At 33.9% G+C, this 72089-nt stretch overlaps 4 protein-coding genes across 4 annotated transcripts; 3 read left to right on the top strand and 1 right to left on the bottom strand.

Moving 5' to 3' along the window:
* The first annotated feature begins 2294 nt into the window (after window positions 1-2294).
* Window positions 2295-6728, top strand: LOC149417765 (glutathione S-transferase-like). Its single transcript, XM_089639407.1, has 4 exons — window positions 2295-2513; window positions 2915-3055; window positions 3566-3705; window positions 5496-6728. The coding sequence occupies exons 1-4, from the start codon at window positions 2384-2386 to the stop codon at window positions 5673-5675; spliced, it is 591 nt and encodes a 196-aa protein (XP_089495533.1). The 5' UTR covers window positions 2295-2383; the 3' UTR covers window positions 5676-6728.
* A 4876-nt stretch (window positions 6729-11604) lies between these two features.
* LOC149417764 (glutathione S-transferase-like) lies at window positions 11605-13741 on the top strand. Its single transcript, XM_089639403.1, has 4 exons — window positions 11605-11830; window positions 11985-12152; window positions 12254-12393; window positions 13361-13741. Exons 1-4 carry the CDS (start codon window positions 11692-11694, stop codon window positions 13529-13531), a joined length of 618 nt encoding a protein of 205 aa, XP_089495529.1. The 5' UTR covers window positions 11605-11691; the 3' UTR covers window positions 13532-13741.
* Window positions 13742-19382: 5641 nt separating this feature from the next.
* LOC149417763 (glutathione S-transferase-like) lies at window positions 19383-27578 on the top strand. The gene is made up of 4 exons (XM_089639408.1): window positions 19383-19749; window positions 21521-21691; window positions 26250-26368; window positions 27239-27578. Exons 1-4 carry the CDS (start codon window positions 19617-19619, stop codon window positions 27404-27406), a joined length of 591 nt encoding a protein of 196 aa, XP_089495534.1. The 5' UTR covers window positions 19383-19616; the 3' UTR covers window positions 27407-27578.
* Window positions 27579-38712: 11134 nt separating this feature from the next.
* On the bottom strand, window positions 38713-66724 carry LOC149417762 (uncharacterized). Its single transcript, XM_089639847.1, has 12 exons — window positions 66710-66724; window positions 65742-65892; window positions 64728-64895; window positions 62965-63089; window positions 61662-61823; window positions 60002-60074; window positions 59358-59525; window positions 46367-46474; window positions 42914-43078; window positions 41715-41882; window positions 40294-40415; window positions 38713-39782 (listed from the first exon to the last, which is right to left on the bottom strand). The coding sequence occupies exons 2-12, from the start codon at window positions 65878-65880 to the stop codon at window positions 39606-39608; spliced, it is 1575 nt and encodes a 524-aa protein (XP_089495973.1). The 5' UTR covers window positions 65881-65892; window positions 66710-66724; the 3' UTR covers window positions 38713-39605.
* Between the last annotated feature and the right edge of the window lie 5365 nt (window positions 66725-72089).

Here is a 72089-nt window from a genome sequence, read left to right as displayed (position 1 = left end):
GAGGCTTTTCAACAATAACTTTTGGGTTTTCTGAGCCCCAGATGCGACAATTTTGCTTGTTGACGAAGCCACCGAGGTGGAAATGGGCCTCATCACTCAAGATGATTTGCATTTGATTCACTCAAGTGAATTTTAATAATTTCAATGCGTTGTTATTAATGGCGTAGTCTCTACTTGTCAAATGTTAAAAAATGACGACTTCAAAAGAAGCATCTACCGAAATAGCTGGCTATTCAAAATAACACCTCTTATTGGAAAACCCCGTATATTGGGTGGGAGTTTGTTTTACATCTTAAAATAGTGTATTTTTCCAAAGGTATACTTACACTTCCACCGAGTCCACTATCTAACCATTACCTTTCGATATTGGCTCCTTGCAGATAAATTATCATTTAAGACTAATCTATTTTTTTTATTTTTTATTAATTAACAAAGATACATGAATTACATTACACAATATAATACAGTTATTAACTACATAATATAATAAGTATATGATGTACCCCCTTAAAAAAGCAGGGCTTGTGTGTATGGGGGGGGGGCTATCTATCTATATAAATATAATATTAAGTATCTTGGTTTAACAGTGGATTGCAAACTAAAATGGGAACTTCACATAATTTCACTTGTAATGAGAATCCGGAAACAAATATACATTTTTAAAACGATTAGAAACATTATGTCACTTAAACTACTAAAAAATGTCTACTTTTCCCTTTGTCAAAGCATTTTAATTTATGGTATATCGGCATGGGGTGGTGCCGCAGACACATAAATCAAGCTACTTAATACAGCTCATAAAGCACTTATTAGAACTATGTTCAAAAAACCATATCTTTATCCCACTGAAAATCTTTTAATTAAAAATAAAATACTTGATATCAGGAAGCTATTTATAAAAAAAATTATCCATACAAATTGCATAAAATCGTCACCTTCACACATATCTCACTCCCAGAACACTAGAGCTAAATCTAACAATCATTTACAAGTGCCAAAAATTAAATCCACTCTTGCTAAAAAACATGAATCTTACCTCGCACCTTCCATATTCAATATTTTCTTAAAAGAAACACAACATACAACTCAAATCAACAGAAAATGTACATATAAATACTTTAATACGTGGCTAATAAACAAAAAAAGAAATTGCATTAACAAGTTACTTGCAAACCTTCCATGCTAATTTTTATATGACATATTAAAAAAAAAAAAAATTTTCAATTACTGTTACATATGTATGTAATAATTTATATTTAGATTATTTTATCTAGGTAATCTTTTATTTTTTAATTACGTTTCTTTTTCCTGTATTTTGTATTTTTATTTATTTACTTTGTATTTTTATTCACTTTTATTATTATTGATATATGTTATGGTAGATACTGCTACCCGGCTCAGAACAGATATTGTCTAGTGAGTCGGGTAGCGCACATAATTTGTAAACAAATATTGATGTCAATAAACGCCCGGGTTACCGGCAAATTTAAAAAAAAATAAAAAAAAATAAAAATGTAAATGTTCGTTTCTTCAAAATCTTAAATCTCCAAAAGTTCTATACCAACTGCTTTGAATTTTTGGCACATCGTTTCATTCAATCACGCGTGTGTTTTTAAAATATATTTTTATATTATATAGATGTCACCTGTGACTGGTTTAATCTGGCTTTTTAAAAAAAAAGTCATCTTTTAGACATAAAAACAACACTTGCTATTGTTTTTATGTCTGCACAGATAGACTGAGGCGCAGCAACGCGTGACTGGGTACAGCTTGTTCTCAATAAATACCTTGTTTTATTGTTTCATCAGTTCCCAAGTTCAATTAGTCTAATTTAAAAATTGGGTGTGATGGATTCTCTTTTATAAGTACATCGGTATTTTAAAACCCAGTTCAAAGAGTGGATCACTAAGTCATGAATACGCATTACTTATTATAGTTCAACAAATGAGAATATTATTTTGTTTCATTTTTATTGCGTGTTTGCATGGCAACCCATATTTATAGATACGATAAAAATTGCACAAAATCGCACACGCATTTAGACCCAAATCTTATCCATATTTTTTGTATGACCTAGGTCAAGCAAGATATTGTCAAAAATAATGAACAAAAGAACGGAGTGATGATAGGTACGCACTAATCACAATTATTTTGAATATTTTGTCTCGCTGGAAACAATTAATCTGCCAGATAAGAAATCTTTGTTATTCATTATGAATCATGTTGTGCCAACAACTGATAACCCTACACATGAAAATATATTATGAAAATAATGACGATTCAAGTTTGAACAGCTGTTTCATTATTTTATTACCTTTGTGAATTGAATGGAGAACTGTTGCTCTAATAACTTGTGTGTTTTGTTGTTATACTGCTAGTCAAAATGTCTACTGTAGGTGTGGTTAATGCTGGGAAGCATGGGGCTGCTGAGAGTATAATGATGTTACTTCACGTCGGAGGAGAGAAGCTTGGAAAACTTAAGATCTCTGTTGAAGAGTGGCTAGAAGAAAAACGCAAGTATATTGTAATATTTTTTGGCTGATTACAATAAATGAGTAAAATGACGATGGTCAAATTATGAATTAAATTCCATGGATAATCTGTTAACGTTGTTGATGAGTTATTGGTCAGAGTACTTACACATATGCTATGCTATAAGATAGAAGACTGAATGGAAAGCTACTTCACGCCTGATTATTTGTTTTATTTGTTTTGCCTTGTACCTTTTGTCTTTCTCTCAAAAATTCTTATTTCTTCATTGGTCCAATTACCGAAAATGAAGACGATAAAAACTTTTCTGATTTCATCTTGAACACTGTGTTGGATATTGTCCTCATTTAGTTCCCTTCCAATGTTTTTTTGGAGATTATACTGTTTTTTATGTTTCCAATTTGATTTGAAACCTTATTTTCAGAAAAAGAAGGCGTTGTCGATTTCCAAAATGCAGTCGCTGTTGGAAGGTGTATCGGTGCTGCAGCAGGACTTATCTCCGGAGATCATTGGCTTGATGCCCAACTGGACACCCTAGGTCTTATGGTCTACGAAATGTTGCAAAGTTAGTACCTACCAACTCCCCTGTTATTATTAACAAAGGATGTTGATCGACTTGATGAGGCATCTGTTTTATGATAAAATATATTTATATATAGTCGACTTTATAATAATAAAGAGCGTGCTAAAGTAAACGCTAAAGTTATATAGTCGCGCTAATTATATTATGTATTACTTGTGTCTCTTTTGAGTGTGACGTGTGTCTCATGTGTCTCTATTTGTGTCTCTTTTGTTTTTTGACTCTCTTTGTACTCTTAGTCATTTGAGTGAGTTTTTACGAGTATATAATTTTATAGTTTTGTATGCAAATTAAGGTATCCTATGTTTGAGTAGTGAGATCGTCTGTGAAACCTAGTATAATTAAATAAATATATGTTACCTGTCTCCATGTTTCCACTTGGAAACATATCAAGACTTTAATAACATGTTTCTGGGGATAGTTTAACATTAAATATATGAATAATTAACAACATTGGTTAAACTTCTAGCTAATTTCTAATCCTTTATCATCCAGAATCTGAGGCCTGGTACCAAACTGCAGATAAAGAAGAGAGAGCAGCTTTGAGGAACGAGCTGATGTCAGAGATATCTCATTATTATTTGCACCGTTTTGAAACCGCAGTTGAAAACAATGAAGGTCACTTCTCCTCGAAGGTAAGCATCGATGAAAATAACATAATTGTCGTCATAACCTTAGTTATTGAAAGATAATTTTTGGATTTAACTTATGTATTTCTTTCATGTCTTTTATGCTTGAACAAATGATTAATTACTATTACACACTAATAGGATAGTGGCAGAATCCGTATGTCCATTTCTCATGCTAATAATCTTTAACTTCTCTGTCATTCACCCTTACTAGGTCATAACATCGATTCACTAGGTCAACTACCAAATTTCACTGTCATTTGACAGTGAAATTTGGTAGTTGACATTTTTTTGTACTCGCCCCCAATACTCAAATTTCATAAACTAGGACACGAATTTAGAAATATTATTTCAAAATCAATCCATATTTTAAATAATTTGTTTACAATTTGGAATTTGTTTTCATGGATGAAGGAATGCAAATCATGGAAAAGGAAATTAACCTACTTCCCGACATCCGACCGAGCTTAAACTCTGCAGATAGATTCGTTGTCGATGGCAATTCACTCTATCGACTTTTGGTGGTAATCATTCATAAATATGAAGACACGTACGGATTTCTCTGAAATTGGATGACTTTACAGTAGTCAAAATAAATACATGTTAGTCCTACCCATTTGGGATTTGACTCATTTGTTAACGCGGTTGACTGCGAAAGGTTCAATCTGTTAATTAAAATGAATGTGTTAATTAAAAAAAACTTTGATTTTTTAAAGGTAACTTTTTCAAAATATTTATGAATGTTACGCTAACTATTTAAAACTATACTCCATTAAATGCAATGAAATTATATTTAGTTTGCACTAGCATGAAAGAAACGTATTTACATATGAGTAATCTTAAAGTATGTTGCCTGTTGTATGCTGATGATGCGGTGCTGATTGCTAATAGTATGGATGATCTACAGTCTCTCGTGTCTAGGATGAATGAAGTGTGCATGAAGAATGAGTTAATGATGAATGTAAGTAAGTCTAAAGTAATGGTGCTTGAAAGAGAGAGTACGGAAACAGTGTGGAATATAGTTGTGAATGAGGAATACTTGGAGCAGGTGGATGAGTTTGTGTATTTAGGAAGTATGTTCTAGAGAGTTGGAAAGGCTGACAGATATATTGAATGAAGGTTAAATGTAGGTAACTCCATTAATGGAGGACTGAACGCAGTTGGCGCTAAAAAAAATATCCAAAGAAGCGATGTTAGCAGTTCACAATGGAGTGCTGGTACCTACTGATGCATGAAAGTGAGGCATGGAACTGGCAAAGAAAGGATGAAAGTAGATTGAATGCTGTTGAAATCAGATCTCTGACGCGTATGTGTGTTAAAACCATTTATAATCGTGTGAAGAATGTAGAGATCCGCAAAGAGTGCAAGGCTGATATAAGCACAATAAGTAAGATTAAGAAAGGGACGCTTAGATGGTTTGGGCATGTAGAGCGAATGAGCGAAGAAAGGAGTTTAAGGAGGATATATGATGCAAATGCGAATGGTAGCAGAAGTCGGGGACGCCCGAGGAAGACATGGCACGATCAAGTGAATCAGATACTCGAGTCTGGCCATGTCAAGAGTCAGAATAATAGAAGGGTATGTATGAATGTGAATGAGGCAAGAAGTGTGTGCCAAGACCGAGTTGTTTGGCGGTCCGTCCTCTCTGCCTACCCCTTCGGAGAAACGGCGTGATGGTTAGTTAGTTAGTTACTTACATATTTGAAAATATGTGGCCCAATTTAATATTTTCAGCTATACTTATTTTGTATGGTTTTTATATTATATGTAGCTAACACTTGTTCATTTTGTTTCAGCTTTCGTGGCTCGACATTTTCTTCTTCGGTGCTCTGGAGGTTTTGGAGATGTACTTTGGGGTCAGTCTAATCGACGGAAAGTTTCCTTTCCTCCTGAAGCTCATCGAGGAGGTGGGCAGAATCCCGGCCATCCGGGATTACATCGCCAATAGGCGGAACAAGGCGCTTGTTCCTAAATAAAATAACATTTTCTTCCACTTTTGGTCTTTTTGGGTGTAACATGATACTATTTAATTTCGCTTGGGCGATTTTCGCCATAATGCCAAGTTGGCAAAAACGTCTTGAGCGATCGCTTGCCATTACGTGCCAAATTTATATAACCTAAATAATATGGGATAAAGCCATAAAGGTGGATTCATTGGCTTTAAACCGCTGTAAGCAGTTTCATATGTTTCCATATTAAGGCGATGCCATACGTAGTGAGGCAAAATCGTGTGTTTTTGGTTTGAAAATTTGGTCGCCTAGAAATGTTGCTTTAATTAAATACTGCGAGTAGAATACATCTTGGCCTTTGAAATAATCGAGTATTTTTTAGTAAGTCTTTTTATAAGCCCAGAAAAAATAATGCATAAGGCCTATGAAAACTGTTTTAACGTTCAAAATTTTCTACTTACCAACCCATTTTGGATTATGATTTTGTTTTATAATGTTGCAAATAAAGTTATTTATAAAATTATCGGAAAAAAATTAATAATTATGCCTGAACATCCACAAAATAAAATTAAAGGCAATTTTTGGCCATGTTTTTTTCTTGCATAAATCAAAACAGGATGATGGTGTTAAGCGGTAATTTAAACTCTATCGCCATCTACGTAAGGGGTATTATTGATAGCGGCTCGATTTAAAATATTACACGACGTAGTGCATCGCCTTAAGGAGTGTTGAGGAATGGTTGTAAAAAAAACTCCTGTTGTCACTATAGTATGCAGTAAGTCTTGTAAAATATGTACCATGTAAAAGCCCAACAGAGCGTTTATAATTAATAAATAAAAATATAATAAATGCATATATGACACAAATCGCTCGAGTTGTCATGTTTTAACCGTACGTTTTAAGGGGTGTTTTGTGTTTAGTTTTTAAAGTATTTGTTGTTGTGAGGTTAGTATTTTGGAGAAGGCTTTAATAAAAGTCTTCGGATCATATTTCCGCAATCTGATCTGGAGAAAAATATAAGAACTATAAATAGAAAAACAATTACAATTTTTAATAAATAAACTGGTTTTCATAAAAGTTTTTTATTTTTTCTGTAGTGTTTTTTTTCTTCAGTTTTTGAATGCCATATTTTTCAGTATATAATACATCATGCCATTTATATTTTTTGTGCACTTTCGATTATCCCATCAGTATCTGAATCAAGCTATAATATTATCACCAATAAACAGATTATTAGGTTTAAGTCTCTACTGTGTTATAAATGAAAACAATAAAGCTCAGCTGTTCATGAAACGGAATGTTTTCATTTCAGGTACATCTTTAAAGGGTAAATAAAAGTAGGTTCTTTTCTATTTATATTCTGTCCAAAGGCTACATGGGCTTGGAAATAAAATTAGTTCCGTTGATGTTTTCATTTATTCCTTTTTAAATTTAAAACAGAAATTTTTAACATTATCATAAATATGTAATCAGTAACTTACTTTTTTATGAAAATATTAACCGAAAATCTTACGATTTCTTTTAATATTGCTTTCTGCTATTTAATCTAGGAAGGTATCAATTACTTCGTTTTTCTCTTCTATCTTCTTGGTATTCGTTATAATTACTTGTGTGTACGTTGATTCATTTTGTTCCTATCTTATTTTTTATTTTCTTTTATAGCTGTAGTGCGAATATGGATAAATTGAACTGTGAATCCAATTCATTTCAATTTATTATTAAAAAACTATATCTATACTAGTAATACAGAGTTGGCCTTTTGAAGGCAGCTTCGATGATGCTAAATACATCCCTTACAGGCACGACCGTTGTCAAGTTAGTCCTGCAGCTATGTTCTGTGGCTAGGAAAACAATATATGCTGTCAATGACGGAGATAACCATTGGGAACACAGAAATAAATTCATGCAGCCGGGAATTAAACTATTATTATTATGTAAATTTGAATGCACTATGTATGTAATTGTTAAGAGGAATGACTGCGCGAAATTCTTCATACAAATTTTAATTTGGATTTAAGGCCAAAATACTTTACAAAACTAAATAATAAGTTTTAAAATAAAAAAAAACAGGCAGAATTCAACTTTTCATGATTTTAGAGGCAATTTTTAATTTTTTTTAGTTAATGGTAATTATAATTTATTTAATTTAAAATTTATTTTCGACAAAATTTGTTTTTATTTAATAATTCATATTTTATATTTCCATAGTAAAAAACGGCAAGATTATTTTTTTAATTAATTACCATAAAGTCACAAATAATTGCAAAAAAATCGATTTCTTTAATTACCCATTTTTTTATAATTTGAAACTAAAATAATCAAATCAGCGCATATCCGTACTAGATTTTTGTTAAACCATTTGATTTAAAAAAAAAAACAATTACTCACTTTGGTTGGGTATTTTGGCCAAAAATCTAAATTTAACTATTGTATGAAAAAGGCCGTCAACTGTTCCCCTTAAGACTTAGCCATATCTACTTCAAGCTACCTTTTCACCTATAACAGTTGTCTCTAATTAGGGCGATAATAGGAGTAAATTTTATTTTAGAACGAGTTTCAAATATAGTGCAAATTTTGAACCGTTAAAAATATAACGTTGTTCCCCGGTATTTGAATCCGGGGGACTTGGGGTTCAGAGGTAAGGATTTTTATATCTCAGCCATAGCTGATCCAGTGAGTGGATACGTCGTCAGTGCCACCTATTGAAAACCGTAAACTGATTTATTAGTATATATATGTATAACTCCAACGGCTCGGAGGGCTTTGAAGCAGAGAATAGACGGTTATCTCGAGAGTATTTCCTCCTTGGGTAAAAATAATCTCGTCGAATTTAATGTTTCAAAGACCCAATCCTGTCTGATTACGTCTAAAAGGGATCCAAATGATAATCTAGTCTCCTTCAATGGAAGCAATCTTCCGAACAGGCCTTCCATTGATATGCTTGGCGTAACTATAAGTGACCAGCTCAGGTACGGGGGCTCCAAGCCAGAGTAAAGTTGGCCTCTCAGAAGCTGGGCGTACTGTACAGGGCCCGCAGATACTTTAATAGTACACAACTGCTCACCCTGTACAAATCGCAAGTGCGCCCTACTGTCGAATTTGGCAGCCATCTCTGGTCTGGAGCCCCAAAATACCTGAAAAAAACCCTTGACTCTGTGCAGAAACGGGCGGTCCGTTTGATAGATTCCCCAATCTTAACAAACGGACTGCAATCTTTAGAGCACAGGCGTCAGGTAGGTATGCTGTCCTTGTTCTATCGGTATTACAATGGAAGATGCTCTGAGGAACTAGCGTCATTGATCCCTTCGGCACCGGTGCGTAGTCGGGATACACGCCAAACGCGCGCCCAACATTTGTACACAGTTGACACTTGTCACATGAGAACGGGTTGCTTCTACGATTCGTTCTTAAGTTCAACAGCTCGGCTGTGGAACGAACTGCCGGCCTCTGTGTTTCCTCCCTCCTACAACATGGGACTCTTCAAGACCCATGTTCACTCCTTCCTCTCCACAAAAAGACCCTCCACACAGCATCCCCAAAGATTACATAGGCCCTGAGGGAAATTATTTTCTTCAGGGCCTCCTGTGTGGAGTAAATATAAAAGAAAAAAAAAAAAAAATTAGTTAACTATCTGACTTGTACCTGGCGTTACTGGACTTTTCTCTACTTTAATTTACTTTACTATAATATAATATGCGTGTATTATAAATATAAAACTTCCAGAAGAAATTTTATAAATGATAGTGAAAATCCTATCATAATCCGTTGCACAGAACTAAGCGCACAAACAGACAGAAGCGGATAGCGACTTTATTTTATACTATTTAGAGATAATACAGATTTTGTAGATGGAATTTACGAACCCGTTGTTTACCAGTCTGACCATACATCGAAAATATTATATCATCAAACATAATAATTTCTGTTGTCTGTGCCTTAGTCCTGCATAAAATCTGGTTCAATGTCTCAAATTCTTTTGAATTTGAGTGTGGTTTTCAAAGATGTAACTGTAATGTGAGAATAATTCAGACTAACCATAAAGCAGGAACCTTGGAAAGAAATTAACTTTAAAAAGGATCTATGTGATCTTAAAGGCTGCTGTGTGGAAGGACAAAGGTTTGAGGGGTGGTTAGGAATCTCGGAGTCCAGGATTGCAATCCATACGTATGAATCTAACCTTCTCAATGCGGTGCAAGGCGATGGGTCAAGAGAGTCCGGTCGGAGAGGTCAAAATACGTCCCTCAACCAGTCTCTCTCGATCCGACCCACCACGCAGGAGGTAGGCAGATACATCCGCCGCCCAGACCTAAACTGATAAATCACCAAACATAGCCAACCACTTGGGGCGACCTAGGGCATAGATGTTGGTTATACAATAAATGGTATCCGGGGCGACGGTACCCATTACCCATTACTCATACCCGCCTCCCAAATTGAAATAATATTATTAATTTTTTTCATTTTCAAAATGGGAACAGGTTTGATGAGAATTCCGACTATCCCGTGATTTTTCATGCTTTTTCGCTAGTTTATTATAAATATGAATTTTTATCATTTAATTTACCCTTTACGACCTACCTGTAATAACTTGATGACCTGAAATTAGAAAGATATGACACCTGACAGGGTAAATTCGGAAGATTTGAGGAACTTTTCTAATCGCATTGATTACCGATTGATTGCCGATTTGAATTGGGAAGGTAAGTAAATTTTCCCTTCCGCTTAGGCGGGAAAACTGCTGATTGGTTTCCAGACCGATTTCCGGGGCGTATTTAATCTGTAAAATTAGATTAGCACCGGATATGACTAATTTGGTCAATTAATAGATGGACGCTGCATATCTCTGGCTCAGAGGAATAATATCGTAGTCAATATTATCAAAATACTCAGAGCAATTATTTACAAAGCAGTAACGCTACAAACGAGTTCTGGTAATCCTTCACATGACTTATTAAATTAGTTATATGAAATTGTCTAGCCTGTGGTATGCTGATGATGCGGTGCTGGTGTCTAACAGTATGGAAGATCTACAGTATCTCGTGTATAGGATGAAGAATGAGTTAATGATGAATGTAAGTAAGTCTAAAGTCATGGTGTTTAAAAGAGAGATGTCGAAAACAGTGTGCAATATAACTGTGAATGACGAATACTTAGAACAGTTGACTTGGTTTGTGTATTTGAGACACAAATTTACGAGAGATCGAAAGGCTGATAGATACATTGAAAGAAGGGTAAATGCTAATGGAAATGGAGGACTGAACGCGGTGGGCGCTTTTAAAAGATTTTCCAAATAAGTGAAGCTAGCAGTCCACAATGGAATGCTGGTGCACACACTGAGGTACGGCAGTAAGGCATGGAACTGTGGTGTGTAAAACCTTGTATGATCGTGTGAGAAATGTTAAGATTCGCAAAGAATGCAAGATTGAAATAAGAGTTATGTTTAAGATTAAGACTACTGTCAAACATTTAATTAAAAGAAATACACATTTCAAATAAAAAAATATTAAATTTAAATGATTTTGCTGGAATAAAATTTTAAATCACGCATTCACCCATGCACCGACAACCGAAATCATAATGTTTATTAATAATACAACAATACATAAAAAATAATCACCAAACTAGCAGCACATAATATAACATTGAAATAATTAAATTACTAGCTTAAATTATTATTATTATTTATTTTGGTGGAAAATAATGAACATAACGTTTAATTGAGCAAATAATTTTATAGTGCTCTATTATTATACTGGCAATATCTACAGAAAGAAAAAAACTTTGATTGTTAAATTCAAACAAACGCTGATGCATGTAAATAGATGTTAAAATAATGTTATTTTTCCCCCGAAAATATGATAATACTTGCAAGTTTGTTATGCATTTATCAAAATGGTCTGACTTTATAGAGATAACTCTCTAATATTGATAACCAGTTCTTATAAATACTGCATTCGGCCTCTGTATCGTCAGTTAGTGGAATACCATTAATTCAGATCAAGCTTTGCTCCTTTTGAACGACTTGTAAAGCTACTCAACCAAAATGGCACCAGTCTACAAGTTCACGTACTTTGACATCATGGGAGTTGGAGAGTCCATCAGGTACATGATGACCTATGGAGGAGTCAACTTCGAGAATGTTGCCATCAACTACAAGACCCAGTACCCAACCCTGAAGCAGAGTAAGTTAGCAAAATTGTACCTACATTTTCATACATAAATAATAATGCCTCCTGAGATGGCGTTACACTATAAATAATTCTGTTGGATCTAATATTGTACTTTGTAGTGGATTTGATATTACAATAAGTTTAAATTTCATTGTTTTGTTTTCAGACTTCCCCTTCGGAAGGCTCCCAGTTTTGGAATTCGAAGGAAAGGTCCTGTACCAGCCTATGGCCATCGCTCGATTCTTCGGCAAGAAGTTTAACCTCTTTGGATCCGATGATATTATCAACGGGCAGATGGACGCCATGGCAGAGACCATCTTCTACTTCTGGCACAGTGAGTTATTATACCTGATCAGTAATCAACAACTAATATAAACATATTAAATATGATTTACATAACAGAGCTAAAATGTTTCTTGGTGTTTCAATTAACAGAGGTCTCCGAATACTACTACGAGAAAGATACGACCAGGAAGATGGCGATGAAAAAGACCCTTGAGACTGAATACTTCCCCACCTTCCTGTCCCGCATGGACAAGATGGTCGAGACCAACAGTGGATTCTTCTTCGGAAAGGTTAGTTTTAGGTCTTGGTCGATGAGGTTGCCTCTTAATTTTTTGAATATTTAAAGAGTTAATAACGACAGTAAAATTACATATGATTTGAGATTAAAATTACATATTGGTTAAAGAAGGAGGAAGAGCTATACTAAATAATTCTCCATAAGTAATTCACGATACCAAAATTAAAAATAGTTTTTAGATATTTCCAAAAATGTCCGAGTTATGAACTTTCTAAGAGAACTTGGGTAAAACGAATGCAATTGTATCTTGTGACGTAAAAGTGACCCGATTCGGTACAATTCATAATTAATTGCAGTGCTGAAGTGCCGTCACTCATGTACCATGATGTCACATTTCCTTTTCAGTCAGTCGTAAATATATCAATATTTAGACGGCTTATATCTTCGGCAGTATTTAAAAAATCAAAGCTCTGTCCTCAACATGCTCTAACTAATAAAATACATTTGTTAAAAACATAAAATTTCAATGTAAGAGAAAACCTGTTTCCAACTTCTGTTACTAGGTAAATTTTACAAACTTTGTAATCGTAACTTCATTTCTGTATTTCTTGAAAAACGTTAAATATATTCAGTCATATTAATACCCAGTTATTATGGATCGATACCAGATATGGAACAAGCAATTTGACATCTTTTCTTATTTTTGAAAATCAAAACTTGATAATTATTCAAAGTTTTATATCTTCTATCAACCAGCGACATTCCAATTTGAAATTGGCGTTGGCCAAAAACATCAAAGTAGAAAAGATTAGAGAGGTTACATTCATGAAATGTTCTATTCCAAGATTTTTTGGTTTTTCTGAATTCTCGTGTCTCACTTCAGCTATTTGTTATATGTTACCACACTTATCTCTTGCTAATGGTTGCATCGGTAAATCTAGGTAAATAAATATACTATATATATATATATATATGTTGAGCAGGCAAAGGATATATCTAATGTCTATTTTCTGTTCCAGCTTTCCTGGGTCGACTTCTGGTTCGTTGGCCTGATGGAGTCCGCCCTTGGAATGTGGGGAGTAGAATTCCTCCAGCCCAAGTACACCTTCCTGTACCAGCTGATCCAGAAGATCCACACCATCCCAGCCATCAAGACCTACATCGGCAAGAGGGTTGAATACGACTACTAATAATTTCACATTTTATTATTATTCCAATCAGCTCGTACCATCAAAATGGATTTCAACAATCGATATTGATTGAATCTCGTAATTCTAATAGAATCTTTTCGTAATTTGTGCGTCTTACGTATTTTGTGATATGTATATCTAATTTTGCTAATGTCATGCCTTTTTATAAGTAATTCCTTCGAAAATAATAAACAGATTTCCAACAAATAATGTATGTTTTCTGTGTAATAATTAACAAGCCTCCTTTTCTCCGTCTATTGAAATGATGGCCAAAAACACGCCTGAAGGGTGAAAATTGAAAAGTGTGAACACCGCGCAAAAGTCCCAACCGCTCCCAGATAACCGAAGCCAGTGAGACTATGGCATGCCCAATTAGAGTATGTTGCTAGGCTGAAGGGAGTAGGATGGGTAAGGAGGAAGGGAAGCGGAAGGTGTGGGAGTACCTGGCTAATCAGCTCTGCTTCAAGCTACGTTTAGATTTTTGTATTATGGTTTTTTACCAGGGCTATACTGAGAGTATCTACCACTCTAGTATATGTCGCAAGTAGACTGTTTTATTTTGAATTAATTAAATGTAAAATAACACAATTTATCAAACTAAAATGTATATGCGCATGACGGAATTCGCACCCAAACCTCCGAATTCGTATTCGAGACTCCAACTCCTCGACCACGGAGGCCGTCAAACACATAGTATTGGGTTCCATATTTTCACTTGTTCAAATGGTGTAAAACAGGGAAGTTTTATCGATACTTGGCTGGGCAGCGTTGTGAGACGGGTTAAGGAAGGGGCTGTAGGAATGTATTTTACTTTATTTCTGAAAATGTTACTTAATCCTTGAATTGTAGGAAAAATACGTTTGGGTTAGAATAAGTAATTTTTTATAAAAAAAAATCGTTAGGGTTCGATAAAAATCAAATAAATCAAAATCGAAAAAATCAAATAAAAATACGTTAGGGTTACCAAATGTTTATATATATATATATTTTTTTTTTTTTGGTTTTAGGCATTTCACCCTGAAAAGAGTGCTTTGTAATATGTGTATTTATTGGTCATCAACAACATTTAAAACAGTGCGCACGTCAAATAATCGCTCCACAAAAATCGCTCAAATTCATAGTTAAAATCTCACCAAAATCAAACAACCGACGGTTGGTGTTTACCTGTAAAACCAGTGAAGTGATTCATCCAATTTAGTTTAGTCTAAACGGCCTAGTCATTACAATTTTAAGTGATTAAAGTGACAATTTGAAGTGACAGTGACCGGCTTGCAAACTCAATCAAAACCTTTTATTACAACAAAAACAAACGGACCTGTGCCCTCACAATTAATATTATAATTATTTATCGATACGTCACAGGCGGTCAGTAGCCTGGTGGTATAAACGTTTCGCCAATACTCTCCGTGGAATACAGTGGGAAGTCAGTTCAAACCCCACAGTTTCCAAAAAAAAAAAAACTTTGCTGCTTTTTTTTTTCAACCGCATTTTTTTGTTCTTTTAAATTTAATTTTAATCTGCATTGTAACGTGTAATATATTTGAAACCCTATTAAAAAAAAATAGAGCATCTAATTAAACAATAAACTTATCTTTAAAAATCCACAATGAGCACCACCAGAGGCAAGACAACCATTCTGGATAGCGAAGATAAAATTATACAGTTCCTGGAAAAAAAATGGACGTAATGAAAAAGACATAATGTCTCAAATAGCATATCAAAACACTGAAAACCAAAAAAACATCGATAGCTTAAAAAAAGATATGTCGGAAATTATAGAAAAAAAATTCTCTGCTGAATTAAAAGATGTAAAAAACCTCAAGAACCAGCTGTGCGAACTCACCAAGACCATTGACTTTCTTTCACTAAAAATTGATGACTATGAAGTAGAGAGAAATAAACTCCACAAAAAAATCAAGGAAGTGGAAAAAGAAAACAAAAACTTAAAATCTGTTGTAAATCAATCTCTACAAAATTGCCTTGAAACATCGCTCGAAATCAACGGAATCGAAACTAAAAAAGAAGAAAATCCTAAAATACCTATAGAATCCATCTTTAAAAAAATAGGGTGTGAAGATTTACTAAATAATAATTCCATAATAAACATTTACACCAACTCACAAAAGAAATGTATAACAATAAAGATGGCTACAAAAGAATTGAAAGACAGGATCCTTTCCCAAAAAAAGAAAGCGGGATATTTCTCCGCCAAAGATATAAATCACTCCACCTCGATAAACCCTATCTACATAAATGAAAAGCTGACGCCACAAAACAAGCAATTACTCTGGCTAGCGAGAGCAACAAAATCAATGGCATACCAATATGCGTGGACGAAAAACGGGAACGTCCTTCTCCGTAAAAATAAGGATTCACCAATAATATATGTCAAAGATGCGAGCGACATTCCACTCCAGTAACCGTGCCTCACTTCTACAACTTCTTTGGATACCTCCCGGACTCAATAAAGATGGCCTCCTTAGAAGTATATAGCATCCCGGAAAACCATGAATGCGAAAATTATCAAGACCTAAACTCAATCTTCGAAGACACATCTTTCAATGTACTAAATATGAACATCAGAAGTATTAGGAAACATTTTGATGAGTTCTGTATCCTTTTAAACTCGTTATCTTTCCAAATTGATTTTATATCTCTTACCGAAACGCAAATGCGCGAATGTATCCCTTTCAGCCTACCAAACTATATTTCTTTTTCAATTCCAGCTAGACACACCTCTCACGATGGCATTACCATATTTTATAATGTACATTCTATATCTAATATTAACATTGTCAGCCCAAATTTCAAATATTCAAATGCTGTCCACGCAACCTTTACCTCTCAAGGAAAAAAGTATTCTATTTTGTCAGCTTACCGCTCTCCCTCATTATCCACAAATTTGTTCATACACGAAATTAAAACTTTTATTGACGAACATAGCTCAAATCAATTTGATTTTTCATTTTTAATGGGAGACATTAATATAAATATACAAAACGCAATACTAAATCCATCTGCAAACGAATACTTAAACTTACTGTACACCAAAGGTTACCTATCTTACCTGAACAGTACTACTAGGCCCAATCATCCTAATGATTCATGTCTTGATCACATATTTCTGAAAGCAAAAAAAAAATACCCAAATAGATCTGCTACCTTAAAAATTGACATTACAGACCACTATCCCACCTTCTACGGTCATTGCGTTATAAATTCTCCCAGAAACATCGATCCCAATAACCAGCAGGAAATAAAAACAAAAATAAATTACCTATCACTAGACATATCACTAACAACCGAAACATGGGATTCGGTGCTTTCTAATAACGACCCTAATATGTCTCTAAATAACTTTTATGAAATTATTCAAAACCACATTGAAAAATGTTATGAAGAAAGAAAACCACCTAAAAGTAAACATAGACACATAAAACCATGGATCACACGTGGTCTAATAATATCAATACATCATAGAAATAAACTATTCAAATCTTACAAAACTTACGAAAACCATTGCATAACCAACAATGAAACACAAAATTACAGCAAAAGGAACCATTATATTATATATAGAAATTACCTTAATACTCTTATAAAAAAATGCAAACAACAGTACTATTCTGAACAACTCCAAAAAGCACAAAACGACTCACGAAAAACATGGAACATCATAAATGAGATCTCAAACAGGAAACAAAAGGATCACAAAATTCCCCAAAAAATTGTAACCGAACATAATATAATCTTAGAGAATGCTGAAGATATTGCAAACAATTTCAATCACTTTTTCACAAACATTGCATCTACCCTAATAGACAATAACCCTTCTCTTAGCTTACACTCTCAGAATGTATTCTCAGACTATTTAGAGACTAAAAATTCTACCTCTGAACTATCTGAATTCATGGAAATTACAGAAGTTGAAATCTCAAACCATATTGATAACATAAGCGTTAGGTCTACAAATGGTCCTGATAACTTAAGTAATGCTACAATTAAATCCATAAAACAACATATAATCAAACCACTACATCATATATTTAACGCATGTATCAGTAAGAGTATTTTCCCGGATTTATTTAAACTTGCGAATATCATTCCAATACACAAATCAGGACCTCGATGTAAAACAGACAACTACAGACCAATCACCTTAACTTCTCAATTGTCCAAGATATTAGAAAAATGTATAAAAAAACGAATCATCGATTTTCTGGAATCTCATGTACTCCTATCAGCTAACCAATATGGCTTTAGAACCAAACTCGGCACTGACGATGCTTTATTTAATTTAACCAATAGAATTTATTCTAAACTAGACTCAAATATTAAAACCCTAACAATTTCTTTAGATTTGAAGAAAGCCTTTGACACAGTCAACCATAGTACTCTCTTAAATAAAATATCCAACATTGGAATTAAAAATAAATGTCTCATGCTTTTACAAAATTACATTTCGAATCGACAACAATGTACAAAAATTGGAATGTGTTTGAGCAATTTTGATACAGTAAAACACGGTGTTCCACAAGGGACTGTATTAGGGCCGCTACTTTTTTTAATCTATATAAATGATTTATGTAACATTGTTATACCTGGTAATATTTTCTCATTTGCTGACGATACTGCAATAACAGTCCAAGGAAATACATGGGAAGACACAACTAATAAGGCTAAAAAATGTATTACTATTGTCAAAGAGTGGCTAGATAGAAACCTTCTTTCTTTAAATTATGAAAAAACTCTCTGTATTCCTTTCTATAACACACTGAAGTCAGCTCCCAAAACTAATCTTAATTTAAGATTTCATAATGTAAATTGTAACCCTACCGCATGCACAAACTGTAAAGAGATGAAATCAGGAAAAAATATTAAGTACTTAGGTGTAACCATAGATTCTCAACTAAAATGGACCAGCCATATAGAAAAAACTGTTAACAAACTGAGATATTTAAATTATATTTTTAAAAGAATGTGTAATATAGTTAATATAAAAACCATAAAATTAGTTTATGATGCACTAGTTCATTCATCTATTTCCTATGGAATAATTGGTTGGGGAGGAAGTTACAATAATCATCTCAAACCATTAGAAATTGCCCAACAATCAATAATTAAGATTATGTACCAGAAAAGTAAATCTTATCCCTCCAAACAATTGTTTAGGGAAACCGATATTTTGGACCTTAGACAAACCTATAGTTTTCAATGTCTTAAATTTATCTATAAGCACCCAAACAATTTTATTAAAAATTCTAATCGTTCCAGTCGAAGATGTGGCGCCTGTGAGTATGTTGTACCCCACTGTAAAACTAGACAGGCCCAGAGACACATCAGTTTTATTGCTCCAAAAATCTATAATTCAGTATGTTCAACCCTTAAAGAGACCACTCGTCAAAATCTTCATTCATATAAAAAATATATCAAAACTTGGCTCAAAACAGCCAAAATAGATATTTTTTTCTTATAAGTTATTAACAAAGCCATTAATTATACTTACAACTAATTAGCTTTAAGAGTAGATATATAATAAAGTCTGCTATGTGTTTGTTGTATCAATTAATACTTGTTGTACCAATTAATATTCATTGAGCACTTAAATATTTTTGGAATTTTAGTAAAAAGTAACTGAAATTACGGTAAAATCAATCACCATGTACAATATTTTATTTTTATTTAAACCACTGTTTTAAATATCCACATACAAATAATAATGCCCACGCACAGGCCTCGCCTTTGTGGGATTTTTTTTGTTACTCTCTTTTATTTTTTGTTATTATGTATGTACCTATATATATATGTATCAAAAAAATTTTTTTCAATAAAAAAAAAAAAAAAAAAAAAAATTTATCGGTTACGAGAAAATGAAACTGTGTAAAGTTCACAGTTGAGGAAAGTTGTTATCTGGCCGTGAATTCAAAGTAAGCATTAATTAGTTTCGCCTTATCTAATCATGGCTTTTCTCTATCTTCTATTATCTCCCGTACCGAAAAGTTAATTTAGTTAGTTTCATAAAACATCTGGCCAATTCACAAGGTGCTCAGATTGGGTAATAGTTTTAGTTAGTTCAAACAACAAGATGGCCGAGTACACCTTGAAGTATTTCAATGTGAAGGGCTTCGGTGAGTCGATAAGGTATATTTTTGCTTGGACGGATGTGGAGTTCAATGACATCAGGATTGAGATGGAAGATTGGCTGAAAATGAAAGATGGTAGGCATGCTAATTTTATCTTTATTGTTCATTTTATTTTTAATGCGTGTATTTTAACAATTGAAAATGTGTCAAGCAATCATACATGTAATACTTCAGGCTAATTTGTTCGCTTTCGTGAACAACTCATTATATGAGTCTTACAGAAATAGTTGTATCTTCCTTCTTGTCGCGGTGAGAAATGTGATCTAAACGAATTTAGAAGGAAAAAAATACCATAGAAATTACCCACAGAAGTATTAAAAAGTGCACTTTTCTGAAACTAAAGCTTCGAAACGCTATTCGAAAAAAAAATTATCGGGATTTTTTAAATAATTATTCTTTATATAAAACGGCAAAAAGTGAAATTTTTTCTAATAAATTACATGGATTTTTGTATATGTTTTTAGTTATGAGTTTTTTTTAAATTATTTGTAATTGTAATTTTTATGATCGCATTAAAAAAATATTTTTTAATAATTTAATTTGAAAGCGTATTTTATCACCTTTCAAAGGCAGTTTTTACTTTTCGGATACGTTCAGAAATAATCAATTTATTTGGATTTTACTCCGAACTTCTGTCAAAATATGGCAGAGGACTGAAGTGTTTTGTCGATTTTAATTAATTGATTGCATCAGATGTCATTATATTAAATTAAATTACAGTGTTTGCATAACTAGGTCACACGGGTCCAGGTAAGATTGTACAAGCAGATTACCATAGATAATGTAGTATCTATCATTTTAGCAGTAATCACATAAAGATTACCTACGGGTCAAAAACAGTAAATAAGTCTTAAACTTAATTTTTATTTTTATTGAGTAAAATATATTTAATTATGAAGTATTTTATTTTTTATTAATGTGATAGCTGTTTCGACCTTGAAGGCGTCAAATCAAACTGTGTTATATGATGTCATTTTACGCGACCCTATTTTTATTTTGATTGTGTTTCAAATGATTTGTTATTATTTTAGGTAAATTGATTTACTTAGAAAATCAATCACAGTTATTTAAATTCTTTATTCTGTTGCACACTTATTATTAAAATAATTTTCCATTCTGTAATGACGATGGCAGATTTGTCCTTATTGTCTTATAATGACGTGAATATTAATTACGTTTATTTATTGCAGTTTGTCGCCCGGTTATAAATAATTATTTTTATGTTACACATATCGCTTCTGTCTGTACAGGGTTAAGGCAGGGGAACAATGTCACCAATGTAGGAAGGGATTTATTAATGGCGGTCTTGAAGAGGCCCGGATTATATTTATTTATTTATTTATTAAGACATGCAGAGAACAATAAGATACAGTTAAGGAATACTAATTTATATGAAGGAGGAAAAGTAGATACCGGTAGCTCGTTCCACATACGAGCCGACTTACGCAAAAATGGGTCGAAGAAACGGTCAGTTCTCACCAAGCCAATTCAACAATGTGCGCATTAAAGAATTTGAAGAGATGTGTTATTATGACTAAAATCGGTATTTTTGTAGTTCAGATAATTTAAGCTTTTTTATTGTTTTGCTTACCGGCAAATATGAATTTAGGAGTAAATTATTTTTAGGTGTAATTATTTGTAAAAAAATCTATCAATTAGTATCTTACATGTACATATATAAATTGCGTGTGTTTTCGTATTCAATTGCCCCACGGATAGTGGGTTTGACCTTCACAGGAATGTGAATTAAATTTAAATAATCAACAAGTGATATCGTTGTACAAAGCATCGCTGAGGTAATGGTGAACTCTTAAACTGTTCTAACCAGCAACTTTTTCTTCCTTAGAACAGCCCTTCGGCCAGGTTCCCATCCTGGAAACAGGAGACGGCTTCGTCCTATCCCAGTCCACCGCCATCGCCAGGTTCCTCGGGAAGACCTTTGGATTGACCCCTAGTGATGCCGTGAAGAACGCTCTCCTAGATGCCCTGGTTGCTCACATGATCGATGTTATGACAAGTATGTAACTAGCCAATGAGTTTAGAGAATTCGTATGAAATGACAAGGGGGTATGAACATTAAGCTTCCCATTTGATAAGACATTCCATGAAGCTTGTTCCTGGCAGTTGATCCCTCGGACACTTGATTCCCCGAAGGATTATTTACTGTTGTACCTACTACCTTGCAACGTAGGCAGAGAGAATATACGGCCGTATAACAAAGGTCACCTGACAAGATGGTCTGGTATTCATAGAGAAATTATTGGTCTTTTTAGAATTTTTCAACAGTCCGCAATATTTTTTCAACCAGTATAGAAAGTACAAAATATGTATTTCTGAACACCGATACAAAAAAGACTTACATTTCCGTCCTCAATTTTAAATTGATTTCGAGAGAAAGGTAACTTTTAAAGTGTTAAAAGGTTGTAGTTAAAACATGTAATGTTTTTAACGTCCCGCCTTGGTTTTTTATATCAAAATTCGAATTAATATCTTTTCTTCCGTTGATTTGCAACTTCTCGCGGTTCATCAACCCTTCAATCTTAACGAACTAATATGTCACGTTGTGTCAATTATTTGTTTCGACAGTGATTAATTCATTGAAGGATCCTTTTAATTGGTTGTGGTAACTTTGGTTCTTTTTAGATGAGGCGTGTTACATTCTGTATGGTTTGAAAATAAGACAATGACCGACTACCCTGATTTTAACTACCTTTTCCTACCTTGTTTGCTCGCCCAAACGTTTCAGGTTGCTGCAGTCGATAATGTGCTAATATAATGAGACAATTAATTACAAGTACATGAAATTCTCTATAGACAATTCAATTCAATATGCAGAAGATTCTAGGTTAATGATTTGACTATGGGTTGTTAGTTTTGTGAGTTATTTCTATGATTTCTATTTTTGGGAATAGCTAGAGACAAAACATGTGTTGCTTTCGATTGGTCTCCGTCCAAATCCCATCCATCAGCGTGACCAGCTCGAGAGCAGACAAATTGATGGTCCAATCCCAACACCTCCAGAAATTAATTGAATATCGCTCAGCGACAGATGAAATAATGACATGTTTTGCTTCCTGCCGGAGGGTGATGAAGGTGGGATGTGGGTCCTTGGTGGTAAATGATGATGTTGATGATGATGATGATTGATGAAGATTCATCTTATACCGTTAGGTATAAGGAGCTGCTCCGGTCCGGTGGCATGATAGCCTGATGTCAGGAACCATTTGGGTCACGTGGATAGCGCGAGGTTTAGGTCGCGTCAACCTCCCCCAAATCGATGATGAGTTAAGCTTCGCCAGCATGCCGAAAGTTAGGAGTCCACTCTACTAACCTCAAACATAAACATATACTGAAGTGGTTTGCATCAGCAACGTCAGGGGTTCGGAAGTCCCGTGAACACCCCTCTGGTTTACGCTCGTAAGAATAATGATGAATTCAGCTTCAGTTTGTTCGCCTTCGCCTCTGCAGTCACGCTACTCCAAATAGCTCCTGGCTCCAGTCTATACAGCTTCTCGTCCCAGTAGAGGTAATGACACATGTTTACCATATGTGCAATACAGAACATACTTCAAGTCTTTCGTCCACACTCAAAATAGTCATGTCAATATTTAATTTGAATGAGGGCGTCCATCCGACATAACGAATGTTTCCGGGACGGGAGATTTTACCCCACTTCAAAGTCATGGTCATTCGCTCTATCGTTTGTTACCCTCCGTTCGCTTCAAATATCAAAGAATGGTAGAAAATGATATCCTCGACTTCCGGCGCTAAGGATCAGGGATACTGGAATCATCAGGTCGTGAATCTGAAATCATCCAATCTCCGTCAGCTCAAACGGTTTCAGTCGGAGTCAATTCCCAACCTAATTCTGGATGACTTCTCCTCCTATAGTGGGGTAAGTGTTTATTGAATTTGACAGGAAGGACGTCAGAAATCGCCGAAACAACTTCATATTCGTCACGATCCCTTCGTTCTGTCAGCGAGAAAATCCTCCCCATACGTCAGAAAAGAATAACATAGCCATTATCCGCTTTGTTCCTTCGTCTACCAAGCTAACTCAAGTAGGAAAGCCCATTAGCAATCTTCGTCCCCTTCGATTGGAACTCCGTGAAAGCGTCCTCTCACCAGCTGAAAATACTCGAAACAGGGGTCTATTCAGGGCAACCATCTCAGGCTGGTCCTCCAACACCTTCGACAGAAACCGATGCCTTTACGGGAATAACTCAACCACACCAAGAGCACGGGAAAAGGCCGGCGCTGCTCTACTGAAATAGACGATATCTCGGTACCCAGGGTTATCGACTTTGCTAACACAAAAGTCCCTATTAGGCAAGCCAATCACAAATTTCGTTCCCTTCGCTTTTGTCGCTTTGATAAGATAGGACAGCCTACGGAAAATTCGTACACTTCGTCCCCGCCAAACTTATGAAAAATGAAAATCTCACTTGACAGAATAGGAATGCCAGACAGATGCATTCTCTCGGCGGCCACCTTCCATCCGCTGCGTTAATTCCGCGAATAACTTTGATAATACCAAATATATTGGATGTCCAAGGAGAATACGATAACTTATTGTTAAAGAACAGGTATTGAAGCATATAATTAACCGTTCTATTCGTTACCATTCCGCCTATAGGTATCTGATTGTTTCGACTAATAACCGATCGCCGAATTATAAAAACATCGCATAATTACAATGGTTTATATTTTATAAATTTTGACGCTAAATATAACTACTGGAGAATTATTAAATCATTCTTAATTGCAAAAATTAGTCTAACTCATAACCCAAATAATGCGCATTGTTCGATAATCTAAAGTGTTAAAACTAACCAAGTGCCCAGGCGGCCTTAACACAATAGGTGATTTATGGCCCCTCTTGCTAAAAGGGTCCGGACTCAATTCTTCTGTTGAAGATTTTAACATAATTACCTATAGTATTCAAGTTAAATACTCTTACTTCAAAATACAATTGAATTATTTGGTTTACATAAAGGAAAATAAGGGTTAATAATTAGATTATAATAGACTTACCAATTCATCTTAGTGTCAACAATCCAAATAACTACAAACAACAAACACAGTCACATGCAGTAAAATACCCATGCTGTTAGAAAAACCACTCCTTCTACACTAAATGATTTTAGCCGTGTTCGCGTTCCGACGATTAATTCTTGTTGACGCGCTTCCTAGTTTTTACTGACTCGACTATCTTAAAACGCTGACCGATCCTGATTATCCTTGACCGTCTCCCAAACCTTGAATCTCTGACCCCCTTGATTCTATTTGACCGTCTCCCAACGCTTTCAAAACTGACTATCTTGAACCGCTTTTTCACCCTCGACCGTCTCTTAGCTCTCCTAAATCTAGACTATCTTTCCCCGCTTTTCCGCGCTGACTGTCTCGACCGTCTCTTCGCGGTTTCAAATCCAGACTCCCTTCCCAAACCAACCCCCCCTTTCGCCATATGCGATATCTAATTTATGTCTTTTGAATTCTCGAAATTTCGTGTATTCAAGGACAGAAACGCACTAAAAGACCCCATCAATTATGAGCTCTAGAACCCGTCACATTAATTTAAATCGTTTCAAAACCAATAAATTGTTACTTCTCAAGTAAACTGTCCAATTCTTTGTTCAAAGGATGAAACTTGACCCTTCCAGTCCAGTGGCGTGTCGGCCTACCAGTTTTTAGCCTCTTTTCAAATTAGCAACCTAATTCTAGGATGTAGTAAATAATTATGATGTAATAGTTTTATTTTTAAATCTTCTTGCGAGATTTTAATTTACTTAGGCAAATTCCAAACTCTTCCTGTTAAAATGTTATTTACCTCGCTATTCATAATTATAATTCGTCTAAATCCTTAGAAAAATTACGTAACTATATTTAACGGCGTATTTCCTACCTAAAAGTCACTTAGTAGCATTGCTTAACGGAGTCGAATTGTTTCTTACTGATCTTGTTAGGGTTTTTTTTTCTATCCGCCCCCTACACTGGCAAATCCGCTACTACTGCACTGGACTAAATCTGAGAATTTCGAAGTACCATCACGGAGGTCTTCTGCTAAACGCAAGGCATGTTCCAAGTTTTTTTCCTAGTACCATAAATTTAAGCACTTGCTCTTAGAATAACTTTAAGGCCAACATCTGGAAGTCTCTATCTCGTGAGATCAACTGAAAAATTCTTTCCCACCATAATAAATCAATAATAAAAAAAAATTATCCCAGGGCAAGTTCATCACAAACACTTAATTATTTGTCCCGGTAAGGTTCTAGGTTCGATTCCCAGTTGCGACATTAACCTTTTTTAAAACGTTTTCTGGGTCTTTTTCTTTTTCAGGTTTCATTAAGATTTGTCCATAATATTATATTCAATGAGAGTGATTATGTTTAACGTGCGAAACTTTTAAGAAAATCAGATTGTTAAAACACCGCAGTAGCTTTTGCCAAGTCAAATGTTATAATACACATTATGTTACACAATAACTAACAAATAACGAAAATGCGAAATCATTAAGTTCCTACTCTCTCAAAGTAGGTGACTGTATATACATTGAACTTTTCCTTTTTTTCTAGAACACTCAGAGGCCGTCCAGAAAGGAGAAGGGCTTGAACAGTTTGACAGCTTCATCCTTCCATTCTACTTTAGTAAATTTGAAACTATTGCAGCTGAAGGCTGGTTATATGGCAACACTGTAAGTATCGTTCTTAAAAAGATGAAACATTAATCAGTTTAAACCCTTGTACGCCAGCGTATATGCAGGATACGTTTAAAAAATATTTGAATATAATTATAAACATATTATTTGGCAAAACGGTACAATTTATAAAAATATAATTGAAAATTTAGCGATGGCCAGGAAGTTGAATTTGCAAGTTACTCAATTTTATTTGCAGAGGAAAATATATTTTCTTTGCGCGTTAGTACATTGGATATTGTGCAATTTCTTATCTATTTAAAAAAAATATATTTAATGATAACCGCAGGTTAATGACTTATGATAAAATAAACATGTTTATTTGCCCTATATATCTGATGAAGATTAAATTATATACGAAAAACGTGCGTTTAACAAAAATAGCGGTAATCGCGTCAGGAACTGAAATTTTAATTAAAAAAAATTGTAATTAATCGAACAATCTGTACTATAACAGCACCCTTGAGGTGATTTTTTTCACAAAAACGGCGCTGTAAAAATCATCCAAACATTATTATTATAACAACTAACAGAATGAGAGATATTTAACAATCCTCTCGATAATCTGTCAAAAGCTCTATCCATCTAGGATAACGTATATTGTCAATTTACGATTTAATTTATAACATCTGAGTTTACTGTTCGGTTTTCAAACCTATGAATAAAATAAATATATTGTATAAATTATTTAATATTAATATTTAATAAGTAAATAAGTAGTTTTTTTGTAAATATTAATTAATACAATGATTAACTTATTTTTTTCAACAAAAGGATTAAAATACTGTATTGTGCTGATGGCATGTACAATAAACTAAAAAATAAATATTACGTGGTTCAATATTAATATAGCCTTTTTGTTTCCAGTTGACATGGGTAGATATTTACTTCGCTGGATTCATCGACACTATGGAGACCAAGCTGTGGCGAGAATTATTGCATAATTACCCAAATCTCTATCACATCAGGCAGAAGGTATTGGAAAAGCCTTCCCTTCAGAAATACCTGGCGAAAAGACCCCTGACGGCCATGTAAAGAGTGATGCCTTTACAAATGGTTTTCAATTGCAAAGATGAGTTACAGTGTCTCAAATAATTACTTATTAAGTCAGCTTTTTCAAACTGAAAACATAAATGGTTGATTATTTGTTTGTATAATATTTTAATATTTGAAACTGTTATTTCGTGGTGGAATTCCATTATAAATAAATATGAAGAACACAATTTTAAACTTTTTTCCACTTGTTTTTATTTGACCGTGACCGGTTTCAGCCTGTTAGGGCCATCTTCAGACTGGTCCGGTTTCAGCCTGTTAGGGCCATCTTCAAACTGGTCTATGACCAGTCTCAAGATGGCCCTAACAGTCTGAAACCGGTCACGGTCAAATAAAAACAAGTGGAAAAAAGTTTAAAATTGTGTTCTATATATATATTTGTTTGTATGTTGTATATTTATTAATTTATTATGTATTTGCATTTTGTAAGGTATTTTGGAGTGAGAATAATGCAAACTATTTAATAAAGAGTGTGCTAAAGAACTAATACTAATCATTTTTTTTGTATTTGTGAGTGATTTTGTAAGGTCCAGGGATTTAGATGGGCTAGCTATGTCGAACGTCAGATGACAATTCTCTGATAAGCCAAATGAGTGCCTCAACGGATGTGACCTGAACCTAGACCTTTGCTGAGTTGAATAATACTGGAGCAGCATGGGAAGGTCTGAGACTAAGGACCAGTTGTATCGGAGAATTTGAATAATTCATCAAATTTCAACGTTAATTTGCGAGTTCTGTGAAAGTCCTATTCAAGTTCTGATATTATATCATTATAGGCTAGTTTCTTGACAGAACTGAAATAATAACAGAACTAGAAAATATCTTTCACAGAGCTCGCAAATTAACGTTGAAATTTGAAGAATTGTTTAAATTCTCCGAAACAACCCGTCCTTAGAGACGAATGGCTAGGAATCTTAATGTAATGGGAAAAAAGCAAATCTTTTGTACAGATATATAAACGTATTTTTACCTCTTTCAAATTGGTCAAATAGTAAAATATTTTCAGGAATTTTCTTTTAACGAGTTTGTCAATTATTTGGCTAAAAACAGCAGTTTAAACATTAATTTTTATCAGGAGGCCCTGAGCCTCAGGGCCTCATGTCATCTTTGGAGATACTGTGTGGAAGGTATTTTAAAGAGGAGAGGAAGTTTTTGGGACGAAAAAGTGTATCCTAGAGTGACGGATGAATCCATTCTTCCTACTGCGGCGAAAGGCATTGGATTGAGAGAGTTCGGCAGGAAATATTAAAGAGTCCGACCGGTTGGTCGGTTGGAAGACACATCCGCCGCTAAGACCTGGATAAACCTCAACCCATCTACCCGGACACCGCTGCTAAGTTACCAAACGTTGCGAACCACTTTGGGTGACCTAGAAATGGCAGGGTGTTGGTTCAAATTGTAAAGAAGTTATATTTACTATAATACCTTCAGCTTCAGCGTATCAACGCTATTGAAACATTATCAAAAACATTTTGTAACATTTCATCCCTTGTACAAAAATCCCGAAACAAGTTTCAAGTTGTCAAGTGTGTAAATAGAGAGGTGACCATGTGTGAACAAGAGGAAAACATAATCTTTCATTTAGATCGCTCGGCGCCCCTTTTCACACCTAAAATCCAGAACAAAAGAGGAATTGAAGATCGGTTTATTTTCCCTGGGATGGGTCCACAGTAGGTACACAGCACAGACCAGACAGCACATGGCCATACAGCGGTGTGAAATATGATTTTTTAAAGATACCCAACTCAGGAATTCATGCATTCGTCGCGTCTGGCAGTAAAGCGGTATCACCATGATCTGTCAACAAGCGGGAAGCAGGGGACGAGAGGTGAAAATAATGTAGGTTTTGTACTTGCTCGCTATTTGACTGGAAACAGGAATGCGTGATGAGCTCCTTGACAGTTCGGTGTTGACTCTGGGCACAGAAATTCTAGGTTTAAATCACGATAAAAATAAAAGGGTATTACTAAATTAACATTTGTTCACAATTTAATTGTATTAATGGAAAATCTTGTGTTTTCGGTTTAAAAACTGTGATAGCTAAGAAATATTTTAAATGCATTCATTAAATACTGCAAGTAGAATAAACCTTTGACTTTGAAATAATTCTGAATTTTTTTAGCGATTCTTTTTATAAGCCCAGAAAAAATAGAGTATCGGGCCTATAAAACTGCTTTAAAGTTCTAAATCCCCTACTTACTAATTAATTTTCGGGTGTTGTTTTATTGTATAATATGGAAAATTAAGTTCTTTGCAAAATTATCGTAAAAAATTAAAATATTTGTGTCTGAAATTCGCACAATTTTTGGCGATGTTTTTTTCTTGCATAAATCAAAACAGGTGGCTTGTGTTAATTGAAAAATTATGCCTTATCGCCAACTACATAAGAAGTATTATTTGTTATTCCAAATGTATTACGACATGGTGTTCAAAAATCTGGTGAGGAAAAAATTCTTTTAAACATTAATTGAGTTTAAATTCATTGAAAGTAGGTACCCCCTGTACTAGTAAGTTCTGTGAAAAGTAGACCTCGCGTCCAAAAAAATATGTTTCTAATTTTATCTTATTTAATAAATCAAAACCAAAATTTCATCTAAAATTATAGGATTTGTATGTAGGTAGGTACTTAAATACTTATCTACTGATTTATAAACCAAATAATATTATATTTTACATTTTAAAAATTTCAAATACGGAATTATACAAATTTGTCCAAATGAACGTCGCTATCTCAATGATATCTAATGATATTTTCAAATTTTCTTCAAGCAGGTACAATGGTACCGGGTACTATAATAACTCAGTCAAAATTAGCTATCTACTTAAAGTAAAGTTAGCTTAAATAATAAATTAGATACATCAGATTTGCGAAACAGGTAACGGAAAGTACAAACAAATTTACAAACAGATGAAACAATCGACCTCAAAGATGACCTCCTTACGTTATGTAGTTAGATAGAGAAATGTTTGAAATTTTCCGACTTCTCTTTTAAAGTTTTTAAAACTACACATTTTTAAAAATTAATCCCACCCAGGATCATGTCATCTTTTGGAATGCTATCCAGCTGGAGAGGTCAAAGGGCTTCCCAAACCAGTCTCTCCCGATATGGCACGCCAGGCACACACCTCACCAGATGAACCCGGGCATGAAAACGTAGCGAACCACTAAGAATGACCTATGGGAGAGTTTGGTGATCCAATAAATGGTTCACGGGGCGGCGGTACCGAAACCCGTCTCCCAAATATTGTTATGATTCTTATATCCAAAATATTATAATGACGTGATTCGAGTAAATAACAAAATAAAAAATAACTGTAGTTGCAGTTAAAAATATTGATAAATAAGTATCGTTGTTATCTTTGGCAATTTTAATTAATAATCATATATTGTTTTCGTATTCACTATAAATTTTAAATAAAGAGGTCGGATCACCTTTATAATTTTTATCACTGTTTTATCTTGTATATTTATCTATGGTTCGATATTTAAAAATAAGATTACCAGGTTAGTTTTAACGTTAACGTTCGAAGACGAGACAATACCCTAAAATAAAATATTACCGACATAAGATACTAAAACTTCATTTTTAATGAACTTTAACATAAGAAGCTTCTGTGTCTTGACTTCAGTTAACTTGTATATTTATATCTAGATGAAATTGTATATTATATAAAAGCTGTTTGTTTCTTACAAAATAAATAAATAAGTGATGAAGTCGTGTAAAAATTGAATTCGGTGCGCGGCCGTAATGGACAGATTTACGGTCTACTTTGCCCTAGCCAGCCTAGAAAATCGATCTTTCCGTGGGAGTGGGTTATTTTAATTATTTCTGATGAACGTATTACTAAAATCACAAAAAATATTTCTATAGAGATCCCTCGGGAAGTTACTAATTTATCGTATAGAAAACTAAAATCTGATGCTTACTGCCAATTTTTTTGTTGAAAAACGTTTTATATAATTTTCGTTTTACCTGAAATATTTTAATGTTAAGGTCCTGTTTTTATTAATCTTAAAAATAAATAACTTACATCCGTAGAGATCCCTCTAAAAAAATGAGATTTTAGTAATGTGTTCATCAGAAATAGTTAAAATGTGAGCCTCGAGCTAAACCTCTAGATACAAATGCAGGTGAATGAAGACGTGTTCTAATATATTAGGAAGTTACCTAAAGTTTTTTCAGGAAACGGACTGCAATCCCGTTTTACACTGACCACAACATTCATATCCACTTCTCATACCTTTTTCCTTTCCAGACGTTTCGCTCCTTCCTTTCCTCAAAAGACCTCCCACACAGCATCCCTCAAAGTTGACACAGGCCCGGAGGGAAGTTATTTTCCTGAGGTGTACCTATAGATTATTTATTTAATGGAAAAATGCTAAAATATTAAATTTTTTATGAATACGTTTTCGGACATCGCGATAACACATTCGTGTTTTACTGAAAGTTTATCAGGAAACCTATCAATTCTTTCGATAAAGGCCTTCAATTCAGTTTATAATAGGAATCTGAATAAATTGACGAGATTATTAATAAATTAGTAATATTTAATCTTAGTTAGTTTTCTACGTGTAGAAGTGTCAAACGTATGAATCTATCCAAGATGATGGGTTTAGAGAGTTCTGCTGGAGATGTCAAAGGACTCCTTCAACCGGTCTCTCTCGATTCGGCCAGCCACGCAGTATTTTGGCAGACGCCAACACGTAGACAAATCTATACTAGGGAAGAACTACCAGCCTGGGGGGTTGCTGGGATATTGATTGTAACTGAAAATCATGAACGGAATCTTCAAATACCTGCATATATTATTTAAAGAGAAATAATTATTTTTATGTTTTGTTGAATGCATAGTGTGGGGGTGAATATATATTTATTTTAGGGTAGTGGGTACGTAGTTATTACCACAATGGCCGGTTGTGACCACTGTTTGTCAACCCTTTGTGAATAGAGAGCGAATGTGGAGTGTTCACACAAAGCCAAGAGCAGAAAATAAAGAATCTGTCCCCCGATGAAAGCGCAGACAAAGGGGAAGACAAATAGATAGATCAAACGTAGATAACGTAGCAGAAAGGTAATGCAACCTTTGGGTAAACAGTTTTCCACAAGGCGATGGAGCGAAGGGAATTCGGTGCTAAATTATTTAATATCAAGCTTTTGGGAGAGGCAAAATCCTGAGAATCATAAATTTAACGAAAACAAAAGTCTATCTTTTTATGTGAATACCTCACAAAAGTCCCAAATGCACCCAACCATCTAGAGCCAGTGAGACTATGGCATCCTTAATTGGGGTATGCTGTGAGACTAAAGGTAGTAAAGAGGGGAAGGAAATGGGGAAGAGAGGGGTGAGGAATAAAATGTACTTGCTCACGTCGGGATTTGAGCCTGGGAGGGAGGCTTAGGTCCCCTCGTTCGCGGAGGTCCTCAACTGTCTATCTAGAAATTTGTTTCAATGATTTTTGTACATTAACCCTTATTTATGTTAGTTTGAAGTTTTTATTCTCAGTCTCTCGTCAGTTGCAGTCATTGAAGTAATCGCACGTCTCAAAGCGGTTGTTTTCGAGCTCACATGTTTTTTCACGTAGTTTTGTTGCAATTTGCTCGTTTATTGCAGTGTGATGAAATTATTATTAGGAAATCCCAACCTAGGTTTCCAATTGTTATGTTATGTGTTTTGTCGTTTTGTGTGTTTGTGTGTGTGCCCGAAGTGAGGTCAATTTCACAATTTAATTCTTTACTCGGGTGAAATTAATCAATTATTTTCAATTACCGTTTGTTTTTCTTGAACAGATTATTATTTCGATAAAATAAGTTTTACTGTTTGTATTTTTTGTATGTATTTATTTAGTTATAAAAAATATATTTTATATCAAGTATAAACCTTTACTAACTACTAACAACTAATTTCTATGACATTTAGGCACACTTTACACAACATCTAAAACTTATTCTTTATAGTATTTAGGCGTAACCCATGAAAAGTAGCAAGGCTTTTAGCTTCTTTAAAATCTGTCAGTAGTTCATTGAAAAACTTAAATCCTTTAAAATAGAGATTATTTTGGGTTCCCAACAAATTTGTTTTCGGAGGTCTAAAATCTCCACAGTTTCTCGTGGTATTTTGCCTTGTATTGAAAAATTAAAATTTACATTCTTAAACATGTATTTCTTATTTTTGAACTTATAAATAAAAATATTAAGGTATTGTACTCATTATATATTGTCTCACACTTAACATACCTAGTTTTTTCTGACAAACCAAACACGTACCTTTACAAAAAAAAAATTATAAAATTTTGAAAAAAAAAACATCGAATTCGTTAATTCGTTTACTTTTTATTCAAATAACATCAGGAATCCCTCATTAAAGTGAGTCAAGAACGTCCCTTAACACCACGTATATATATAGTTTTCGGATAAGTTAGCAGACTTTTATTCACATTGCCAGTAGGTATTTATTTATTTTAATGGAAAGTAGTAAGGATGGCAAAATACCCCGTTAGTGTACTATCAAATAGGTTTAACACATAGCCCTCTTTTTAGGGTGACTTGCCTAATACAAAAAAAAAGGTTTTAGGTTAAGGTAAACCACCAAGATATATAGAGTAATACTTTGTCTTGGAATTCACACTTTCTTGGAATTATGTGTTCCGTAATATTCTAAACTTGCAAATTTATTTTGAATTGTTGATATAAATTATAATAAATCTGAATTGCGTGCCTTAATAAATCAATGATAATATTATTCCGATTTTGTCTGCGCCAATATTATTTAGTGATTTGGGTGAGAAATAGTTAACTACAGTTTAATTGGATTAATTCACCGAATTATAAAATACTTTAATTGCTACTAATGTCTCATTTGGATGATGATCTGGTATATAATGTCTCACTTGGATTATGATCTGGTACAGAATGTCTCACTTGGATTATGATCTGGTGAAGAATGACTCACTTGGATTATGATCTGGTATAGAATGTCTCACTTGGATTATGATCTGGTATAGGAAAACTACTTAAAACTCTACACACTACTTAAAACTATTTAGCGTCTAGATTGGGGTTAGATAACCCCCAAAAAACATGATAATAATTATGTCATCGTTGTGATGCAATATATTATCATCAATGCCTACCTATATGTATAAATCACCGAACAGGTAATCCCTAGAAGTGTGATTTAAACCGATTTGAAAGAAAACTCATGTCACCTAATACTAGGCTAGTAAATACTAGGCTCCAGAGAGACCATTGAAATTGATTAACTGTTCAACAAAAAAACAAATATTTTAAAAGTTGGATCATATCATAAGAAGTCAGTAAAAATCGACCTTACTTAGAACAAATGGACACGCTCACTACGCGCTTTTATCGGATTGTCTCTTGCTTGTAATCAATTAAAATATTGTATTATGATAACATAGGTATAGTAGCACACCTATTTTCAATTTTAAATCTGACGCCAGTAAAATATAAACGCACCTAGCGTCAATACATGTGCAAAATACGCATCCAGCAATGGACAAGTATACATTGAAATATTTCAACGTGAAGGGTTTGGGAGAGCCAATAAGGTACATTTTAGCTTGGAGTGGTGTTGACTTTGAAGACGTCAGGTATACGCTTGAAAACTGGCCGAAGATTAAAAATGGTAAGCGATTTTAACCCTTATTAATATTATCTTTTATGATGTTTTAATTTTACAATTTCGATGTTTTTACTAGGTAAATTTAAAAAAAAATAAAAACATATTTCATAACTTTATTACTCGTCTTAGATGAATTAGTTAAATGTCCATGTTACTCACACCTCATATTGTGATTCCTGAGCACAAGTGGAGTAAAAAATGTATTTTCATCACCGTCAAATCCAGATTTGTTATTTCTGCAGACACTGTGTCATTCTTAAAAATCACCTTGCGGTGTTACAATCATTGGTGTTACTAAATCCTAGTTTTGGATTGTTCACCATCAATCCTAGTCTTTTTTAGCTTAGTCTGTATTTGCCTCTTGGTTTCTGCAATCTTTTCTTTGTTTGAGCTTCGAGCCTGTCATTTCGTCATAAGTAGTTTTTACGCATCGAGGAGGCTTAAAAGCGACCGTGCCAGACTGAAATACCAAATTTTCTGTTAGTTTCGTAAGTAATTTGTTCAGGCTATGGTAACATTGCGTTTGCGGCCTGTAAAATTTTATATGACGGGTATATTTTTAGAGACTTTGATTTTACTACATTTAACATTACAATTTATCTTTCCTAAAGTCACCCACCGACAAATTTATTTTACATTAGCTCCACACAGGAGGCCCTGACGAAAATAATTTCCCTCGGGGCCTATGTCATCGTTGTGGATGCTGTGTGGAGGGTTTTTTTAAGGAAAGGAAATAGAGGAATATATGGGAAAGAAAAAGGTATGAGGGGTGGGTAGGAATCTGGGGGGTCTGTGTCCAGAAGTGACGGGGGCTTGCTTCATCTACAATCATATACCTACCTGAGAATTTTTAAAAAATTGAATATTAAAGGAGAATATTTCAAAATATATCCGTAATCTGACAGATTTTGTAACTAACATGATATTATAATATTATCTAGACCCAATGGGCTAAGAACTGTTCATTTTAATTAAAATTACTATTTTTTTTTAATCGGGCAAAAATTAATTTGATCAAAAAATTACAGTGTAGATATAATATAGGTCCTAAAAGCGTCCGAATGGAAGCCGGACCTTCTTATCCTGCTCGAAACAAAATAAATCTGTAAATAAATTTATCTGAAATTTTTAGTCATTTTAATTGGTATAGGTAAAATTATACTCATCAAAATAACTCCTAATGTTAAAAATAAGATAATACCTGAACTTGACATTAAAATCGCTTTTAGGGTTTATAATATTATTTATCGGGTATATAATATTGTGAAATAAATAAGTGAAGTTAAATGTTGCACTGGCGTACATAACAAGTGTGTCGTCTCCACGAGCGACCGGTCTCCAGTCTCGACGTATGACTGAGGGGTCTATAGTGTCTACCTGCTAACGGCCTTGTGCTACCTAGTTAAATGAGTAGGTTCTTCACAATAAAACAAAAGTAATTAGTCCCAAAAAGAGGTAGTATGTACCTTATCGACGGTCCTTTTTCTGCTCACACATCTTGTATGAAAACCAAAAATATAAATAAATGAGAATATACTATGAGTAGAACGATAATATCATGTACAATCTCTATCTGAGATTATTGTAAGGTTGATTTTTTTGACCCAGTGGACGTTTATTAATAAAATACAGAACGAGGGAACTTTCGTACTATTTACAAAACTTGTAGGATGCTTGATCTGTACAACGTAACTTTCGTACTATTTACAAAACTTGCAGGATGCTTGATCTGTACAACGTAACTTTCGTACTATTTACAAAACTTGCAGGATGCTTGATCTGTACAACGTAACTTTCGTACTATTTACAAAACTTGCAGGATGCTTGATCTGTACAACGTAACTTTCGTACTATTTACAAAACTTGTAGGATGCTTGATCTGTACAATGTAACTTTCGTACTATTTACAAAACTTGCAGGATGCTTGATCTGTACAACGTAACTTTCGTACTATTTACAAAACTTGCAGGATGCTTGATCTGTACAACGTAACTTTCGTACTATTTACAAAACTTGTAGGATGCTTGATCTGTACAATGTAACTTTCGTACTATTTACAAAACTTGCAGGATGCTTGATCTGAACAACGTAACTTTCGTACTATTTACAAAACTTGCAGGATGCTTGATCTGTACAACGTAACTTTCGTACTATTTACAAAACTTGCAGGATGCTTGATCTGAACAACGTAACTTTCGTACTATTTACAAAACTTGCAGGATGCTTGATCTGTACAACGTAACTTTCGTACTATTTACAAAACTTGCAAGATGCTGGATGTATACAATGTAATTTTTTTAATGATATTGAAGCTGAATGCTACAAAAAAATATGTTTCAGGCGGGAGTTTATTTTATTTTTAAAGAGAGGCAAACATTCACAGCTTGTTACAAATAACATTTGAATTCCTTCTACTTCATCAGATTGAGGACTTAGACACGTAATTTTAGTTTGTGACATCACTGCCAAAGTATTTAATGAAAATTAACCTATTTGTTATATACACGGTGTCCGGAAACTCGTAGTACAAGCGGGGAACTGGAGAATCTACACCACATGGGGAACCCAAAAAAACATAAAGTTTTTTTTTTTGAGCATTTTCAAAAAAAAAAAAAAAAAACCAAAAAAATATATTTTTCGGCTATTTTAGGGTTAAAGTTTTTTCTGGTGTTTAGGGTTGAATAACAGATGTTTTAACCCTGCAGAGCAGAAATATTTTATGATTACACCGGGTTAAATGAAGGGTATTTTCAAAATAATGCTTCAAATCCGAGTTTCTTCATTTGTTTTACTTTCAAATAGTTTTAATTAGTTGGGTACTTTGATCTTCAGTAATAATTTATAAGAATTTGATTAAAAAAAAAAAAAAATAAATAAATAAAAATCAACTTCAAACTCGATTTACTCGATAACGAAAGCTCAAATAAAAAAAAATTATACTACAAAATCGACTCCAAATGTGATGTAGATTCACCAGTTTCCCGCTTGTACTACGAGTTTCCGGACACCCTGTATAACACATTACGGCAAAAATAATACGGCCACCTCAATACCTCATTTCTCAAACTCATTCTGAAATCGTGTCCTACCCAACACTAGTGGAACTCAGATGTGCTTTGAATTTAAGTGTTGCATTTTGTATCAAGCAGTTTTGAAAGAAAACAGTCATCGCCAATAATTTACATAAGACCTTTCGACTCCTAGGCCCCATACAAAACAACAATGTTGATTATCTGTTAATCTTTGAGAAATAGATCGGATGCAAGCGAGTTCTCTAGTTAATCATTTACATTGTCTTGTTAATTATTGTCTGTATCTGTTTTCTCCTTTAAAAGTGCGTAAATCTAACAACATCTTACCTGAACGAGTGATTTTCGTTTACTAACAAAATAGCAAGTTGCTACAAGCTCAACAACACGTTTGCTCGCTGGCGTCAATGTACAAGTACTGACATCTTTCGATGCAAGTCGGCACGGGTTGCAGTTGTCCAAAGTAAACGAAATTTTTTTTATAAGTGTTTTGTCATTATTAAAACAAAATTAGAGGGTATGCGTTCAAAAATAACAACTTTAATTTTTTTGGGACACCCTAATATATAGTCATAGTAGAATAACAACACTTCTGTTTGTTTAGAATATTGTTTAATCACCGGGTCAGTAAAAAAATATCTACAATAAATCTGAAAAACAATGACAAATTAAAAATTATAAAGTCCTTTCTTTATATTACTTATTGAGAATATTTGGATGATAAAAAAAAAAACAAAATGCAAATAATTCTTTAAATTTTATTAACTAGTTAAAGTAGTTAAATATGCTGATGTAGCAATTATACATTGATAAGAGGAATGCATTTTGTTTGAAAAATTAAGACATTTAATACTGTTCTGTTTTAAGTAACTAAACTTACAAGATTTTAAAAAAAAACACCCACAGTAAACTAATCGTAAATAACTAATATAAAGTTTAACACACGATATGATAATAAAAGATACATTTAAAATATATTAAGAAAGTATTACAAAATACTCTGTTAAAACGCAATGGTATCTAGGAATACGAGTACATCTAACAGCTGCTACTACATTATTGTAGTACACATATAACGGGCACTTGTGATCATAAGACATACAGGACAACTCGAATATAGAGACAAATGTAGTGACTTTGATGGCAAAGTCTTCCAGTTGTCAAAGCAGACCTAGAGTTTGACAACGGTTGTCGCTATACCTCAGTTAAACAATGCCATCGACAGAAGAATATGGTGACATGATGGAAAAGTTTTCCTATTGAGGTAGCCCTAGAGTTTGACAACGTTTGTCACTGTATCCCAGTGATGCTATGGCATTTATAGAAGTGGAAATAGAGTTTGAAAACAGTTGTCACTATATATACAGTTACACTGACAATGATAGGAGGTTATAGTGTCATGATGGCAAAGTTTTCCTGGTGAGGTAGACCTAGGGTTTGACAACAGTTGTCACTACATCCGAGATGTGCTGTGACTTTCAGAGAATTATATAGTGGGCAGTGATGGTTTAAGAGGCCGCAGGCACCTCATTCTCGGGTCTTTTCTCGATGTATCGCTTGACGCTGTCCTTGCTTTTGACCTTCTCCACCAGAGATGTCAGGTTGGGGTAGGGCTTGAGGAAGTCTCCGATGAAGGACTCGACCGTGTCGTAGAATCCTGCGAAGTACACGTCCACCCAGGTTGGCTGGAACAAAACAATCATTGATAATTAAACACAATTAGACGGAGTCGCAAAAGAACAATGAACATATTGTTACTGACATCAATTCTTGGGAGTATTCTCAGAAGTCTTTTCCTTATAAATTCAAATGTTAAATATTTTAAGTGGCAATGTTTGCATGCTGAAACAATAAAACTCACAACGTTTAGATCTGGTATCATGAAAATTGCACAGCATTTTTGTCAGAGTGTTTCCAAATGTTTCCATCATAAGATTCAAGCTTTCAAATATCCTTTCAACCGCCAAAGAATAATACAAGACTCTATTGTTTGTTCCCTGTTTCTGAATAATAAATAATATTTGAATTATTTATATAGTATGTACTAGTTTTGAGAAATTAACTTTGATAATTTGAAGTTTTAAGAATAGTCTAAAAAATTCTTGAATAAGAAAAACTAAAGGTTACATTTGGATAAAGCTGTTTAATAAAATCAGTTGAATTCATAATCATCTAATTAAAATGATCAAAGCTTACCTTAGATCCATAGAAGTATCCTTCAGATGCAATAGGCTCAATTCTGTTTAGGAAGAATTCCAGGGCTTCATCACAATCCTTCTTGGCTTCGGGAGTCTTCAGCTGCATCACATCTCGGAATTCTGAAAGTACCCGCTTGTTGAGTCAATATTTCCCATAATGTAATTAGCTATTCCGGCTACCGTTGAACATTTTCACAATCACAATGGAACAATGTTGTTGCATTTTGTACAAACAAGTGTCAAATTACGTATTGATTAGCAAACTGCAGAAACAATACTGTTTCAATTCAACTTTGCAAAGATTAAAGATTAATTACGTCTGCATTTTTCTCTTTTGTTCTCATTCATTTATTTGTATTTTCATTTTTTTCTTATGTTTTTTTTATTTATCTTTTTTTATATACTATATCTCTGATTCTATGTAAATTCTCATTAGATTAAACTACCGCCACCTCAGAACAGGCTTGGCCTAGTGAGGTGGATTATACAAAAAAAATGTATGTTATTTTATTGGTTAATAAATAATTATAAAAAAAAGTAATGAAGTTGATAACCAAGCAAATAATAAACAAACAAAAGAGATACCAACATCGATGGAATAAGGGATGACACAAGATATTACAATGAGGAATGAATAAAAATAAACATCATCTTAGAACTGAAGATATTGCCTAGTGAGATGGGTAATGTTCATATAATCATATATTATTATGTACAAGGAAAACAATATAATAAATGAGTTGTAGACAGTGAAATCTCATTTGTTCCCACAGCAACATGGTCATTGCGACTAACATATATATTATCTTGATTTCTAATGGAGAAAATTTTGGGCAAATATGCCCTCCTCTTAGATATTTCCTTTTGTGATATAAGCATATTCTAAATTTTTGGCATAAAGTTACCGCTAGCTGTAATGAGTAAAATTAAAAGCAGTCGGGAAACATGACAAACACAACTCCAACATTTGTAAGCAGTTGACATTATTTAGTCACATGAGAACACGTCATTTTTACAACTCATCCTTGAGTTCAAGAGCTTGGCTGTGGAATGATTTGCCGGCCTCCTTCATCATGGGTCTCTCCAAGAACCAGGTTCACTCCATGCTTTCCTTAAAAAGACACTCTTTACAGCATCCCCAAAGATGACATAGGTCCTGAGGGAAAATATTATATGTGTGGAGTTATTGTAAAAAGAAAAAAATGAAATCTTGAAAAATTTATAAAGTATCATTATACCAGGTATTACCAGTACAATGACAGAGTTAACGTGTTCGGGTGTGACCGGTACAACAGGAGGTAAGGATTTCCTAAGAATCTAAATACATGCTCTTGGGGACGGTAAGAAGATTCTGAGTTAAATCAGCCGGAGGATCTCCTCAAAACATTGTTCAATAGATAGGAATTGTTCTATACTCACTTCCCTGGAGATCTCTAAGGTTGTCGACCAGGGCTTCGAGGAGTGCCTCCTTCAGGGGATCGTCGGTAACCAGGTCAAACCTCTTACCGAGGTAGCGGGCGATGGCCACAGATTGGTTGAGAATCTTCCCATCAACCTCCAAAACGGGCAGCTTGTGGAATGGGTAAGCTGTAACGGAAGACTTCATGAGATCATGGAGTTGGATGATTGATTGTGGTCTGATAATGGCAAAAAACTGGCTAATGGATGCGTTTTTGCAATTTCTTCTGGCGGATAGAGTACAATTCCGTTAACTGCATTTTTATCTCAGACCTATTTAAATCATAAAGTTGATGGGCACAAGCGGAACTCTCAGTTGATGATGTAGGTTTCATGAGGATGAGATATTAATCCGTCGAGTAGAATGAGCTACCGGCAACTGTCTTTCCTCCTTCATATATGACCTGCGCCTCTTCAAGACCCACATTAACACCGTACAGACAGGCGCGCTCTCGTGAGACGTATAATTAAAAATTAAATTTTTTTATTTCATAGTACAAACATTGTGTTTTGTCAATATATCGCAAAAATTACGATAGATCGTGTCTATAAGTAATATGAAAAATCAAGGTTAACTTTGTGAAAGTCAAAGTTTCTGAATAATTTACTATTTCACCGATAAAGCATTATCCTATAAATTCCCATATTCCATCAGGAAAATTAAGTCAATTTTTCTACAGTTTATTTCTGAATAGTGCAGTTTATTCAAAATCATTTATCTGATTCTTTTAGAAGAGTGAGAATTTATTGCAAACAATCAAAATCTACCTATTTTTATAAATACCGTGACGGCAAGAAGAAATCAGTGCATCAACACGATATTGTTGAACTTGAGAATATTGATAAACCACATTGCCATGTCAATGGAAACATCTAGAGAATCTTCCTTTTACGGTAGATATTTCCACAATGTATTATTTTTCCAATGTTATCATTTATAACGACAATCATTCTACAAATACATTTATCAGTAAATCAATTAATATTTATATTTACATAGCTTTGATTCTAAATTCATATCGCAATGATTGATCGCAAAATAACAAAATTAATCAAACTTTTAATAATCTCACAAAATCTAATTAGCAGAACATAGGACAGAGAGAAGTTTAGCAGGATGGATGCCAACATTAGAATAACAAGAAGTCGGTGATGCTTACATTCCTTTACTGCAGGCCAGTCAGCCTTGGGCAGCCTCACGTCTTCATAGTCCACATCGGCATAAGCGAAGATGAATCGGATGGACTCCGCCAATCCCTTCACATTGAAATATGTCAGCTTCAATTTGGAGTCTGCCATCGTGAGTTTGATAATGTAAGGAGAATCTGCAATGAATTGCAAAGAAAGAGACTGTTATTTTTATACACAGCTTAATTTATGTTTAAATACAGTTTCTGTAGACTAGTGATTCTAAAACATCTGAACTCCTACTAGCTTCATGCAATGATGGTGGACAAAGATAACAGGGGATTGAACCCAACTCTTTGGACCGCTCGATTAACTAACCGATCTTATGATAAAGATTACTTAACTTACCAATTTCTACCTTAAAACATTATTTGCAACTAACGGCTTATTATGAAATTATAAACAATATTATATTTATTAGTTATATTGCTTCAAATTGGTAAATTAATGTCATTAAAAATATGGGAATATTTAACTAGACCAAATAATTTTGTGATTAATTTTTGGGTTACTATGCCGTGGTGCGTTTCCTCCTTCTTTTCGGACAGCGTTACAGTCTCCATCATCAAGACAGATGGAGACTGTAATGACATCAGAAACGTTGGCTAAAGAAGGAGGAAGAAATTAATCACCATAATACTCTTGACCATGAAAATCTCAAATCATATCTAGATCATATAACGCATCAAACAAAATGAATACAAAAAAACTGAATCTGTAATGTGTTAAGTTGAATATGTATACATAACTGCTCAGTAAATTATTTTTTTTATCGACCATATAAAATATTGCACATTCATTATAAAACATTATCTATTTTTCTTTGTCCGAATGTGGTTTTGTAACTTGGAATGTGTTTTTTTGATTCAATCTAGTGTGATGGATACGTGGTCTAGTAGAAGAATCCGTATTTTTATCCAATAGAATATTTTTGGTATACATATATTTCTTGTACATTTGCTACATCAAAACTATTGAAAATTTCAATTGAAGGAGTTCTTTTAGGAGTGCTTTAAGTACGGTCTTTATGATTCCTTTTTGAATTGTATAAAATGGTACCCCCATCAAAATTTAATGTTATTGGATCCCCTATTACAATTTTCAAAGTGATTGAATCAACATTCAACATAATAATTGTTTACCGAGTATATATGTGGGCATTTATAATTAATCTGACAGCGGAAGATTGATGATATTATTTCAATACAGTATTGAACTGTCGAGGTTGTGTGCTATCTCTAACAAAATGGCGTAAATGAGTACCGAAATGCCCTCGTGTGTAGCGATGAGTCGCTCATGAATGATCCGTACAATTGAGTTAGCTCTTTTTGATGAGCCGAATTCGTATGACTCCCGGTAAACCGTACAACGGTTCAATTAAATGGTTACTCTTTTAATCAGGAGATATATAGATATTTAAAATATTATCCAAGTATTAATTGTAATTGCATATTTAGAGACGTGAATGGAGTCTGACAGTCCGACATCTGGACTTGAAAACTTGTACTTACACCTACTAACCACCTGGAATCTTATTTTTCTGGTGGTACGAGGCGGTGTACCGGTAACAAGAGTCGTATGATCATTTGAAGCTGAGAGCCGTATTGGGGGAGCCGTAGCGGGGGATCTATACCGGGGGAACCAAATCAGATGAGCACAGTATTTTCATTGCTGATACGCTGTGAGCTGTAATTCAATTGAGTCGACTCTTTGAGCAATACAAAAATATTAAGGGTGTACCGTGGCTCTGGCTCTTAATAAAATGAGTCATGACCATCGCTACTCGTGTCTTATGAGAAATTGTTCTTATTGCATGGAAAATGCTAGTAAAAACCAAGGAATAACATTTTATTCGGAAATAATTCAAAATATTGTTTCCTGAAGTTTTTAAGAGACATTAGAGAAAGTGAGATAGCGAACGTAGCAACACATAAGTGTAAGAAGGACAACGTTGAGATCAGACATTATGAAGATTCTATTGTTAAAAAAAAAAATATTAGTTTATTTACATGCCCCTACAGGACGACTTGGCCGTTGCACGCGTTTGCCGCCTGCGTCGGCTGGCCTGTCCGATTATTGTCGGTTTTCATGCACACACTAAAGAATCTTGTGAACGCTGTTGGCGCCAACGTGTAATATGGCCATAACAGAAAACATTACACTTTTTACAAATTTTGATTGACAGAGACATATGCTATTTTCTTTGTTTTACTAAAAAAACAGAAAAAAAATTATAACGTCCAATTAGGAACATATTACAGTTTCAGGATTTTTAGAATCAACTAAAAAAGTAATTTCTAATAGTGTAGGTACAATAGGTCAGAAGCATTGATGTATTATACTAGTCTATGGTCAGAAGTCAATAATATGCTATATTTATACTAACTTATAGTCATCAGTTTATGACAGGTTATCTATTATTCAGGTAATCTATTATTTCTTGCTCTACATTTTTCATCAATACCAATATTACAAATTACTTTGTCCTTGACATTAAATTTCTCCATTTTATTTATATCTGATTATTTCTAAAACCTGAAACCCAACGAAAATACTAAAACCTGATTACTTACACAATGGTAGTAATTGTTACATATTATAGTAATAGACTAATGCTTATAGTATTGACATTGAATGAGTAATAAATATGGCAATAACTAGGGTATTTTATTTGGTCATTGATTTACAAATCTGGTTAATGGAAAAGAAATATTATGATGTAGTTAAACTAATTATTATTCTAAAAGGATATAATACTGTTCGAAGAATATATTATACTCAGTCAACAAGCTGTCACTATTTGGGAACAAGACAATATCTTCTATTCTAATTTCTTTCTCCCATTTCTTATTTTAAATAAAAGGAAGATGAAGTGATTACAAAAATGCAAACAATGCACAGTTTGGGGTACTTCGTATTATATTTTGGGGAACACGTAACGCCGACTGGCTTTAACGCAAGGCGTAATGTCCACAAATAACTCAGTTCAAGGCCAACATAATCATGTAAATTAATCCCCCATTATTTTTTTCTTATTCCAAAAACGAACAAAACAGATGATACAACTAGAAGCTATCAAATAAACTGTACACAAAAACTTACAAAAAAATTCAGGTTTTTATCGTAGCGGTAAAATTGAGCACTAAAGAAATATTCACGAAAAAAATAATAAGTATGTTATTATGCTAGAGTTTATTTTAGTTCTCATTCTAGCCGCCAGAATCGCTACAGTTACTGTTGGGGTATTTAAAAAACACGCTCATCTGACAGTAGTCAGAATAAACATTGTTTTCTATCATTGAATAAGATCTATTCTAGTTGGAATTACAATCTTCACATCCGGAACTATTTTAATAATAATCTACTATTCAAGTACCATTACACTCTACTTAAATCTCTTCCTAAATGACGAAATAATCACTTACTTGCAACAGAAATGAAGTGACACACCCGCAACTGTTCCCGCTTAATTCTTGACTGAAATCGGATTTTGAAATTTGAAGATAGTTCACGCGTTGCCTGGTAGCGGATATATTATACACAAAAACAGAATGCTTTGTCATCATCGAACAGGGGTTCTGCACCAAGGTTCGTAGAAAATTATACATTATGTTAAGTATATATTATTTAAGAACTGAAGAATGAAAATATCCATAATATAGTTTGGTTGGTACCTACCTATTTTTTTTAGATGACTGTAGTTAATACATATATTATATTATGTACCTAGTTCAAACATATTACATATAACTTCGTACATATTGTCCAGGAAGTTTTATAATTATGAATATTTTATAAAAAAACTGTAAATGATAATAAATTATTCTTCCTACAAAACATTGGCATTGAGTCCTTTTGTAGTTAGGTACGTAGGTAGGTTTCAACAAATTTAATTAAAAATCTTTCTTCTTCTTTACAATGACTGTGGAACAGACGGGTGGCAGCCTTTTTGTTTTGTTGAGAGTAGTTTGGAATGTCAAAGATTCATAGCTTATGATGAAAGTGATGATTTATGATGAAAGTAAATCGAAAATAGATGAATTGAAAATCCAAATAGAAAAGATCCACTGGTCAAAAAATATTGCGAAATCGTGAGGGGCCTCGTATTGTATATTGTATGGGCGATTATATAATACTTGATAATACTTGAAAAGACTTGACGAGACTCAACAACCAATAAGAAGAAAGCGCGCGCCAAATCTGTTATCTCTCATTAGCGTTCTTAAACGCACACAGGTAAAATTTTTCTAAAACACAAAAATTATAATAAAATATGAAAAATAATTATTTAGGATTATCAAAATACACTGTAAAACTCATACATCGAAGGCTTAATTCATAGGATGCGTAACTTCCACTTATCAAATTACTGTTCTATAAACTATTATGAATTTTAAAATTTAAAACGTCATTTAAAAAACAAAAAATAAGTGACACCTCACAAAAGAGTGCCCCTGTTTACACGTTTTATAAATACTGGGGAGCTATATCTATCAGCGACCAAATTATTAAAACCTAAAACAGATGATTTTACATTGCATCGCCTTAACAGATGTATTAAAAAGTATAAATATATATTTTTTTTTTGGTTGACTGAGGATTGAACCTTCCTCCCCAGGGACTGGCTGTGAATTTTTTAAATAAGAAAATTGACTGAGGATTAAACCTTCTTCCCCATGGACTGATATCGAGCCAAAAATTGTTTTGGTTTTAAGGTTAAAACATTTATCTAAGCTGAATGATTTTATTGATTTAAAAATGTGTAAAGTCCAACTTTCGTGTGAGTAGGTACACCTACTCCTGTCAAGTACTTTACAGAATTCAATGAATTAATCCAAATAATTGCATGATAAAAGACTCCCGCCATGAACGGATCATCAGTCGTTTGTTGAATTATGACTCATGCTCATAAGATTGGCTGTGTTCAACATTATTAATTTAGGCAACCTTGAATCTTCAATTATTCCATATTTAATATACCAACATACGTAGGAAGTACCCACTAATTAATGAATGAATCGTAATTAATTTAAGAGATTATAAACGATAATTTTTACAGGAAAGTAATATAATGATATATTTTTTTGTCCCAAAAAATATTCGAACAACGTGCACGGTAACACAATAAGTTTTCCTATATGTAATACTAACTGTACCCCGCCATGCGTTGCTGTGGTCCTTCTAGAACTTTCAAGAGCATTCTCGAACTTTCCAGAACCTTCTAGACTCACTGACACACTTTGCCACTACGTTTGGAACCTCATAGAACCTTCTTAAACTTTTTCCTTTCAGAACCTACCAGAGCATTCGAGAACCTTCATGAAGTTTCTGGAACCTTCCAGACTCACAGACAGTCGGCGCACAGTGGACGGAATGAAGAAAAAACACGAATTAATTGTTTGATGGCTAAATATTAGTGCAATATTTTTTTTTAATCTTATTAATGAATTATAACTATTTTTAAGTAAAAATATTAATTTATTATTATAAATGGCTTTTTCTCCATTTCGTCATTAATTGTAGTGAAAAATTCTTTATGTTTTTGTAAAATGTTGGGCTCAAAATGTTAGAACCTGCCACTAGGTGGTATTTTTGTGTTACGTAATTATTTAAAAACTATTTTGATTTCACAGAAGTGGCATTTAATATACCCCGTTTTTTTAATGCCTCGAATAATTCTCTCCGGGGAATGCATATAGGCCTTCCTGAAAATAACAAAATTGTTCAAGGAAGGACAAAAGATGATCACAATTTATATATGATATTAAAGGTGAGACTTCAGTCTACAATACTTATATATTCATAAATGGGAACAAACGATGTTTTGTCTCTAAATGCTAATTGAAATATGCATTTTAACAGCAAAAAAATTAAAAAAATAGTGTAAAATTAGATGTTAGTTCAAATCTCACACACATGATATTTTGATATATAATTTAGTAAATTAAATTAAGAATACTTTAAGAAATGTCAGCCATAAGAAACTTTTGTAAATATATCCAAACGTCACTTATTACACAACCGTCTCTGCTCACGCGTAGGAGTGAACTGAAAAACGCGATGCCGAACATCCAACTTACGACACACTTTGCAGCGTTCCCAAACTTCCATCAAGCCCTATTCAAGACATATTAGCAAATTAGCACATAAAATGCAGAAACTATTATACTACACTAAAAAAATATAAATATTAAAAAAATTACCATTTGCAAAAACCACTTAATTCGCGTTTTTTTCCATTCCGTCCAAAGTGCGGCGGGTCCATTCTGAAATAATCTGAAGCATTTGCACCTTCCTATAACAATGTACATTTTTGTCACCCACCCAGGTTCAGCCCCACCAAATTCTCTTTCTTTCGATGTGACACCAAGGGCTATCTTCCTCCATAACCACCGATGGGTAACATTGGCTGGTTGTGAAGAAAATTAGACGGGCAGGGAAACACGGGGTTCTTTTTACTTACTTACTTCTTTTTACTTCTGATTACTCCATAAAAATACATAACTGTACGAATTCCAATGTATGCAATGAGTGCCCCTGTATAGAGCGAACTCCACAGATGAAGTACCTCGGCCTCACCATTGACCCATACCTCAAATGGAATATACATACTCAGATCATTGCGAATAAAATTAGGAAAACAATACATTTCTTCAGATCCGTAAGGAACTTGCTTAACTTACAAATTCTAAAAACGATTTATTTTGCATTAACCCAATCTATCATTGAGTATGGTATCATTGCATGGGGAGGGGGTACTTCATCAGCTCTAGATCCTGTTGAAAAGGCGCAGAAAACAATTATGAAAATTATTCTCAAACTTCCTCAAACTGCAAACAGTAACTTAATTTTCAACATAATGAGAGTATTTGATGTTCGACAGATCTATGTAAAAACTATCCTCATGCATCTGTTTAAAAACAAACACGTGCTTTACGAAAAAAAAAACTAACTTTAGATTTACGCGTAATTCAAACAAAGACATGTTGCAAGTTCCAGCACTTTCTTCCACCTTTGGTCAACGTAGCTTTGGCTACTTTGCCACAAAGATCTTCAACATGCTCCCGGAAAATATTAAAGAGAGTCAAACACGGAAAGAGTTAAAAAAAATGTTAAAATTTGGATTTATTCAAATGATCGAGCCTACACTAGTGCCCTCACCCAAACGCCTTGTCATTGACAGTTATTGCCACAGACATAGGAATTAATAGACGAGAAGATAAAGGCGAGGGGTAAAATCAACTGTTGAAGAACGAAGGGAGTGAAGATGACTGTGATTCGTCAATAAATCAATCTGACAGTAAATAGGCATCTCGCATTATAATATCACCATTTACTTCTTAAAAGTAAAATCTGCTTTGAATGAATAGACATTTTTACATGGGAGCGCAAATTACTCGCCACGTTATGAACAAATTTGCGAAGTCCGAATTCGGCAAAGTAAGGCAGCTTCTATATTCAGAGTCGTAGTTAGTTTCAGAGTATTTAGTTAAGACACTTTTATAAATGTTCATAATTTACTTCCCAGCAACCAACCAGCTTTGTGTTTCGCGTCCAGACGTTTCTCGATGTGATAGTAACAACTGATTCATATTATACGATGTGAATATGCTTAAAATAAAATAAAATAATGCTTATATATGGAATGTAATACGACAATTGGGTTTATTCTCTTTTTTCGCATCTATTTTTACCAGTTTTCATAGTACAAGTAAACATTTTGCCGTGTTATTTCGTAAAATGAACCGATGATGCCTCGACCATAGTTCGCACAAGAATGATGACGTCACGTTTTCAAATATCACTTGAGGCCGTACGCGAGCCCAGCCGGCTCAATGGAACCGGTATGGGGAGTGGGGATAATACGCTTTTAATCACTTAGGGCAGGTCTACTAATATTCATATGTCTATGGTTATTGCAGTATGTACGGTGCTAAAACTTACTATATACGTATTGTGTAAATGCAAACAATAATGAAAAGTAACCAAATGCCTTATCACAGTGAGTTATTATAGTATGTATTGTGTTTAAACTTATTCTATCTGTATCTTCAATATGTAAACAATAATGTAACCTAAAATAATGGATTGCTGTATGGGAACCCATATTAAACATTTACATATTAGCAAACCATAGACTAAATGGAGAAATAATTAACTAAAAATTCTGCCTCAATACAGGTTCGCCTAGTGAGGCAGGTTATGCACAACCTAAAATATAGTATATTATGCCATTTCTATATAACACTCTTACATTCATATATATTTTTTCTTATATTAGAAACTGCCGTATTATTGTAACATTATTCTTCCAACAATTTCATTGTTTCTAACTTACATATATACAACTTACTAATGATATATTATATATATTCTGTAATTTTTTGATGAAATAAATAAAATTTTTATAATATATTAGATTAGATTATTTTGATATTAATAATAGAATGTCGGTACCCAGCTTCGTCTTTCGATATTTTTTTTTATGGAGCAATTAGAACTACAAGTTCTGCGGTTCATGAACTAAGCTTACTGAAAAAAATCGTGTTAGCAAAGAAATTCCATAGAGGAAAATAATTTGCGCAATTTTCAAGACACCTGAGCTTATTCATGGGGATATTTTAGTGAGACTCTCAGATTATATTTATGTTTCATAATTTGATTACGTTGGATATTCACTCTTTTAAATCACATTAAAAAAGAACATTAATTTTGAAATTTATAACAATTCATAAGTTTTATTACCCCTGCACAAATGGCTTTTTGATTACACAAAGCTGTTCGTAGTTTAAATAGGTACACAATGTATTGTCAAGTGATTTAATCTCCTTTCACATGAGGGTAAAAGTTTCGGCGCGTGATTTTGTGGGAGTAGGTATCGGGCATTTACACCGAGCTAGCGCGTTTTTGCTTCTACAGCTCTTTCAGTTTTCATGTTAACATTTTAACTAGTCGCACACGACCTCTATACTCTCATAAAATATGTTGGCTTGGCCTACTTCGCCATATATTTCTATGTGGTGACACATGCCAAGCCCACATGTGTATATCACTAGAGTACAGCTCTCGTTTGATTAGCTATTTCCTAAATTAAGAGGTTTAAAAAAAATATATATATGAATACCGCACAACAGTCCCAACTGCTCCCAAACGTCTGGAGACAGTGAGACTATGGCATCCCTAAAAGGGGTATGTTGTGAGGTTGAAGGTTGTGGTTAGAGGAATGTTATGGGGAAGAGGAAGGTGGGGTAGGACCTGGCGATTCAACTCTGGTCACCAAACACAGCCAAAGCCATTTCAAGCAACGTTTCAATTCTGAATGGTGGTCTTACACCAGGGCGATACTGAGAGTATCTTCCACTCTGGAACATGCTGCAATTATGCGATATATTATTTTAATTCAATAGATTGTGAAATAACATAAATTAATAAAATAAAAGTTACTTGTGCATGCCGGAATTTGAACCCGAAACGTTCAGCGTTCTAGTTGAGAGTTTTGTCCCTCTACCACGGAATCGCCCTAATCAAATCGAACGAAATCACACACAACTATTTTTAAAACCTACAGATTTTTTTATTAATTTACTCCGTCTACAGCAGAGCTACGGGTGTTAATTTGCGACGAAGACAAATCTATCGGGAACACAAACAATATTTATCATACAGGTTTTAAAATGTTCAAAGAACTCCATTTTAATGTTAACTCCATTTAAATAGAGTGTTGCAGTTTTTTGTGGGTTATGTATAATGTTGTGAATACCAGATTTTAGTAGTAGTTGATAGAATATTATCATAGTAGTTTTAGAATATCTGTACACTAGATATACATTTTTAATAGCTTAGTATAATATACAAGTAAAAAGAAAGGAACAACAAAACTGGTGTGTTGATAGCACAATTGGAGGGGACCCACCCTTTACCGACGGCTGTGTGAGGAAACTGATTGTTTAACCTCCTTAGCCGCACACGTCAGGACTCTTTTGTAAAAAGAAGCTAAATTTATTTTAAAACGATTCTAGACCCTCCAATGTCCCTGCATGCATGATTGTTAGTAACATAAAAATATACAAGCCGCGTATCGAGGGCAGTTTACCCCACTATCACGGGGCAGTCCCGGCAAGAATGAGCGTGGCAAGCGGCCTAGCCACAACGATCCCAAGCACCCGCGTCCCTTAGCCAGTTTTCCGAGAGTACCCTCGAAGAAATGTAAATGGGGGGAGGGGGGGGGGAGATACTCCCAAAGACCCTAGGGAATGAAGTGAGCCTCAGGTCACCGGAGGCAGGACGGAAGGGGACCGGGCTCGCGCAAACATTTCCCAGGCCCGCTCGTGATGCCGGGGGAGGCACCCGTGGTTCGTGGGATAGCCGCACCGGATTAATGTCACCTTACTGTATGCAGGAACAGGGTCTATCCGCCCCCATGGTGGGGAAATGAACAACACAGTACGATAGACATAGTGGGGAAATGAACAACACAGTACGATATGTGTTGATAGCACAGACCACCAGGGAATATTTTAAATCCCTATGAAAAAAATGGATTGATCAATGAATTCACTCTGCAGGAGAAGACAACTTATATCCAGCCACCAAATACATATAAAACAGAAAGACTCACCAGAGAATCCCACTTGCAATGAGTTTTGTTCCTTGATCTTCAATTTGCGGCAGACGGCAACTCAGCACAAAATATTTTGAGTTCGCACTAGGAGATTATAATATGTCACCAGCTCTCAAGAGAGTAGAATTATTAATGATGAAGATGAATCAGCACATTGTAATAATACGCACTGCACATTATTGTCAAAAAATATTTCAAACATTTTAGTCTTCAATTCTTTTGACAAATGATACAAACTGGATGAATCCATCTGATCAATGCAAAGGTGTCGGTAATCCGCTATCACACCTGCAGAGCAAAATCCATCCAAAAATGACCAGAGATGTCTCTTTTGTCAATTATATATATTAAAAATTCATTAATTCATTTATGTTTATATTTAAAAAATTAATTCACACTAATTTTAAATTAAATTTTAAATTTTAAATCGACTGCTTCTCCAAACACTTCATTTAAAATTATTTATAGTTCTTGAAGGAATTTACTTTGCGAGCTGAAAAGAGTCATGTCAATCCAGAAAATTCAGGAATAAAGATCTGTTCATATTTTTCATGGCCAAAAGCTCGAGTTCGATATTTTTAATTTAAAAAAAAGATCACTAAAGATTAATTTTATTATTATAGAAGGTAATAAATTAAATCGCAGCAAACCCTGTCTGCAGCTAAATAATGAAAATCGCCAAACGTAAGGGGCAGCGAATCCAACAATTTTTCTGAGCGATGACTAGCTGTCAGATTCCACGTAAAATCAGCAGGATTACAAAAAATGTATCGCTCGAAAAGACTTCACATGTGAATGAGGCCCCATCTAGAAAGTTATGTGGGTAAGCACATCATAAAATGGTGAAACCTCATAGAACTCATAATCACACAATATAACCCAATACCTTGAAATCAAGATTCCTAGAAAAATATTCATCAATAATGACGGGCCAAACATATTAAATATTCATACGCGGTACTTACCTACCTGCCTTCTGGACTATTCCATATTCGAAACGTTTTAGTAGAAATTTATCTTTAATAAGTACCTACATATTTAAGTATGTGCTTACTTTAATAATCTCTAGATTACATTAGTCGAATCGACTACATCTAAACACAATAATTATAATGGTCGTATTTTTTTATGCTTTACCAGATAATTTAAAATATTTTTGTGATCTCATTCAGCATCTTATGCTACGTATACATACGCGAGCCGAACTGCCGAACTGAACTTATGGGAAAGGAATAAAGCAACCGTAAATGGCGCGAAACGCCTCTTACAGTTGCTTCGTTATTTTCCCGTAATTCGTGGCTCGGCTCGCGTTTCGGTTCGCAAATGTATACTTACCATTACTTGCACCTTTTTAAGCCTCGTGTTTCAGCATGTACAAGCATGCGTGCTATCGAATAGACGAAGGATTGTAATAACTTCACTTTTCTTACAGAGATAAATTTTATAGAAAACGATGATACAAAATCAATTTTTATGTTTAGTTATTTTTATTTCCTATATTATGTTTGATTAATGTGACTTTTTATTTGGTTTCGGTAATTATTATTTTCACGTGATGGGTACTGATTTTTTCACCATTTTTTACCAGGGTATCAATTTAAAATTAAAACTAATAACTTTCAATTTACTTTTTTTAGATAGGTAGGTACTTCATTTAAATAACATATTATTTTTAACAATTTTTTGATCCGCTCTGTCTGGTTAATGACAAAACAGATCACTTTTGAAAAGTTATATAAAGTAGAAGCGTTTAAAACGTGCAAACAATAACTCGATTCCGTAGGAATAGTTTTAACCTTTTAAAATCGCTTTTTGTGAATTTATATTACTTTTCAAAAGAATTCTGTTTTTGTCGTGGAGCCATTATTTTACGCGTAGCCGAATCGACGTTGGTTTGTAATAAACCCTTATAAAATAAGGTTCGTTATCCTGTGTTGAGTAGATACCTACCTGATTATGTAGGTACTTTCATTTATTAAGGAGAGGCTAAGGTGATTAATTTAAGCCGTAATGATGAAATACGAACTCAATGTGCGGTTACTGATAACAGCCATAAAGTAATTAGAGGATCCGAGCGACAGGTAGAAAGAAGATACTTATTATAATTGCTTTATTAACCGAAAATATTTGATTTAATTACAGCACTAAAGTAAATTATATTTTGTCATTTGGATGAATGTTTTCGAGGATACCCATTTCACTATCTTAAAAAGCATTTGCCCCTAAAATTTGATTTTTGGTCCAACAGCTGTTAAAAAATATACATAGCTTTTATCTTTCTACTACCTAATTAGTACAAATTTCTAATTTTGAACCGTTAATTCATGCAGAGCAGACGAACGGTGAAAGGAGCATGATGAAAATAATACATGATTTGAAAGAGAAGGATACCGCCATGGTGAAAGACCATCAATCAGAAATGAAACGATGCGGGAATGTGAAGCAGCATGAACTCTTGTGTGTATATGAGACGATTCATCAGTGTGAAGATGCGTGCACTCTTGTGTGTGTATGAGACAATGCACGAATGTGAAGAAGGGTGAACTCTTGTGTGTGCATGGGATGATGCAAGCATGGGAAGAAGCACGAACTCTTGTGTGCGTATGAGATGATGCTCGCATGTGAAGAAGCATGTACTCTTGTTTTAAAGGTTCTCCAATTCTCCATGTGATGTAGATTCACCGATTTCCCGCCTGTACTACGAGTTTACGGATAGCACGTATTTTTTTTTTTTTTAAATGAATTAATATTAATTTACTTGCCTACGTGAATAGAGATAAAATCTTTTAATTTTTTAAATTTTTTTGAATGATTCATGGTTTACGCAACACGTTTTGATAATCCAACATCTTGCACAAAGATAGTTCTTCTAATATCTTTGATCTTGCACCATCATTATCTCTGATGACAACCCTATGCAAATGACGGTTTGTTGTCATTGAACTGACCTACCTACTTGGCGCTCGGCTAGCCATGGAAGAACTCAAGGTTTTTACCTATAGAATGTGTATGCCCCTACCTACATATTATATAATTATAATATATTACGTCACCATTGCATGATACAGCGAATTCCACACATCATTTGTAGTAGGTACCTACCTCCTTATATAAATTTAGAGATGTTTTGTGTAGGCTTTTATTGGCGGCACGTCTACTAATTTAGCGCATGAGCTGCTATTCACTATTTTGTTGTTTTTCAGGATAATTATGTTGTTTAGATTATGCATGTAGAATGTGGATAATAAAACCGACTGAGAAGGCCGTTCGCGGAACCTATGGTTAGTATATATTTTTGTTAACCCCTCAGACTAATTTGTTCGGTTTTGGGAACAAACAGATATTACCCGTATAGTCAATTTGTTCGCTTTTAGGAACCGCTCATATGGTCTCATAAATCGCTGTGTTTCCCTTAGAAATATAATATGAACGGTGTTAGAAAGAGAAAACACCACGCTTTATAAAATGAAATTTACAACGTAATAATTAAATTGGGCACATCTATGAAACCAAAGGTTTCGATCACAATTTGAGACAAATTTATGAAATCATCATGAATTTTTTTTAAAAATTATTTTATATGAATCCAAAAAATCAGGTGACTGTAATGTTTTTAATACATTTGTCTAACAAAACGCATGTTTTTGTTTCAGTTAAGTGTTTTGACATTTTTAAAACTGTTTTTGTTTGCATTCTAAATGTTAATATAAAAAAATATATATATATACTTATGTGTAACAATACAATTTGAAAGCATTTTTCAAAATCTTTTAAAAACAGTTTTTATTTTTCGGAGACGTTCATAATTATTCATTTTATTTGGATTATATTGTAAAACGGGAAAATACATAAAAATTCTTTGACTATATAATGGTCAATGTGCCAGAGGCACGAGGTGTTAAATATTTTCGGGTTACGAATTGCTGAAAACTCTGACAATATTTGAATTCTTCATTCTGTCCTCATTATAGTGGGAAAATTTTTCTTGTGATGGGTGAAGTTCAAGGGATTGAGCCTTGAAGGTGGGAAGTGAGAACTCAACGCTTTTTACTAGCCGGGTCAATCGTTGTGATCGATGGCCGCCTGAAAATCAAATTTAAAATCAAAATGTTAATTTCTTCTAAAAAAATATTTTGTACACTGATTATCGAAATCGTTTTTTTGATAACGCATATGGGTTTTGTAATTAACTATTTTTTTAATTGGTACTCATCTCACTTCATCAAAAACTTCAATAGTGTATGCTTATATATTGAAATTGATGTACTAAATATATCAACTACATCGTAGTATTTGTTTCCTAGCTGTTGAATCCGTCGCATAGAAGTGTGATATTGGGACGTTGATGTAGAATTGCTACAATAATATCGTAGGTACTGTCTTGTAACCGACCTGCTTGGAGTATGAAAAAAGATTACATATAATAAATCAGGGGTATCAAACATTGAATTAATGATTTTATACAAACAGGTTAAATCGGAAATAATTCTACGATCCCATTATTTTATTAAATTTAATGAACAAAGTACGTTATCGAAATTTAGGTTTTCTCTAGGAATGCCCATTTTCAAATTTACGTATCTTAAAAATTTATTTTAGATTCTTTCAATCGCATGTGAATGAACCTCATAATTTGGGGACCAAACTGTGCAATTGTATTCTACATGACTCCTTACTAGTGACATATATAATGTTTTTACAGTATTGACATTATTGAAATCACTAGATACCCTTAAAATAAATCCCAACATTTTCAATGCTTTATTGGTTATTATTTCAATATGCTTGATAAAGTTAAGTTTTGTGTCAAACCAAATACCTAAGTCATTAATTTCTGAGACAGATATTAACGACATATTGTTAATGCAATAATAAAAAAATATTGAATTCTTATATTATTTACTAATTTATGGTAAATGTCTATTGGTAGATGTCATCTTTATGGAGATACCAACGAAGGTGACAGTGTACATATTTGTATGGGAAAATACATATTGAAACCGTTAAGTACACGTTTGGTAGTTTTTCCAGTTTTGTTAGTCTTTTTTATATACACTCGGCATCACAAAAATCGCAAATCTTAGAAAATAAGTTCCAAGCGTAAATTTCCCAGAGCCAATACATCTAACCCAAAAAACTTTGATGGAAATTTAAAGTGTATTTAACGCCTTCGTATCAGACAAGAGTTTTATTTCATAAGCGATACAAATTTTCCGAGGATGGGACGTTAATTGTGCATATACTGATTACAGGTGCCACGACTTGTGTCATCTTCCTGGGCTATGAAAGGAGTCATTTAAGTCAAATGTAGGTCGTTGATTATCCGAACGTTGAAGAGAACACACGTGAATAATTAACACTGGAAAACAACCCCTTAAAATGGACATCACTGCTGACGAAGCCGCTCAAGTGGTGACACTACTGCAATCAGGGATGCGAAAGTGTAATGTTGCTCGGCAGCTAAAGTTAAGCCGTTCGACGGGTTTTTAAACAGTTTCAAGAAACTGGTGGCTTCATCCAGAGGCGTGGATTAGGGCAACGACACTGCAAATCCGAAAGACACGATTGCTTTATTGTCTTATAAGATTTTGCAATAGGTGCCATTATTTCTGATGCCGAATGTAATTATTTGTTGCTACAGGTTACGTGTAATTTGAATATTTATAACAACAAGATGTGATAATATTTTTTCAATTATGCCAAATAAAAGATTTCCTAGCAAGAATAATTGCTGAAATCATAATCGAGTAGTTTAATATGCACGTCCAGGTTAAAAACGATTAATTATAACTCACTTGTTAGGACATCCCCAAGGTTGTCTGTAAGGGCTTCAAGAAAGGCATTTGTCAAGAGATCTGAAGTGACCAGACCAAACCTCTTTCCCAGGTATCTGATGATGGCCACAGATTGATTGAGGGTCTTCCCACCCACCTCCAGAACTGGCAACTGGCGATAATCGTAACCTGACAAAAAATAAATAAACTAACCACATCCGTAATCAGAATTCACAGTGAATTAAAAAAAAATGCTTAATATCCATTTTTATCAGTCTCAAAACTTTCGGAATATATATTTTAATACCATTTCATATACTTGTACTCAAATGTGGTAGTCATTGACTTACATATATTGTTTCGGAATAAAATATTTTTTGCAAAATTTACGCTTGTGCATGAACACGTGTTCAAATGTTATTACGAATTTACTAAAAGTTTTTAGGGAAGCGGCCCACCGTCCCATTTTCAACCGGATTTTATAATTTGAAGAGATTTTTAAATAAATTAGCAATGCTCAATTTTTTCCGTGTGCTGAGAGGAGCAATTACCCCAGTTCATCGGACCACCTTACATTGAAATATCAGATAAAAAATATGCTTTACTAGGTATCGAAGATTGTTTCATTACTATACGATCACTTTCTTTAAGTGCTGGCCAATTACCTTGCGCGATCGTTTTGTCCTCGAAATTTAAATCAGCATAGGTGATCAGGATCCTAATGGACTCTCTCAGCCCCTTCAATTCAATCCATCACAATGCAGGTTTCATAAAAAATATATTAAATATCATGCAACTCATATTACAGATTTGGATCAATAAATTTACGAACAAATTGGGCGTGGAAGGCGTGACACTGAAAAGAGAGATGACTCGTGTTATGCTCTTTAGGCCTTTCGTTCACAGGGATATGCAAGTATCCGATTCAGATTCATTGGTGTTGATAATTTTTCCAGAATTAATCTTTTCCCATCATCATTAAATCATTTGATACAATGATTATCAAAGTCTTATGTCTACTGTAGTGAAAATGGTCTATTTATATCTAGTATCGATACTAATGTAATTTTCTTGAAGTTGCTTACAATAATAATAATGACATTTATTAAGTTTCATGCCACCACGTACATTAATTTGACAGTTAAATGGATTTACCTTTAGGCAGTAATTTGCTCAGTGGAACGTGGAACCTTAGTATGGATAAATTTGTTTTTTTTTTAATAATTTCGTTATGTTTGGTGACTAAGCAGAGATGCCCGGGTTCATCGGGTGAAGTGTGTTCAGCATGCGCCTCTCCATCAGCTACGTGGCGTGCCAGATCGAGAGAGGTTTATTTGGGGAAACCCTTTGACCTCTCCAACTGGTCTCTCTACCCATCTTGCGCCGCAGTGGGAGGGATATATTCACATGTCCGTCACTCGGACACTCTGATCCCTAGATTCCTACCTACCCCTCATATATTTAAAACTTTCCGGAACTTCCTCTCCTTCTTTCGCTTAATAAAGACCCCCCACATAGCATGCCAAAAGATGACATAGGCCCCGAGAGAAATTATTTTCATCCGGGTCTAAAGTATGGGGTTTATTTACAATATTTTATTCACTTACATGATTTGAGCTTGAATTCACTTCCACAAACACAAGAGATTCGTCAGTTTATGGTGAAGAAAGCTTATTTATAATTTTTCTTTATATGCAATAGGTAACATGTAAAAATAATTTATCTGTTTATTGTAAAAAATACAATAAAGATTTACCATAACGTAAAAATCAATTTTACCTAAAGATTCCTGCAGGCTTGACATTTCTAAATCGTTAATCGTGTTTTTATTGCTGTCGTAAAAGCACACGAAATTATTTTAAAAAAATCATAAAAGCGTAAAAAAAACAATAGTAATAATAAGTGTTTTATTATCTTTTTTGTAACAAATAGATATAATGATTTCCTCGCTGGGATCTCCCTTGCCGAGGATTTCATTGAAATATTATTAAAATTTTGTAATATAATAATATGGATAGTAATTAAAAATAAAGTTTTTTCAAATAATTATGGATGTAATATGGTGTTTTTTTGTTCAGTTGAGTGGTTTCAGTTTCAACCTGTATTTGGTGTCAGTATATTATCTATTTCTGATTTAAATGTTAAAATATTGTTGTGAGTTTTGAAAGAGATTGGAATTTTGTTGTAAAGTTTAGTACCATAGTATAAGAAGCTTTTTTTGCCCGAATGCTGTCTTTGTAGTTGCTCGTTGGACATGTTTTTGACTCTGAGATCTAGGGTTTCTATATACACGTTTGTTGTTATTTCTTGGTATTGTTATTGAACCCAGTTGTCTTCAGGTCTGCTCTTGATGTACTTCAGCACACTCGGCTTATTCCTAATCTTGTCGGTGAGGGCAGTCAGGTTTGGGAAGTTCTTTAGAGTTCCAAAGGAGTGTTGGTCCATCAGTCCACAGAATGAGAAAAAATGAATATCCGTCCATGTAGGCTGAAAAAACAGAAAAAAAATAATACGACTGAACAATTTCCTCAGAGGTTCCAGAATAAAATACTTTGACTCTTTTTAATCATACTTCAGATGAAATTGAAAAAAAATTTGAATTTTTAAAGAAATCACTTTTTTGATAAAAATTGCATTGCTTGGCTTGCCGACAGTCTTGTGCAAATTGTCGACATTGTACTTATTTACAATCGGCAAAGCGTTTCTTTGGAACAACAAGGTTCCATCTGAAATTTAGCCAAAATTAACTTTTTTGGTTTTTCATATTTATTCGAAAATTGAAAATTACAATTTCCAATTTTAAAGTTTTTAAAGAAACTGTCTTCGGAAGGCAAAACAGCTGTCACGCGTAATTGACTTTTTTGCATGAAAAATTCTTACATTTTTTCACTTCAAAACCATATCTAAAATATTTCAAAGTTCAACGTACGTTCGCAGATAATTATATAAGGTAGTTCTACTTCAAACGCTTACATTTATTTTATAGAACAATTCTATATTATTCTATTCTATATAGTTCAGATGTATTTCTATCTGTCATGGATGAAATATTTTTGTGGTTTCGTTTGATTATTTTTACCTTGCAACAACAAGTTTCCATCTGCCTTGAAACTGAGAAAACATCATATTTTATTTAAAAAAGAATATGCGGAACGTATATGCAATATATTATTTATGTTTAAGAACAATTGATGCAAAAATATAGCAATTAGACAAAAAAAATCTAATAGAACCTTTTTTACTTTTTCAGATTTTCAAAAAAACAAGGTTCTATCAGTTTTTAATAAGTTTATTTTTGGCCAAATGCCACCTTTTTGCATACAATGTTCTGAAACTTAAACAAAGTTCATTCACAAAACATTCTTCGCATTCCTTTTTTTAAATGTCTTTTTTATTATTACACCATTCCAATTATGAAAAAGCAAATAAAATATTTTTCTTAAAATATTATACTTAAGGTAGGTAGGTACCTTCCTACATTATTGATTTTATAAATTATTATATATGTTTGATGATTCGTGGTTTAACCTTTGATTTCAATATCCCAGTTTCATGGCAGGTAGAACCTTGTTGTCCCAAGGGACCACATTGTATGACACAGTTATCATTTAATACATTCTGCACTTACACTCTTTTCTCCATACAAGAACCCATCTGCTGCGAGTGGCTCTAGTTTTGCCAAAAGAAAAGCTGCAGCTTCTTTAGCTTCTTTTATGGACTCAGGGGTCTTATTCGTAACAGCTATTTTGAATTCTGAAATTAATAAAATGTACATTACTTGTCATGAATAAAAAAAAAGTCCGATTGCACTCTCGAATTGCATGAGAATGAGTCATGTTTGAATGACGAATATTTGTTGAACTCGACTTGAATCGAAATCTTTTAATATTTTGGAATCAAATTTTACCTTCCCGAAACTTCCTCTCATTACTTTCTTTTAAAAAGACCCTCAACACAGCATCTCAAATGATGACATAGGCCCTGATGGAAATTAGTTTCCTCAGGGCCTCCTGTGCGGGGTTAAGTACTTTTTTGGTTTGAATGTTTTTTGGTAGATGGTAGATTTTGTAAGACAATAACATTTACAATATTGTACATACAACTTATTAGTAAGTTATTAATGATCAGTGATCAGGATAGCCAAGTGGTTCGCTACGTTTGGTGATTTAGCAGGGGTGCCTAGGTTCATCGGGTGATGTGTATTCTAGATGCACTTGAAAAAAAAGTACACAATCGTGATTTCTTCTTCATAATCTTAATCTTATCTCAATAAATTGCGTGATATTGACATATCGATAAATCACAATGACTTTTGCCAAATTGAATGTGAAATCAGAATATTACTAAGACGAAAAAGATTTTCAAAAGAAACAAAATTTAAAAGGAGCTAAATTACAGTAAAATAGATGCTGTTATTAAACACGATGATATTTAGGTACATAAATTGATAATACTCTACCCGTTTCCAAAATACATTTTAAACAAAATTATTTGCATCTAGAAAATTCAGAGACATAACTCAAGGAAGTGCAATAAAATTATACGCAACTAAAACATTTAGAGACATAACACAAGGACGTGCAATAAAATTATATGCAACTAGAACATTCAGAGACATAACACAAGGACGTGCAATAAAATTATATGCAACTAGAACATTCAGAGACATAAAACAAAGACGTGCAATAAAATTATATGCAACTAGAAAATTCAGAGACATAACACAAGGACGTGCAATAAAATTATATGCAACTAGAACATTCAGAGACATAACACAAGGACGTGCAATAAAATTATATGCAACTTGAACATTCAGAGACATAACACAAGGACGTGCAATAAAATTATATGCAACTTGAACATTCAGAGACATAACACGAGGAAGTGCAATAAAATTATATGCAACTTGAACATTCAGAGACATAACACAAGGACGTGCAATAAAATTATATGCAACTTGAACATTCAGAGACATAACACAAGGACGTGCAATAAAATTATATGCAACTTGAACATTCAGAGACATAACACAAGGACGTGCAATAAAATTAGATTCAACTAGAACATTCAGAGACATAACAAAAGGACGTGCAATAAAATTATATGCAACTAGAACATTCAGAGAAATAAAACAAAGACGTGCAATAAAATCAGAAAACCAAAAAAGGACCAATCTAACACGTTTTAATTAGTAATTTGTAAACTTAAATTGGCAAAAAATCAGTAAAGTTTTTTTACTTATAATAATTAATTAATTTTAAAATAGATTTTTAATAATCTATTTTAAAATGTCTTTTAAGACACTTTTTTTTGGTTTGATTGAAGATTTAACTTTACTTTAATAACTAATTAATTAATTGTAATAACTAAGTAATTTATTTATAGTCATACTTGATTGGGCATCCCTAACGTTGTCAGTAAGGGCTTCAAGAAGGGCATTTGTCAAGGGATCGGACGCGACCAGACCGAACCTCTGCCCCAGGTATCTGGCGATGGCCACAGATTGGTTGATGGTCTTTCCATCTACCTCCAACACTGGCAAATGGCGGTATTCGTAACCTGACAAAAAACAAAACACATCCGTATTCAGATTCACAGCGATTGAAAAAAAAAACACATCATAATTTATGATTTAAGATTTTCACGGCCAAAAGTATTTTTGTTATTTGTTTTCACACATCTGTCCTGATGATGGACACTGTTACGTTGGCTAAAGAAGGAATTAGCGCAACACGGCATAACACCACAAAAACAAATAACAAAAACATAATATTTTTTTTTTGCCAGTTTTACATTTTCATGACAAATATTTTTTAATTCATTTCCTAAGTGGGATTTTCCTGGAATTAAGTATATTTTAATTAATTCATTCGTTATACATCGGAACACGTGTTCGTGCACCTGCATCTGTCCTGATAATATATTATGCCGAAATTCTAAAATATACTGATTTTTATGACCACTAGTTCCGACATCGCGATAAAACCTTTTTTACAAAAATTTCAAAAGGCTACCTATTAATTCATTCAAGGGTCTACAGTCCAGTTTCCTTGAAGAAATTCTTAACAAATTAGCAATATTTTATAACTGTAAGTTTTCTCCTTTTTTTATAAGGATATTGGAAGTTTATTTTTCCAAGATAGGATATGAAGAAAACGTTAGATTTGACACGCAACTTTGTGATTGTTTCTGAAGCAACGAATACTCTTGAACGGTTAGCTCTGGTATCGTGATATTATTTGCAACTACTTATTAATCGGTATATAATTTAATAGCACGTAATATTGAAATATCGGTAGTACAAACACTATCTTCCCGCCAGACCAGGATTGTAGAATATTATTGATTGTAAAGATTATTGTATTACCAGGATTGCAGAAGAGTGTTTCAACAATAAATACTCACTTTCTTTAAGCGCTGGCCAATCTTCTTGTGCAATTCTCTTGTCTTCAAAGTCTACATCAGCATAGGCGAACAGGAGCCTTATGGGCTCTCCCAGCCCCTTCAGGGTGAAATATGTCAGCTTGAACTTTGAATCTGTCATGTTTTCTGTTGTCTACAAGAAAAATGAAGTCATCAATAAAATATACGAGTATTTATAACTGGGACATTATCTATTGCTGGGCAGGGTTTGTGGCAAAGATGGAAAATCTAACAATACCAAAGAGGTTTCGCTGTAATAAGCCTGCAGCGAACAAAGACTTAGGAAGATGGATAGCCTAGAGGCAAAAATAGCCTGGAATTGGAGGAAGATAGCAGGAGATCGGCGCTGATTGTGGACACATAATTTATTGATAACGGTGAAAATTCCCGTGATGCTGTGCTAATTTCTACAAGTATCTAGTGTTTAGGTTGAGTATTCATACAAAATAATAAGTTTTGATCAATTTTATACAGCGTCATTTGGTGATTCAATTGCATCGAGATCTGATTGTATAGCGTAACTGTGTTGTTTTTTTATGAATATAAATAAAGCCATGGTAACAAAAAAATATTCTTCAATGGTTGATGCAAATTTTCAAATTTGGTTTAGCCCCGACCCAGTAATATTATCTGCCAAAAACAAGTATGGTTTTATATTCTTACCTGTGTGGTGAACTTTGTGGTTTAAAAGACACGTTTGGTATGTATCTAATATCACCGTCATTGTTAAATACATTTATTTACAATTTTATATATTTTTAATTTAAAACGCATAAAAAAAAGTATGGCAGATTATACTGATAAAAAAAACTTATGTATATTGGAATAGTTTGATTTCGACATATTGAACAAATCGTCAAATAATCTTCTGTCATCGTTTTCTCAAAACACCAAAACAAGTTGATACCAAATAACCAAAAACTAAAATACTTGTATAGATAGGTACTTACTTTTGTTTTACTCTAAGCTTTTAATGACGACCAACACGAATGGTTAAAGGCGTTTTACTGATTTGAATACAAAGTTGTAGCTATTTTTATACTCATTTTGGTAAAAAAATTTCAGGTGTTGTAAACCATTTTATTGTTTTTATAAATAATTTGACTATCACCTGAAAACAAAAAAATAAACCATCTAAACATGTCCTCTACTAGTTTAGTCCCCATTGTTGTTTATGCCACATTTCCTCTTATATTAATGGAAGTGGGTAGATGTTTAAAATCCTGAGAATATTAAATCAGAAATGTTGCATTCTAAGTTTAAAAAGGTGGTTATGAAAAAAATATCATCAAAATAACAAACACTACTAACTCATCAATATAATACAGTTAATATGCAGTGGTGTACCTAAGAATTATTTGAATTAATTAATAGAACGTATTTTTTAAATTTTATCTCATCCCCATTTCAGTTTTTCACCGCCCCCTGCCTTGTACACGAAAAATAATGATCTTGTTAAAAAAGTATGCCAGTTTCCAGATAAAATATTAGTCTTTCAGAATCTATCGAGAACACGTGTTCTTTTTCTGATAAATATGAAATATCAGTATTTGTATAAACACATGTTCCGCCGTCCTTATAACACATTCGTTATTTACTGACACTCTTTTAGGAACTCTGTCATTTAATTACTTAGAGCTCTGTAGTCCCGTTTTTAACAGGAAAACAAATAATTTGACCAGATTTTTAATAAATTAACAGTTTTTTTATCAGTAGGTTTTATGTAGCCTTTCACTGCACCCCGTTTGCCTTTGTTGTCTCCGCCGCTCTCCTTGATCATAGATCATAGCTGATACTCAGCAGATAGACTCGTTGTCGGTGAAAATACATTCTTTTAACTCTATGGTGGGAATCACGTATACACACGTGGACATATACGCATTTCTATTAAATTTGATAATATTACATAAGTTAATATACTAAATAAATGTCGGTCCTGCCAACAAAAGGGGAGAAAGGTTTAATCCTCACTCAAACATTTTAAAAGATTACAGCGGTCATGGGCCAGTCCCCGGGAAGGAAGATTCAATCATAAGCAAACCGTTTGACTGGTTTAACGAAAATATTACAGCGGTCTAGAGCCAGTCCCCCGGGAGGAAGAATCAATCATAACCAAACCGTTTGACTGGTTTAACGAAAATATTACAGCGGTCTAGAGCCAGTCCCCCGGGAGGAAGAATCAATCATAACCAAACCGTTTGACTGGTTTAACGAAAATATTACAGCGGTCTAGAGCCAGTCCCCCGGGAGGAAGAATCAATCATAACCAAACCGTTTGACTGGTTTAACGAAAATATTACAGCGGTCTAGAGCCAGTCCCCCGGGAGGAAGAATTAATCATAACCAAACCGTTTGACTGGTTTAACGAAAATATTACAGCGGTCTAGAGCCAGTCCCCCGGGAGGAAGAATCAATCATAACCAAACCGTTTGACTGGTTTAACGAAAATATTACAGCGGTCTAGAGCCAGTCCCCCGGGAGGAAGAATCAATCATAACCAAACCGTTTGACTGGTTTAACGAAAATATTACAGCGGTCTAGAGCCAGTCCCCCGGGAGGAAGAATCAATCATAACCAAACCGTTTGACTGGTTTAACGAAAATATTACAGCGGTCTAGAGCCAGTCCCCCAGGAGGAAGAATCAATCATAACCAAACCGTTTGACTGGTTTAACGAAAATATTACAGCGGTCTAGAGCCAGTCCCCCAGGAGGAAGAATCAATCATAACCAAACCGTTTGACTGGTTTAACGAAAATATTACAGCGGTCTAGAGCCAGTCCCCCGGGAGGAAGAATCAATCATAACCAAACCGTTTGACTGGTTTAACGAAAAGATTACAGCGGTCTAGAGCCAGTCCCCCGGGAGGAAGAATTAATCATAACCAAACCGTTTGACTGGTTTAGCGAAAAAAAATTGAGTGCATAGTTATAAATGTTTTTAGTGGTTATTTTTTTCTCATGAAATCACTGCTTGCCCCAAGGTTTTAATAAATTGAGGAAAACAAACTAATACAAAAAATCATTTGGAGCATTCTACGATAAACAGCTTCTTTATTACCATTTTTTTGTGAAACTGCACAAAAGTCCCAACTGCTCCCAAACACCCGGAACCAGTGAGATTATGGCATGTTATAAGGCTGAAGGTAATAGCGAGAGGACTGAGACGGGGGAGAAGAAGGTGGTCAAGTACCAGGCTATTCAGATCTGGTTACCAAACACGGCCAAAGCCATTTCAAGCAAAGTTTCAATTCTGAATGGTGGTCTGACAACAGGGAGATACTGAGGGTATCTTCTATGTGGAAGATGCAGCAAATATAATTTTTTTTTTATATTACATATTTTAATTTTAATCAAATAAAATTTACTTGCGAACACCGGGATTTGAACCCGCGACCTCTGGCTTGCTAGACGAGAGCCTTACCCCACGACCACGTAGGCCGTCATTTTTGAAAGATTCATATATCGTTACATATACCTACTTCGTTAAATATATTGTAGTATCAAAATACGATGTTGGTTTTCAAAACCATTTGTTTGTGATGCATTTTCTATTCGGCATTTTTGAAAAATATATGTGTTTGATCATTAATCTTCAAAAAGTTATCAAATACTTAAAAAATATTCGCATATCTCAGTGATTTATCAATAAATCTTTTGACGCATTGCACTTGATTGGCGTGATAATTATAAGTATGATAATTGATAATGATCATGAAAACTTTAATAAAATTTTATTTTTATTTTGAAATAAAAAAAAATATCTGAATAATCCACTGCTCAACATAAATATTCAACCAGAGCAATAAGCCAAAAAATATTTGTTACTACCTGTTGGAATACATCTTTTGAACAGAGAAATATTAAATTATTGAAGACAATATTAGCGATTTCCAAACGAAAATCTGAAACAGAAAAATCAGAAAAGGATACGGTCACATCTAGGAACCTTGTCTTGCCGGGACACCGCAAGACAAGGCTCCTGGGTTCGAGTCCTAGATGTGACCGTATCCTTTTCTGATTTTTCTGTTACAGATTTTCGTTTAGAAATCGCTAATATTGTCTTCATTAATTAAATAATACAATTTGAGGTTTTACTCAATAAAGTTATTCCGAAAAATAAAGAGAAATATTAAATTCTATTCCACGAAATTATACAATGCTTTACTAAATCAAACAAAATAAAAATAACGGAAATTAATATATTTAAAGCAAAAGTAAAAACATGGCTGAGAGAAAAAAAGTGATATTCAACTTATAAACATTATGAAGACGATGTAAAGACATCTTGAAAATGATACAAACGTTTAAAAAACTACAGACCGCCTCAGAACAAGAAACTCCAGTGAGTAGGACTCTAAAAATGTTTGGATTTATACTTATATTATACTCTACATCTACATCATGTACAAACGATGTCATTGAAACTAATAAATAATGTTATTCTGGTAATCCTTTTACCTTTAAACTTGCCTCATCGAACGTGTCCTGTTTAAGATAAGACAATACCCTAAAATAATGCCAGAATCTTAAAGTGTAAAGACAATATTCAGCGCTCGGTCCGGCTTAATGGACCGACTTACGATCGACTTTGCCTTAGCAGGCCCAGGAAATATCTTTCCGTGGGAATTAAAGAGGGATCCCTCGGGAAGTTACTAATTCATCGTCTAGAAAATCGTCGTTTTATAAAGTTTTCAAACCATTTTAATTAAAATATTGTTTTTATTAATCTTAAATATAAATAACTTATATCCGTAGTGATTCCTCGAAAAACATTAGAGATTTTAGTAATACGTTCATAAGAAATAATTAAAATGTGAGCGTCGTGTTTCTTCGTTGTCTTTGATTTTTCAAAATGTTTGATTAAAACATTGATTATTTTGACTGCAAAAGCTTTGAAGATTACTTTTGTTGACATCCTTTTGGGAGCTTTAAGGATGGTCTCTATAATACCCTTTTTTTAGATATTATCTTCATGTAAAAGTGACGATTAAAAACAAATGATTTAATAAAGATTACGTATTTCCGATTCAAAACAATAATAGACGTAACGTTTGTTTGACTTACATGGCCGATGGGTTAAGATCCTTGGCTACGGATCCAAGACATTACATTGTTGTATGTATGTAGTTTTTTAATTGTTATTTTAGTTTTTTTTTACTGTGAAAACGTACGAGTCCCAACTGCTCCAAACCGTCTGGAGCCAGTGAAAATATCCATCCACAATTGGTGTATGTTGTGAGTCTGAATGTAACAGGGAGGGGAATAAGGTGGGTAAGAGGAAGGTGGTGAAGTTCCTGGCTATTCAGATCTGGTCACCAAACACTGCGAAAGCCAATTAAAGCAATGTTTCAATTCTGATTGTCGGTCTTACACCAATATGCTATATATAAAAAAAGTGGGTGTGTCAAGCCTACGCAAGACAGAAGTGAAACTTCTAGTATTCCTCTCTCTCTATTTTCATTTCATCATCTCTATTTTCTCTCTTAGGTTAGTTTGAAAATTAGAGGTTAAATAATTCAACGACGAAGCATGGATTTGCTTTTTCTAATATTTTCTTATAGATGAATGACGTTCGATTAATGTATAGTTCCAAAAATTTTCAATTTATTCACAAGTATACAATATTACATAAATAACAATATTACAATTAAAAATTACAAAGAAATTACAATGACAATTTACCAATCATGTGCCATTTTCATTGTCAATTTCATGAATATCATTTCCTAATGTCGTGATAATTGGGTTATGGTAACTAAAGTGCGAGATATATACATGAGCACTTAAATCCTTAATGAATCGTGCAAAAACTGCATCGATTGTTGTCCCGTGTCGGGAGAGAACGTTCGTGAGCGGCTCCCCCACCTCAACAAGCGCATATGGTGAGAGAGGGACAGTGAACGGTGAGCGGTGGTGGGGGTACCCGCATTTTCGTGTCGATCCTGACTCGGTTTTACTCCGTCCCAGAAAATTCATTACGCGCCTAAAGAAGTTTCACTTCAATAGTAATTTATGAAATAACACAAATTAATCAAATAAAATTTACTTGCGCACGACGGGAGATGAACCCGTGACCTCCCGCTTGCTAGTCGAGAGCCTTACCCTTCGACCACGAGGGCCATAATAATTAAGTGGTTCCAATTAATAGAAGTTATTCGTAATGTTATCTATTTCGCCTTGCTTAGCTATTATTCGGATGGGATGTTACATATTGATTGCGTAACTATAATACAGATTTCATAATAAAAGTTATAAAATATTATGCAAGTCATTTTACAGATTTGGATCTATAAGTCTGTTTACAGATTGGGCGTGGAAGGCGTGACACTG

Source organism: Hesperophylax consimilis, chromosome 14 (assembly GCF_061612785.1).
Source record: "Hesperophylax consimilis isolate HC1 chromosome 14, BYU_Hcon_1.0, whole genome shotgun sequence".
Lineage (NCBI taxonomy): Eukaryota > Metazoa > Arthropoda > Insecta > Trichoptera > Limnephilidae > Hesperophylax > Hesperophylax consimilis.
This window is presented reverse-complemented; position numbering and strand designations above follow the sequence as displayed.

Coding starts and splice junctions, on each gene's coding strand:
- LOC149417765 (XM_089639407.1), top strand. CDS start 2,384: ATGTCTACTGTAGGTGTGGTTAATGCTGGGAAGCATGGGGCTGCTGAG. Junction 3,056..3,565: donor GGTCTACGAAATGTTGCAAA/GTTAGTACCTAC, acceptor TTTATCATCCAG/AATCTGAGGCCTGGTACCAA. Junction 3,706..5,495: donor AAGGTCACTTCTCCTCGAAG/GTAAGCATCGAT, acceptor ATTTTGTTTCAG/CTTTCGTGGCTCGACATTTT.
- LOC149417764 (XM_089639403.1), top strand. CDS start 11,692: ATGGCACCAGTCTACAAGTTCACGTACTTTGACATCATGGGAGTTGGA. Junction 11,831..11,984: donor GTACCCAACCCTGAAGCAGA/GTAAGTTAGCAA, acceptor TTTTGTTTTCAG/ACTTCCCCTTCGGAAGGCTC. Junction 12,394..13,360: donor GTGGATTCTTCTTCGGAAAG/GTTAGTTTTAGG, acceptor TTTCTGTTCCAG/CTTTCCTGGGTCGACTTCTG.
- LOC149417763 (XM_089639408.1), top strand. CDS start 19,617: ATGGCCGAGTACACCTTGAAGTATTTCAATGTGAAGGGCTTCGGTGAG. Junction 19,750..21,520: donor TTGGCTGAAAATGAAAGATG/GTAGGCATGCTA, acceptor TTTCTTCCTTAG/AACAGCCCTTCGGCCAGGTT. Junction 26,369..27,238: donor GCTGGTTATATGGCAACACT/GTAAGTATCGTT, acceptor TTTTGTTTCCAG/TTGACATGGGTAGATATTTA.
- LOC149417762 (XM_089639847.1), bottom strand. CDS start 65,880: ATGACAGATTCAAAGTTCAAGCTGACATATTTCACCCTGAAGGGGCTG. Junction 41,883..42,913: donor CTGGCCTGCAGTAAAGGAAT/GTAAGCATCACC, acceptor CTTCCGTTACAG/CTTACCCATTCCACAAGCTG. Junction 39,783..40,293: donor GATACTTCTATGGATCTAAG/GTAAGCTTTGAT, acceptor GTTTTGTTCCAG/CCAACCTGGGTGGACGTGTA.